Genomic DNA, 72089 nt, shown 5'->3' on the forward strand with positions numbered 1-72089 from the left:
CTAGTAACCTATTATTTCTCTGAACCAAGGACTAAGTCATTTGTTTTTGCTTGGTTACTCCGCAGGTTCTAACATCAGACAGCAAAACCTTGCTGTTACAAACAAACTAAACAGTATAAAGGGAGCAATTTAATAACCAAAATATAATATAAAGACTTCTAATTTCCGTATGGCTGGCCTATTGCATTAGGTTAATATAATTTGATCTATAAATCTTTTAAACCTTATGATTTTGTAATTTAAACATTTCCTGGATGGCTAATCACGCAGGGAAAGAATAATAATAATAATAAAACCCCCCCAACCTAAAACAAAACACGAGCCAAAAATATACCTTAAAAGTAGATTAAAAAGATTAGATAGGAGGAGCGTTTGTAGAAGACTCGGTGAGCCCTAGTATGGCTGAATATTTCTGGAGCTTGCTGCTTATACAAGTCTGTCTGCATTCAGTCTGGTGCTGATGCAGAATTTCCTTTGTTATGATGAAAGTGTTGTTAGATATGTTTACATTGCTAGTATTTGGTGTAGAAAGGAACATCAGAATGACAAGTTGATATTATCAAAATGTATGTGCTCATGGACACCAAAATAGTATTTTGTGGTTTTCATTAGCATGGGCCATATTAATTTAATTAACATGATTGAAAGTTATATTGTACCATGAGGCAGATACCGAGCCTTGGCTTATTACTCACCCATGGGCTATAAAATGCTACAGCTGACAAAGGGGTGTGTGTTTGTGTGCATGTTCCTAGCTACAAGTTCACCTGTGTGCTTTGCCCTGAAGCTGGTGGGCATGGTGGGATGATAATCATGTAAAAGTTAGAATGGGGAGGCCAGGGGCAAAATAGAAACAGGCAACCAGCTGTGTTCCAGCAGAAGGTGGGCTTTTCCCAGGGCCAGGTACCGAGGTCCCTGCGGGTGGTGGTTGTCCTCCTGCAGGCACACTGGCCTCTTCCTGGGACTCTGCCTCTAGCACCAGCATCACTCAGGAGGTTTTACACTCCAGGTTGGAGCACTGCAAACAGAAAACCTTTGATGTTTGTGGCCGCCAGTATGAATCCTGGAGGTGGCTTTGAAGGTTGGCACTTTACATCCCTGACTCCAGTTGCCACTGATGGGGCCATCAGCCAGGCTTTGCTGCCATGCAGGGCGAAGGACACCTGGGGAAATGCTCCTGTGCCTTTGTCTCACTTCTGTTTTGGGCAGCTACATGCTTTGCTTGTACCCAGAGCCAGCTCTGATGGAGCTCTTGTAACATCTCCAGGTTGCTCTGTGTACGTATCTCCCTTTTTCCTCTCCTTTTCCACCTCAGAGTGATTTTTTGCTGGTAGCCATCTTTTCACGACAGTCAAATCTCTCTGGTGTAGAGCTAAACTCTTCTGCTGTGACAAGGCATAAGTCAGAGATGTGGGAATCTTGAGCATAAATGACTCTTTAATTGTATGACTCCACATAGCCCATTGCTGAAAGATGTGGTGGGCAAGTGAGAGCAATACTTTACAGACCAAGCACAGATACCGATATACAAGCCCTTTGTTCTCATTCCCCTGCCTTAAGGCAAGTAATACACTCAGGTCTGTGGACGTGGAGCCTAATTTGATCTTGCTTACCCCAGCGAAACTATATTGACTTCAGCGGAGACGCTGCATTCCACTGATATAAATGAGAGCTAACCAGTTCTTCAGGCCAGTGGCTATTACCGCTTGGGTTAAGAGCGGCATACAGCAGGGACAGCTGCCTGTTCATCATCAGCTGAGGAATGTCTGCTTTGTGGATAGGTCTTTCAAAGCTCATTTTCCATCGTGGTGTGGAGGAATTTTGGCTAATGAGTTGTGTTTTGACTGTCTTAGCATTTCTGCAGGATTGGTTTGATGAAGTCCTGTCACTAGCTCATGGTTCAAGTGTGCAGTCTCATTGCCTGCAGGAGCAATGTGGAAATCTTTCTGGAGGATTCTGTTCCCCAATAATCTGGCTTTTTTCAAGACTTTGACCTGTGCTGACTCTGAGATCAGTCATCCCCATTTGTACTAAAGGGTCTTTGGTCCTCTCTAAGGTCTGTTGGCTCCCATCCATTCCAGTCCTTGGGCTCCATGCTTGCGTATGCACCTTGCTCTTTGATTTCTAACCTTACAGCTTTATTTGCAGCAACCTATTCAGGGTAGCCTCAGAAATTACGTTAGTCTGTAACTCCCCATTTGTGATTTTTCTGTGGAAAAGGTTGTCCTGGACTCTTTCTGTATGCCTGCAAAGTCACTATTATAATTTAATTCAATAAATTCTATTCTCGAGGTTTATCCTTACCAAGAGATAATTGCAGGAACCTTTTCTAGCATCTTTGGTGGACATAAGTATCCACATTTTTTTCCTCAGAGGCTTTAAGTATGTTTTTAACTTGCTGTCTCCTGCAAGTAGGAAAGCTGGAAGCCTCCTGAGACAGTTTAAGCAGTGTTTTTTTGGAAATGTGATAAGTGAGGAAAGTACTCTGCAGCTTTTGCATCTCCAGGCATAAGAGATGACTAGAAAACCTCTTACATGACCAAGCTTTGCAGCATGGGGCTGTGATGGTCTATGTGTTCTTTTCCCAAACACAGTAGCCTGGATAGTGGTTTTCTTGCTGTATTTGCAGCCTCTGGTCTTGAAGGGTATGACCCTGATGGTCTCTTCTGTTCTACCTCAAGCAGTTAACCAGAAGGGTATACAGAAATGAATATTGTGTATCCTCATGCCCACCTGTCCTGCACGCTCTGTTCCACACCAGTCTGCTCCAGCTGTGTGTAAACAGCTTAGTGATGAGTTAAGCTTTCCAGCTGACTACTCCTGGTTATAAACCTTGAGTTATCTTTCATGGCGAGACCTTTCAAAGCTGCTCTTGGTGTCTTGCTTGATGATGGGAGGAACAAAATGTGTTAGAAGTTTCCTCACAGGGAGTCAGTTGCTTCTCCTTATGGAGCCCTTATGGCTTTTAGGATAAAAGCCCTGACTCTGCTGCTGACCTGGCCCTGATTAGAGGGGCTACTCTGGATCATCTGGAGCTCTTCCAGGAAGCAAAGCTTGAATGAAGGCATGCACATTGCTGAGATCAGAAATGAAGGAGAATATTGACCACAAACTAATTTTTGTCAAATATAGATCAGAGTAGGACTAGGTAATGGTGCATACCTAGTTCAATTCATGGACCTCTACAGCTAAACTTCAAAGGAATTGATTGAAATCATCAAGAAGAAAAGGAATAAAGTCAACTAAAGTGAAAACTACTTCTTGTTTTCCCTATCTTCTTGAGTTTTGTGTGGGGAACTTCTGTGTCTTTGGCCAGTGCCTTAAGGAGAACTTTGCCCATGTCTTATCTCCCCAAGAGAGGGCTGACTGGGACAATGCATGGGGAAAGTGTTGCTGCTGTCCTACATGTCTGCTCTTCCCTGGCAAACCATTTCTGATTACTGCTGGCCAGGCAGACCTTTGATCTCATGCCCCTGGGACTGTGTTTTTACCACTGCCTGAAGTTTGGTCAGGGCAATTAAAACTGACATTGACAACACAGTAGGAGAAGAAAGTGGTAGGAGAGCAGTAGTAATAGTAGGAGGAATGATTGAAGAGCAAGTAAGCAGTAATTTCTATAACTTTTCTAGCAGAAATTTGGACTTGATTTTTGTTGTTGTTCGTTAAATGATAGCAGGAAAATACTGGCCATGGTGAGAGCTAAGTTTTATGTAAGAATGATGTCTACAGATATGCACTGTGGTCAAGCCACCTGGTGTTTAGACTTCTTTATTGCACCAGGTTACAACAATACAATCCTCTTCAGGTGGTTTGCTTTCTCACTTTCTAGACTTGGTTTGCTTGTTCATACTGGTGGGAGGAGTGCATGTTGCAGTTAACTTGAAGCTGCTCTCTCTTCTAGCCTGGCCTCTGGAGCATGCAGCAGCTTTTTGCCTGAGGTGACTGCATCCCTGCTTGTGGCAATCACGATGGAAAAGCTCACCTTATGTTTTACCCCCCATGTTTATGGAGGTGAAAAACTATGACAGTTTGTTCTCTTCTTGCTTTGTATTTAGTTTCTCATTTGGAATGAAAACGTAAGGAAGAAAAATTACTTGGACAAACCTGCTTTGAGAGCAAAGCACCTGGGGTTTCCCTGTGATAATAGGCTGCTGCAGAAAAAAGTTAGCTCCAGATCAAACATTGATGTCAACCTCGCTCTATGGCGGACAAAGAGAGACCTCTGTTACCATGTGGCATTGGTGTTTTCAGATTAAGATGGGGGATTAAGGAATTTTACTCAGCAATTTGAGATGCTTTGTTAAGAATGGAGGAGATTTGAGCTGCTTTGTTCTCAAACCACATGTTAGTGAAAAAGCAAACAGGCACTTAATCCTGACAGACAGCAGAACTTGACATCGGTTTGTCCCTGGAGAGGTGACCAGGAGTTCCCCGTGCCTGGCCAAAATGGTCGTTCCTTCTTTTTTAGGAGCCCCATACCAATCCTCAAACCCAGGGCTGCACACCCCCGTGCACCATGCCTAACCACTGTGGCTCTCTGGCGGGGCTCCCCAAGAAGGGTTAGCATTTAAAAACACAAGGTGCCAAAATGGTTACTGAATAGGGCTAAAATATGTTCTAACTTAAGGTCATGCCTTTAGCCTGAAACAGGACCATGCCAAAAAAAAGAAGAGATGGTAATTTTCCTGTTTGGGACTTTGGCTGGTTTCCTGTAACAATAAAAAATATAGCAGTCAACATATAGACAGCTGAGTATATACATACTTGTATACTGCCCTCTGACACAAACATTAATGTCTTATATAGATCTCTGAGGTTCTTTTAAACATCTAGTTACATTTTAAGGTCGTGTCCTCAGAGGTCATTGATGTAAGTGTATTTGTAGAAAGAAACAAACAGCTCATTGAATTTGGTTTCCCATTTTAACATACATCAGTTAAATTAAATACGCAATGTTATAATGTCTGGCAACAAACCCATTTTCTGATGTATAAAATTTGACTTTTCCCCTCTGTGTTTATGTCATAGCTAATACACAAAGATAAAGTGCATATACTATACTCTGCATATTTACTGAACTTTGGCAAGTCACTAAGAGCCAGTACTCAAATCAAATTAGAACTACCCGATTTATAAAACACCCTTCTAAACTAATCTTATTATATTAAGAAGGAGCTCTATGCTGATACAAAGCCAATCAATAACTCATGCTTCCCACTGTGGAGCAAATATCAACTATCCCTCTCTAATCTTTGTGTTTTGCCACCATTGCAAACCTGTTGTAATACACCAGGGCAGCTTTTCACTTAAACAGTGTAAAGCACCCAAATAAGAATAATCTTTGTGCACACTTATTTTCTCTGCAGGTGCTGAGTATTGGGAGGGGGCAGGAGAGAGGTCTTAGATTTGTAAAGAGATCTACTCCAGGTAATATGATTGATCTTCCAATTTGTTTATATTCCATTTGTTGCAGGCATTATTTTTTTTTCTTCATGATTCTGCAGTTACCTGCTAACCCATATGTCCCAGTTTCAGCGAAAGGATTATTTATATTGGGAAAGCAGAGTTGGCCTTTGTTTAAGTGTGTGTATTCTGAAAAGATCTCCCACCTTTATTCCAAAACTGCATTTGTTTGGGAATAGTGCATAACCTGTGCAGGGCTTTTTGCTCTTCAAAGCTCTCAGAGAGCAATAGAAAAAATTAGTTAAGTTTTGGGGGCTGGGAGGCTCAAAGAAAAACTTGCTTTCCCTTCCCCCCCAATTATCACTTAAATTATTATTAAAATTAAATTTGTAATAGGTAACTTCAAAAGTCTTATTGGTATCACCATTTATTCCTTGTAAACAGCATGGGAAACCTGGCAGTGGTGTAGTAGGTTCCAAATAAGAGAACAGCAATTTACTAATTCCCTTTTAAAGACTAACAGAGAGTTCCCAAACACAGCTTTGGCACACTGCTTAATTCAGTTGCTCCATGCTTCTATGAAGGTTTATTGACTATATAAGGATCAAATAAGGGGTGAGCTGAAATCAGAAACACAGTATTCATTCATTTAACTCTGCTATAGTAGAGCAAATTCAGGGTGACTCAAGGGACACAATGTCTTGTAAAACATATGTACTTAATATAAGGGTCATAAAACTTATTAAATTAAAAGCTAGGTTAAAAATAGGAAGAAAATTTATGCTGCTGTCTAAAATAGCAATAATTTCCCTTTGGCCTTTCCCTTTCCAACTAATATGGGTTCTAGTTTTTAGAAAAAATAGTCAACTGGTAAAATCTTCATTATTCAAAAGCAAATGCAAGTCACTCTACCAGGTGAATTGTATGACTAATACCATAGCACAATAAATAGGAAGGGGGGTTGCTGCCAGCTGGGAGGATATATTGCATCATTGTTGACCACACATGAAAACCTGTAGGCATCCATTTACTATTTGGGAAGGAACAGCGGGTCGCTCTTGGCCAACGGAGCACAATAGAAAGCCTTTTTAACTATGAATTAAGGCTGAGAAGCAAAAATTCTCTTTCATCACTCTGCAAAGCTGCCCCGTTGCTGATGGGATGCCAGCCAGGACCCTCTTTCCCTGGCAATTCAATCACAGGGGGTGTAAGAAGACCCTCTCATGTGAATGTTGATGGGTTACTTGAGCAAGTGCTTCAGGGGCTGTGAGACACCAAGAATCCCCTCCTGTCCTTGACAGACGTATCAGCAAAACCCAAGAGCTTGGATGAAGTCAATGTAATTATCCTGCAGTCCTGCAGAATGACAGCAGAATTTAGCTCCTTCGATCAAGGCAACCATTTTCTATTAGAGATGTCGGGGGGGTGGGGTGGAAATAAAGCATTGTGACCTAAATCCTCCTCTCTAACCTCTACGAAATCAAAGTGATGCTGGGCTATCCTTGACTCATGACACTATCCAGACCATTCCTAGCTGAGAGCCCCTGTAACATTTGCTCAATGGCATAAGTTGTTAAGGAAGGATGTGAAAAGCTTGCGTGTACTGGAATTGAATGTCTTTTTTCCAGTCCCTTCTGGTCTCTGAAATCACATCACCGTGTTTTTTCTGTTTTCTGAATTAAAAAGAAATAAATTCTAGAATCCTGAACTTGTTTACTTTTTAGCTACTGCTTTTTCTGTCTAGGCCAAGGTGAGCTTGTTCCTCCCCCATGCCTATCTGTTTTGTTGTAGTTCCCCATCCCCTCTTGCCTTGCTGTTTGAGCGGGCACTCGTCAGGACAAAGCCCACCCTTTTTGGGGTGTTTTTTTGCACCATGGGATAACACAACCAGCCTTGATTCCCATCCCTGCTGTTCTATGAACACTTTTTTTTTTTGCTTGCTCTTTAAACAGTTCTGCACCCAAATCTGTCACCCGTGACCTCATTAAGTTGCATTTAATCACACAGGGATACCCATCAGGCCTAACCCCATCATTTCCTGAGGAATTTTCCCCTGATTTACTTAATAGCTCTCAAGTGCTAAGCAGGAGACCTCCGGGTGCTGTTCCCTGTGCATGTTGGGTTAGTGGCATTTGTACTGCATTTTAAATAAACAGTGTTTTGCAGGCAGGCTTGTTTTGAAAAATAAACTTCTGGGCAGAAGGAGCTAGTTCACATCAGAGCCAGATCGATAGCGATTTGGCTTTCCCTAGCAGATGGGAAGAGGTCAGGCTTTTTTTTGGGGAAAAAATAATTCACCCTTCCCCAAATAATAGCTAGGATTTCACACCCCACAGGGAGAAGAAAAGCCTGAAACCAAAGTGCTGGCTCTTCACAGGAGTGCTTTGGGAAGGAAGACATGGTTAGCATGCCCGCAACATGGTCCTGGAACACCTCAAAGGGTGTCCCATGCTTATGATCTCCAGCTCCAGGGAGCATAGCTTTGCCTCTTCATCACCCCTGTCTTCTGCTAGGGATACGCTGGCCTGCCACCTTCAATTCCCTTGTTGGCTTTCAGAGTGGTAAAGGCACTGCCATTTTCCTGATCATCCTACCAACTCAGTTGCCTATCTGCTGCCCACAAAAATGTTTAACTTCTGGGATGGGAACCATGAAAAAGCAAGGGAGGTTTCTGTCCTACAGAAATTAATGTATGGCAATTAATTTCCTAAATATTTCCTTCTGTAACATACCTACATTAATTTCACTGGCTGCACGCTCTCCTACCAAGCTTGCTGTCTTTGTGAAAGATCAAATGGAAAACTTGAGGATACAGCGCTAGGAGCCGATGGTAGCCCTAAAAGCAGAAGAGCCTTCCCCTGTCACATTTTCATTCCCCCTAAATGGCAGCAGACCACTGAGCAACAGCATTAGGTGGATGAGATGAAACAACAATGAATCGCCTACAGTGAAATTAATGTAGGGCAAAGGCCTTCTGTGTGATTAAATATTTTTTTTCTCCCTAAATTGAGGGTGGTTTTAGAGAGGAAAAGGAAGGAAGGCTAATCTTGAGTGTCTTCTGTTTCTTTCTAGGACTGCCCTTTCTACACGGTTATCGTGAATCATTAGATGCTGGAGGTAACGAGGCCTCCTTGCAAGCCCCACAATGGGCTAACCAAGGATGGACGTGGGCAGTGGTGACGGTTTGCTGGGGCAGCAGTGGGACAGCTAACCTCGAGGTCGTTGCCATTTCCCTACTAATACTGGGCTGGATTTGGCCTACCTGAGGTGGGGCTGCCCTGACAGAAGGGAAGCCTGAGCAAAGCTGCAAAGCGATGTTTGCAAAATGGTTGTCTGAGAAGTATGAGGTGAAGATCCTTCACGCTCGACGTGACCAGGTATGAGTTTGTGCATGTATATATAAAAATATACGCACGCGTGTTTGCCCGGTAGTTTGCTGCCATTCAGGGGGAGTGAAAGTGTGACGGGGGGAGGTGGTTCTGCTTTTAGGGCCACTGTTGTCTCCTAGCACTGTATCCTCAGTTTTCCATTTGGTCTTCCATGAAAGACAGTAAGCTTGGTAGCAGAGTGTGCAGCCAGAGAAACTAATGTAGGTATGTTACAGAGGGAAACATTTACCACACACGCTGACTTGCGTGTTGTGCTGCCTTCCTCTGAGAGCTCAGCTTGATCTCTGGCCTCTGAGCAGCACCTTGTCCTGATATTTTCAAGAGGATGTATTTTAGAGCTGACCTTTTAGTCCTGCTGATAGTATTGCAACACATCCACCTGCACCATGTTCAGTGCTGTTTCATTCTCTGTTCTCTTATGGAGCTGTGGTGGAGCATGGGAGCCCTCCCCTATCCGCCACATCACTGCCCTCTCTAAAACCACGGAGACAATTTATTAGGCGGATGAGATGAAACAACATCCAGTTGTTCATTCTCCTTGGTCATTCTCAATAGCTGGCACTGCCTAAAACTGCTACTGAAGTGACGCCTGCCCTGTGGTACCCGGGGAGGAGGTTTGTAATGGTGGCCCTGGTGGAGCCGGGTGGGTGCTGTGGGTGCTTTCATGTTTATCGGATCAGAGGTGGCGTGTCAAAACAAGGTGTTCAAACTTCTGAAAAGACGGTCCTTTGAGAGCCCTGGGGCTGGGCTACAATGCGAGCTGTTTGTCCGTGGGAAGGGTCACCAATTAATTAGCAGTTTTATTAAAAAAAAAAAACCAAAAAAAAAAAACCAAAACAAAACTGGCAGCCCTTCTGAAATTTAAGCACATTGTTCATGGTATAATTATAGATGAAATATTAGAGAAGTGGACTAATTACACACAATGCACTTGAGCCCAATTAAAATAGCATCTGCAGTGAACGTAGGGGTATTCTCTTTTGCTAATAAGAAATACTTTCTTAACAACGGAAAATAAAATAGCTAAATTGGATATGCAGTTGAGATTATAAATATCCTATTAGCATATAAAATGAGGATTAACCTTATTTAATCACTGCTTGCTTGATCATCAAAAGTCATGTTTCACCTCTATAATGTAGCTGTATCCTCTCTGAAAAAAAAAAAGCAGCATATTAATAAATTTAGCTAATTAGCTGCTTTTTCTCATCTGCTCAATGGAGCTGGTGGAGCAAACGGGCTACCCCTAACCGCTTGGCTCTTCCTCATTTCATGTGAAGTTTAAGCTTATTTTCAGGCAAGACCTATTGGTGAAGATGTAGGGCTTATTGTATAGATTCGTATATGGGGTTCTGGTCCATATGGCTTGGTGGGAGCAATCATATCAAAGGGGACTTTGAGTCGTGAAACTGATGGGGAGGAGAAAAGAGATGAGGAAGAAGAAAAGGATTTAAAATATGGATTTTATCTGTTGCAAAATAAAGCTCTGCCTAAGTATCACCACGCAAAGGCCCATTTTAATTTCAGCTCAGTGACGCGGGGGGTCAGACCGACCTGGTTTACTGTGGGTCTCTCACCACCGGTGTCCCCGAAAGCCAGCTGGCGCTCGGAGGATGCTGTGCTCCCAGCGCGACAGGGAGAGGTGCTACCTGCCAGCTGGCGACCTGGCCGCAGTGGTGAATGAGACGGTCTGACCTCCAACCTTTTCTATAAATATTCAGCTGATCTGGTATGCACAAAAGGAGAGCAGCTCTAAATAAGAAGAGGGCTTCGAATCGATTATTTTGGAATGGTTTTGGCAGAGCCCTGCGGTATACTGCCTGCTGTATCTGAGGATCGCTTGGCGGGTTTCAGAGCTGATCTTATTTACGGAGCTGTTTCAGCTCTGGCTCCATAGTGCTGCCCCTCTGCTGGGTCTCTTCGTGGCAGAAAATAGAGGCAAAGCAACGGTGGGACAGGAGCAATCCTATGAAATATGTGCACAGTTTGATCTAAACCCACGCAGCTCTGCTCCCTGGTTGTGTCCTGTTTCCATTAGCGTCCGTGTGAGTTTTCCTGGCACGAGGGTCAGTGGCCGACAGCTTGCAGAAGCTGAGTTTTAGATGTGCCTGCTGAAGTATTCCCAGAGAAAAGGCCTGAGCAATACCATCCTCGCTGGGCTGAAGCAGGGCCCTGCAGCACCGAGGGCGTGCGTTCAAGGGCTGGTAGCTGTAATATGGGCTCTGGGTTCCTGGGCTTAAGGTGAGCATTAACCCCGTGACCTGCCTCAGCATCACCCCAGCCCAGGGACTGCTTCAGCTTTGCTTTGACTGTATGCGTTTGGCTTTGGTAGAAGCATGGACATTGCTATCGGGGAAAAAACCCCAAAACCCAACCCAAAATGAGCCCAAGCCCAGTCTCTCAAAATACTTCATACTGCAACACTTAAAATGAATAAAGTGGTTGCCTCAGCCATAGCAATTGTGCAAACGGGGATGGAGGCATAGAAAGCCCATATTTATTTGCAGCTCCTCTTTGTGAATTGTCCCCACTGAGCTACATAGAAGCATCAGCTGGCCTCTGTCCAGACCCTGGGCAGAAGTGTGAATTTTCCCCTCGCTTCCACAAACGCTAGTCAAGTGCACCGAGGGACGGTGGTTTTATTTATCGTATTCAAGGAGCCACAATTGGATGTTTCGCAACAAACTGGGCTCAGCCTGTGATTTACAGTAATGGGGAAGAGCACTCTGCTGGCATGGCCCTGGTGTTGCCAAGTCTTGTGATGGTTGCAATGATTTTTCCTTACTGCTACAGCGCCTGGAGCAAAGTGTTCATAAGCGTTTCAGCTCTTTTTTTTTTGTTGGTAGTGGCAGTGGAGGGCTTTGTTTTCTTGTATTAAGAGCAGCTTTCCATCCCTTAGGGCAGAACAAAAGAGCTTGAAAGCATGTTCTCAGTGTCCCCACAAAGACTCAAAAGGCAGTAGGATTTTTTTAAAAATTTTTTTTAAAGGAACCCCCAATTTGTTTTCTCACAATTGGTTTAAGTCACTCTGGCATGAGTTCATTTCCTTTCTTGCCTGATTCATGGATGCTGGAGATGGGCAGGAGCACCAGAAGCAGCAGCAGCTACCTTTGTGCAGCTCCTGCTGAGCTCTGCGGGACAGGAGGCGGGGGGACGCTACTGAATTTGAGCTGATGCGGTAGACACAAACTTTCGTTGCTGCTGTTCCCATCTTTAAATCTCATTTACTACTTAGGGGTTTAGGATTTAATATCAATTTTTCTTTTACCTGGCAGAACAGGGTTAAGGGAACTGAGGTGTGAATGTAGCTCGAAATATTAAAATCAAGCTCACGGTCATATTTCAGTTCGCTTCAAAACTCCCACTTCCAGCGACTCCCGGCAGTGGCATGGGCCACCTTCTCATTTGTGGCCTGCCACTTTCTCCCTCCTTTGTTTTGGTCCTAGAAATCACATTCAACTAAACCCTTCAGAGAAACACCGGAGGCAAATTGAAAGTGACTGGGAATAAAATAGACTTTGCCATGCGGAGGGATTTGAGGTGTTGTACCGTCAGGGAGGGCTGCGGGTGAAGTGACTGAATCCAGAAACATACGGAGAACGGAAAGGTCTGTGGGTGATCATAACATCAAAAACTTGAAATAAAGTCAGCTGCCCAAGGTAGAAATGCAAGTTCAGGGACTTGCTGCAAAGAAACGAAGGGCAATACAAAAGGGAATGTGAAACATTTTCCTGGCTTTCACGGCTATTCATACCATGAGAAATCTCTCTTCGGGCTCTGGTTTTAAATTGTTTATGTTTTATTTCACTGCTGCTATACCCTTAAATCATGGTGATGTTCCTGAGCATAGAAAAGGTAACTTGGGGGACTCTAGTTTCAGTGGCAGGAGAGTTAAACGCTGCTTTCAGCATAGCTGCAGCCAACATCATTCCTTTCCCCCCGCCTCCTGAGCATTGCTGCATTAGGCAAACTCAGCGGTAATAACAGCTTCTTGCCTCGTCAGGTGGGCCAAAGAGTTAAACCAAAATGAAGCTGGCAGTTGACTTTTATCCACTTACATCCAATTAAGAGGAACTCTCGGCTCCTCACGAGTTGTTATTCCCTGCAAAGAGAGAAAGTTTGGAAAATAAAAATCCCTGAGTGCCACAAAAATGGAAGCTTTCCCCTCAAAGAGATTATTCATCTTGCTTCCCACTTAGCCATCAAAAATGAAGCGGCCAGATTTCCAGGAGCACTCGACAGCCAGCAGCTCCCTTTGAGAACCTTTCTCCTGCATGCTCAGATCCTGGAGCAAGAGGACCTGCTGCCCCTTCTGTGGGTTGGGGGGGGGGGGGGGGGGGCGGAGGGGAAATTGGCCGCTTCATTAAGATGCCTAAATTGGGCTTGGACTCATTTCCAAGCCTGGTCCTGGCCACCGTGGTTGGTGGTCACTTCTGATCGTCCCCTCCAATTCTTCCAGGGAGGTTTACGCAGCAATTCAGCTTCACCTTGGAGTTGCTATGTGATGGGTGAAGGGTCCTGTTGCGACACAGGGTCATTTTTATGGGGGGGAAGCAGGAGCCAGGATGCTTTGGTGGTGGGGGGAGGAATAGGTCTTTCCCAAGAAGATCAAAGGAGCGGAAAGGAGGGGACTGACTTTCAGCGAGAGGAGAACAGGGCTCATCTTGCTGCCTCCGTGCTGTAATTCATGGCTTGTTTTCAAGACCTATCATACGATTTCTTCCCTAACAGGGGAAGGATTTGGTTAAATTGTAAATGAGTATTCCTTCAAGTACTCTGAGGAAATATGTTCTTTCCCCATAGAGCCCATACATTATTTCCACGTAGTTACGGGGCCTCACATTTCCTGGAACTATCATCCAGACCTTAATTCTCCTCACACGACATCCCTTTAAAATTGTGAAGCTCTCTTAATCAACCTTTGTATCAGTGGCAAATTTGCAGTATGACCTAATTTGAAAGATGTCTCAAAGTGCTGACTCAAAGGGTTGGTGAATAAAGGCCAGTCATTGCCGCAGTGACACTAATGCAATGCAAAACAAAATCGAGTTGCATCAGCTGAACGTTAGTTTGCAAAAAATATCAGTGATTGAAGCCACTTGCTGGTCATCTTTTATTTATACTGATGAGATTTATACTTTTTGGGGTCTGAAACGGCTCTAAAACCAACTTCTGGAGGAGAGACTCTTTAATGGTGAAAAATCCCAGTCGGATCTATACATCTAAGCTACATCATTTGCACTTCATAATCTCCTCTCTTTTATAGAGCAGGAGGCAGACACATTATTTTAGAACTTTTATTAAAATATTTATACAGCAACAGATGAAAATTCTCATCCTAATATGTCACTTTGCATTTTTCTGTTACGTTCCAAGTCTTTATCTTTTTTTCCTTCTCTAATTGAAACGCAGCCGATACTCCTTCATTCTCTGGATAAGTAACTGTCTTAAAACAACTAGAACTTACTTTGTGACTCAAAGAAATAAAAAGGAAAGAGAGGATTTGGGCCAGAAACTTTATGGGGGGAAAAAAAATCCGTCAAAAAAGCAAAAAAACCCACCCCACCATAGTTTTATTTAACTTCTCCAAAAAGAAAAAGTGAGTATAAATTATTGAGGTTTTTGTTAGGATTTTATGGGGGCATTGTTTCATTTCTTTTTTCCTTTAGCTTCTCTTTTTCACGCTTTCTTAAGGAAACTTATTTGAGCTAGAACAACCTGGCTAAAGAGGAGCAGAGTGCATTTCTTAGTCGGTTTGTCAAATATTGGCTGCTAATTAACACTCAGAAGAGTTACTTAAGAATCAGAGGGTCTAAGTATGAACCAAGTCAGCAGGAACTATTTTTTCCCTGTACTTTTTTTTTTTAATTTTTAAATTGAAATGTCAATAATGCAAATGGTCTAATGTGTGCTGATAAAACGTCTATGACTTTGCACTGAAGTGGTTGAAAACCAGACACACACGCACACACAGAACAAGGGAGACAGGCCATTAATTTAAAATTTAGAGGACCAATAAGTTTTTGATAGCAATGGGTTACTGTGCTAATGATTATTTAACTCGCTTCATGTTGGGTTAAGTATGTATGGCTATGTGAAGCGTAATGCCTTATTGAAGTGCGACAATGAGACTTTTGCCTCTGAAATGTTATATTCAAAGCGGGGGCGGGGGGGGGGAAGGAGCGAGATTATAAAAAGCAGTTACTATATGATAGCACATTTCAAGCAGTTGTGAAGCAGAAACTGCTACAGTTAAAGAAGTAAATTTTGCTACTACAGGGGAAAAAAAACCCCAACAAACCCATACACAAAACCAAAATACTTCTGTTTCCCCTCCTTCTTAGCCTGTTATTTTAGCATGCCTGTACTTATTGATGGTTGCAAGCACAGAGAGGGGAGCGTGACTGGATGTTTTACTTGCTGGTTAGTCTCCTAATTCTTCTCCTCTTTCTTCTTTATTTTATTATTTAATTTTATTTTTTCTTGAGGTGTGCATTTCCACAATAAGATACTGCGGGGTTTGGGGTTTGTTTGTGTCTTGTGAGCTTGAAGGGACATCCGTATGCATTATTTGATAAAATACTGATCATCCTTTGTCAAGTAAAAGGCAATGGTACTTCTAAGTAAGGAGAGCAAGCAAAAAAAGAAAAAAAAGGTAAGAATAGCAATAAATGTTTGATTCCCTGTAAATGATTTGCAGACCTTTTTTTTTTATCCATCATTCTTCAAGTACAGTACTGTTGGGGTTTTTTTTATATGTTATTTATTTCATCTCTGTAAAGGGATTGCACTTGCTAAACTCTCCATTTCAGGTTATTAGTGCTTTATGTTGCAGATTCCTTAGCAGTAGTATGTAAGTGCTGCCATTTGTGAATATTTTGTGTCCTTCAGCCCTCCTAGGAAGGTATAGGTAGAAATGCTCTAAACCTCTAACAGTTGCCTATGGGGAGAGGATGGCAAAGTAATGGCTAACAATCTGGAAGCTAGCTGGAATTCGGAGACAAATACTAAATATAATCAATATATATATAAAAAAAAATTTTTTTCCCTAAAAAAAAGAAGCAAAAAAAAATGCAATGAAAATTTATGACCTTAACATTCCTTCAGGGTCAAGCAATTTATCAAATTCTCTCACTTTCTGGTTTCAATTACACAGCTATTGTGGAAGGAACTTATTTTAGCAGGTTCATTTGCCTCAGTAGGGAATACAGGACTTTGGCCTAATGCTTCACCTTTAGTGCAGGCCATTTGAGCCTTAGAACAAATACCAATCATCACTCTTTGGGAAAAAAAAAAAAAAATCTGCATCGGCATGGCCTATTGGAATGGGGTTTCTGTCAAGGTAAACGGTTGTCGGCAATGACTGTGGTAGAGTGGCGATAAATCCCATTTTATTGCTGAAAAATTCCAGCTTCTCTCCATGCCTGACAGCTCCCCACATTCTCGTACCCATTTGGGCAATTTCTGCACTATGTCCATCTGGTTCTTATTACCTCTCAACCTGCCAGTGTCTGATCCAGAAAAAGTGCAGGTCAAAAACAGGGGAAAGAAACCAAGGTGATGGACAAAACAGAAAGAGAGTGATTGAGGGGCTGAGCCGCGCTCCCCGTTCCTCCCTCCCTGGCCAAAAAAAATGGGTTTGAGGGGAATAAACAAATTTAAGGGAGGTTACTAGCTTAATTATGAAGTTGCCAGCAATATCTTTACAATAGAAAACTAAATAAGTAATAATCCTCATGCTCCAAGCTTTGATAATGCCACTGATGTTTGCCCGGGACACCAGTGACACCTGCCTAAATAAAACCTTTCAGAAGTGGGAAAAGTCAAGACTGCAAACCCTTGGCTATAGCAGTCCCGTTGCGCCCGCTCCTTTGGCTTTCAGGAGGGTGAGATTTGCTTCCAAAGGATCACTTTGGGCAAATCATTGCAGGAGGTCGGCCAAAGTACAATTAAAATGTAATTTGGGGGGGAAAAAAAAAATCAAATAAATAAAAGTTAGACTAGCTTCATGTAATAGAAAAGTGAACAGAAAGCAAAATCTTCATTTTCATGCAATTTTTTTGCATGCTGCTGAATCCAGACCTAGGTTAGGAAGTTCAGTTTCTTCTCAAAACCCCCTATAATAAGTAGAGGGAATGGTTGGCCATTTTTTTTTAAATTTGAAAACTAATCAAATTATCCCAAGACAACTGAATTGTTAAGTCAAAAAACTCCCCCCAAAAAAACCTCAAACAAAACCCAACACAAGAGCATTTCTCTTTCCCTCTTTTCCCAGTAAAAACCATATTGTGTGGCATTTGCCAAGGACCCACTAGTGCTATTGGGAACCGTGTCTTGATCCACCAACCCAATCTCCCCCTTCAAGGGAGCTTGGTGAGTTTAATCGCAATTCCCATATTTCTTCTACCTAAGCCACCACGTATTCCACCTGAAATGCTGCTCGCTGTATCTTTTCCCCCAGCAGAAGATCTTTGCTCTGAGCCTGTGGTCTCATCTTAGCTTTACACAGCCTCTTCCCCCGTTTCCTGAAGATGCAAGGGAAACAAAAGCCAACTTTTCAGAGCTGTCTCCTATCCCAAAGATCTGACTGAATTCCCAACAGCAGGAAATTTGGAGCGCGCCCTACAGTCTACTTTGGTGATCCTTGGTGAGCAGGGCTCTGGAGCATCCCACGGTGGGCGTCTCGTCTATGGTAGGACATGCTGGTAGGTGTGACGGTCTGATTGTGGCGTTATGTTAGGAATTACATCCCCGCGGCTTGTAGGAATCTTTTGGCTCCCAGAAGCTCGAGCTGGGGCTCCAGTGGTGAAACAGCAAATGAGGGTACAGTTTCCGGTGGACTTGCAGGAACTTGTTGGCATTGAACAAGGAGATAGGACAGATGATCAGTAGGAAGCAAAGGGTGGGGAGAGTTCGAGTTCTTACTCCAGAATGGGTCACCTAAAAATGCCACACGTAAAACGTGACATCCACCTGTCCTTACAACTTCCCCCTCCGCTGTTCCATTTAAAATAAGAATTTGGGTGTTTTTGCTTTGACGGGAAAAATCTTCCTCCCTGTTACCTTTTGGTGCCAGTAATAGCACTGAGAAATCTGATCACCTACAGTTAGTATTCGTTTGCGTTTGTCATGCATTATAGATTTTTTTTTTTAAGTATTATTTTCCATGTGCCTTTATCTTTATTCAACTGGGGGGACACACTACGTGGATTTATATGCCAAGCTATAAAAGTGCGGTTTAAGATGCCTACGAAAGCCTTTGCTGGACGAACGGCTCTCAACCACCCCGTTCGATTTGCTCGCGAAGCCATTGAAAACAAAAGAGGCTGACGACAGGGGAAGCCCCAACTTCGACAATAAAAATATGTCAGCATGAAAATGGTTAATGGTGAGTATTATAGCTTCAAAAGAGCCCATTGGCTACCCCGAAAGGATGCCCTGCAATTGTTAAACTCATCAGATGCAACTACCCCTCCTCAGCTAGCCCTCACATTTGTCTGGCTAACAGTAAAAAAAAATACTATAATAAATCGGTAACATATGTTGCCAGACAAGAATAAGTGATATAAATAAAGAGTCAAGAGACATAGCCCCTCAAGAACAATGTGTAAAGATTTAAACTTTCAATGTATTAGTTAAGCTAGGAACATTTTAGGAGTAACTTGAAAGCGGTGTACTGTTTGTTTATATCATTCCTTCTTTTTTTTTTTTCTTTCTTCTCTTCAGATTGCACTTTAAATCAAAATGTTCTCCATGACTGACTGCTTTGCAGCGCTAGGGTAAGTCCCGTTTTTCCACAGCTTAAACAAAAAATGTGCCTAAGAAATATATGCCAGAAAGGCATTTTGTTGGGTTTTGGTTTAGGAAATAAACACAGTGTTGTTGGGAAGACAGCCTCTTTTTTTTTTTTTTGTCTTCTTTTTCTTTTTCTTTTTCTTTTTTTAAAATCCAAATATATTAAATTGTGCATTTGCAAACAGAGCTGCTATCAAGAAAGCCAATTCTTCATGAAGGTGACAAGTCTCCAAACTTGTAATAAATTAGCAGCAGCAGCATTAAAAAAGAAAGTATAAACCAAAATATACTTTGAGACTTGACTGGATATTTTATTTATCTTTTTCTTTTATTGAGACATCCTTTGAAAAATGGCATAAAATAAATAGTTTTACAAAGCAACAATATAATCAATCTCTAAACGAGAAGATAAATCAAGGATTTCATTAACTGCTGGTAGCCAGTTTAAATTGTAGTCTTGTCCATAATGTCTATCTATCTATGTATGTCCAAGTTATATTAAAAACCTTTAAATGGCTTTGTAATATCAGCTACATCTAGCTATTATAATAATTAATGATACTGTTTTATAAATCAATATATGTATTCTTGATAAATTCATATCCAGTTAATGGTGTAATTTAAATAAAAAATTAATGTAATAAAGGACATACTGGAATAGGCAGGAAATCTTTAAAGGTTAAGAGGCAAATTTGTCTAAATTCTTTTCTTTGTACCTATTTTTTGAGAAAGCCTCCATTGAAATTCAGCTGATAGCAGGCTGGCTCTTCGGCTCGCACTCTCGCCATTAGTTTTGTATTAACAGCGCTCGGTGAGTTTTTTTGCAGCCAAAGGGAAGGGGAAAGCTCCTTCAGCGAAATGAATACTTTCCTCCCTGGTTTCTCATCCTGCTGCAAAACTGCAAACGAAACAAAACAAAACAACCACTCCAGCATTTGGCAAGAAACAGAAATGATAAAAATGCTCTTTTTTTTTTTTTTTTTTAACCATTCCCTATTGATTCCATATTTGTGTTATTACGAGGATATTTTGCTTATTCTATACAGTGTCATACAAAAAGGTAAAACACGAATATTTTGTTCCAGGCATGAAGTGCATTCAGAGGAGCGTGGAAACCCTGCAGACTGCTCAGTGTAATAAAAAGCTGTTCTTTATCTCTTGTTTTAAATACAGTTAATCCCGTTTATTCAGCAAACACATCTAAGAGCAACTTGGAGGGGGGGGGGGAAGGAAAAAGCTGGAAATTGCCTTTTTATATTTGCAGTGGTGAGAAACCATGGCTCTGTTCCTTTGCTTTTATTTATAGTCAGTAACCACAAAATGTATCTCTAACAATAACAGGGGATTTTAATAGCCAATATTAATTGTTCTTCCCCTAAGTTTTGATCTTCAATGTTTCAAACAAAAGCCCGCTGCCTGTTTATACACCAAATTTGTTTGAAGAATATCTCTTCGAAATGATGCAAAACATGACGCTTTGTCATCTGTACTGACATGGTACAGAAATGTCATTTTAATCCATCGAGAGAAATTGTTTTGGGGAGGTTTTTTTGGGGTTTTTTCGGTTTGTTTTTTTTTTTTCTGAACATTGCTCTGCCTTATTTAGAGCAGCAGCGATCTGCGCAGTTTCTTTTGACACTGATGGGTATTTCAAACCCCTTGCACCGAGGGGAGGGAGGGAGAAAAAGGAATTTGCTGCCAGTCACTCCGGCGATCCAGCTCCATAAGCCATTGCTTATTTGCTAAAAGTTTACATTTCAAATGAGCTTGAAATTTAAAGGTGGGTTATCTTGATGCTGAGGCTGCGTTTTGGAATGGAGGGAGAAAATAGAGGGAGGACGATTACGCTCGCGTGTTTAAAGTCTACCGGAGTATTGGTAATATAGCCGTTTAAATCGTATTTTGTTTTTCCATGCAGCTAGGAGCAGGATATACCCAGCCGTTCCTAGGAGGCTTAATTTAGGCTTTATAGGAAAACCATCAAACGGCAGCTTACGGTAACGCGCCAAAATACATTACACGTTTTAAATATCTTCATTTGGAAACATGCGTTATTTCCACCCCCCACCCCCCCCGGGATCACTAATGTGCCTCTCCCCAGACAAAGCAAGGACAAGCCCCATCCTTAAAAATTATCTGCCTTACAGATCACATTCCCAGGCACGTTCCCTGCTTTTTATTACCGCGGATAACCTCTTAACGCTATCACAATTTTATACTTGTTAAGTGGACATCTTCCGTATATTTAACGGCAAACAAAGTGACTTCATTTCGGGGGGTGGGAGGAAGGAGAAATGCTTTGGGATGATTAGAAACATAAGTTTCTATCTTCTGTCACACCAGCCTATCAATTATTCAAAACCCTACTAAATTTAGATGTCTGTTCCTAAAACGTTGTTTGCACTCGTTCCCTGGGAAGATGGAGGCGGCCGATAATTTGGCTAAATTATGCGTTTGAGCCCAATGGTTAAAAATGAAAGACTCAAATTCGGCAGATTTATTCACCGCTGATGAAATTTCTCAGCGGCGACGATTCGGACGGACTCCTTCGGGGAGCAAATCAAGGGGCGAGGCGGTGCCCGCAGGTATTTACGTGGACCAAACCGTATTGTTACAGCTAATAAAATGATGCGTTGGCGCCTCAGTGGGAGGTTTTGCTGATGGGATAGGGACCGGCCCCGGGGGGGTGAAGGGCCTAAAGCAGCCCCCGAGGTGCTTTGTGCCCCAGGTAGTCATTACCTGAGCGTAAAGACCAATAAAAGGGAAATTATTGCAATTATCGGATGAGCTGTGAAGGATACGGGGTGGGTGACGCTGGGTCGGGCAGGGTGTAAGGGGCTGGCCCCAAACCCGTGCGTCGAGCATCCCTGATGCAGCCCGGCTACTGCAGCAGCGTGAAATATCCCCCTTTCTCAGCGGTGTTGGGGTGTGATTGGCAGCGAGTCTCTGCTGAGCGTGGGCGTCCTCCCATGCACACCAGTCGCAGGACATGAAGGGGGAGTTTTTGTAATTTTTTTTTTTTTTTAATAGATAGGCTCTGACAAATAACACCGCCTCTTCGCAAAACCTCGTTAGCGGTGGTCCTTCACAGCAGCAAACGAACCTCCGCTTGCTTTATCAGTGGCAGAACCTCCTTTCCTAGAGGAAATAATACTTTTGGTGAAGATAATCTGGCTGATATTGCTCAGGGAAGGGCAAAAAGCTGCAGACCCCGTAGCAGGCGTAGCAGCAGAGGCACGGCTCCGGCAGTCCCGGGAATGGGCTGTCGCCAACCGCTGTGCCGGGGGGTCCACGGTGCTGAGCACGAGAGCAAGAGAGGAGTTGAAAGAAATGCTGCCGACTATGGCAAATAAATAAATAAAATGAAATCCACCCGACAGAAACGCCACCCTTTCTCTTGCAATGACAGTCAGTAATTACTGAAATGCAGACGGCCGGGGGGGGGGGATAATAAAATTTTTAATTTATGTTTAGAAACCAAAACATTTTAGGCAAACAGAAAGCAAATTGCATGAGCCCTTGTGTTGTCATGTGTTGCCCTCCCCCTGCCCCCCCACCCAACGCTGCCTCTGAAGTCGCATCGCTACGAAACGTGTTCCCATTTTTACAACTCCGCCATAAAGGCGGGCAAGTTGGGGATGGGGAGGGAAAAAAAAATAAAACCCAAAAAACCCAAAACAAAGGATGCGTGAGGGCTTTCATTTATTTTGATAATCCTCCTCCTGCTCCAGAGCGTTTTGCTGTCTTTGTCAAAGTGAATGACAACAATTTGGCCAACTCTCTCTGAGCTGCACTCAACAGTGACAGGCAAATTATCAGAGGCCCTGCACTCCTTATTATCAGAGGAGAAGTCATCAGGAGGACGTGCGGAGGATCCCTCTCCCCTGTCACTATTTGTCAGTGGGACAAGGGCCACTGCTATGGGTAGCTGACAGGTAATTTCAACAATAACAATTACTCCTATTACTGGTGTCATAAACAATTCGCCCAAGGCATGACAATAGCAAAGCTTTATAATTCAATGCCATATAAATAAATGCCAGCAGGTAACAAGTAATTTAGCTCCAATCAGGCCTTGGCCCTGGCATTAATATTGTTATTGCAAGAAAATGGAAAATTGAAAAAATTCAATATGTTAATGAATTAAGAGGGGTTCAAAGGCTAAGGGAGGGGAGGAGTGATCTGGGGGGGTGTGTGGGTGTGGGTATGAGGGAAAAAAAAACCCACAAAAGCAAAAGAGACAAAAATCATGCTTTCAGAACCAGCGCAATACTTGTGTTCGTACAACCTTATAACTAGTTTTTGATATAAAATGTGGTCTTGCTATGCTGCCTTTCAGGTCAGGGCAAAACGCATACAGGAACCTGAATCCCACCCCTTGCCTCCACGTTATCACACTGCGAATAATATGCATAAAAAATAAACTGAATTTATCAGTTTTATTATAAACAGCGTCAGAGTTGAAATGTTATGCAAGACATAGATATAACAAAGGTTAAAGGTTTATTTGCAACTCCTTTGCTTTATTGTCTTGCATTCCTTTAATCTTTTTTAAGCAAGCGCTGTTAAATCATTGATTCTTATTTATCAGGATTTTTTTTGTACTTTTTCTCTCCCCAAATGCACTTCATAGGCCACAATGCCCCCAACCCTCCCAGGAAAATGAGGATCAGCAGCAAACGAGCCAGAGCCCAATATCCCCAAGTACAACTTCTTGATCAACCCAATTTGCAATTTTACTATTTGTCCAGCAAGACAATGTGGCATCAGGCTGACAGCAGTAAAAGAATTTGAAAATCTCTAATTAGGAGAGCTGCGGAGCAATTAACGCATGTCAAATTTCACTTCATCAAGTGCCACTCTAATTTTCCCACTAAAAATTAATGGACTTTTTTTTTTTTTTTGTATGTGTGTGTCCCCTCAAGGCAATGTTGATTCAAATCTGCTCAAGATGCAGCGTTGCACAGCTAAGCATCTTCTTGATTACAACCCGCCACACTTCTAACTGCTTTCATTCTCACTGCCACAGATACTTTGTCAACAGTCAAATTACGCCATGCTGATAACAATGCATAATGGTCTTCCTCAAAGGAGGCTCCTGTCATGGATCAGCCTTTCATAAAAACCCACCGGTTTCTTCTCTGGGAAATAGATCAGGCTGAAAAACTGAAGTTTTTGTGGTTTCAGCATTGGGTGCTATGTAATTTGTTTGTGGCTTTTTTTTTTCTTCTTTTCTATTTCCCCCTCTTTTTCTCCCCCCCCACCCCCCCCCCCGCGCCCTGTGCTATAATTTATTTATTTTTGAGCTCATCTGAAATTACAGCAGGGAACTGTTTGAAGAGCTATACAGAATGGAAAATATTTATAGTCACTGTTTGTACAGGCTTTGCTTAACCACTTTGCTCCAAGACATTTTCAAAGGCAACATCCTCCTTTCAGTACCACTCATTTCTTTCTTCTTTCTCTCTCCGTTCCCCCCCCCCCTTTTTTTTTTTTCTTTTAAGAAGGTGCAGGGCAACATCTTTGCATAAGCACAAGCCCCGCTGACGTCAATGGGAGTTTTGCCGGAGCGAGGGCCGCGCGCCTTGGCCCGCTGCTATAAACACGTTGGGACTTTCTCTTTTAATGGATGGTATTTAGATTCTGCGCGGGGCTTGTTTAACATGCACGTTCGCCAGAGTCCTCAAACATCGCGGGGCACGCAAGACAAATTGCCTTTTTGTCAGAGCAGCGTGGAGGGCAGGAAAAAAGCACTGAGCTATCCCAGCTCAGTTTCACCTCCCACTCCCGGCTCCACACCCCCCCCCCACCCCCCTATTTTTCTGGGAGATCGATAACAGCAAAAGCCAGAGGGTGTCACAGGATGGGATTTCCACCAAGTAGAAGGGGAATTAATAAGAATAACATACTTCAAAGATATTTTTTTGCCTTTAAGTTTCAGAGTTGAAATATAGTTATCTGCTCACAAACTTGGGGAGACGGGGGGGTTAGCACACACAGCCCTGTCCATCGCTGCTGCTGCTGCTAACCACCCCAAAGATACGGGCAGGGCACACGTGCCTTGGTGTATAAGCCAAAGCCAAAACCACACGTTACCTTTTATCTGAACCATCCTTCCATCAATAACTGCTTTCTTGCCAGAGACAAGCGAGGGATGCTGCAGCGCCAGGTAACACGGGCCCTGCTCCACCCAATACTTTCCTGTATCCTCCCTGTTCATAGCCACCCCCTCCCCTCCAGGCATTAACATTTTGCAATTAACTCTCTCCGGCATATTAAGAAATGTGAGATTTGGGGTATTTGGTTACTGAAGTCTGGATGTTCCTGTCTTTGTGTCCTCCAGCTAGGACAGAGAAACAAGTCGTCTTCTAGCGACAGCCTGGTGCGCACACGGTCCTCGAGCATCCCCAGACCGACGGCACGGCAGCTGCTGGGCCTGCAGGTTAATACACGTGTAAGTCCGCTTTTTTTCTTTCACGTCCTTCCCTAAGCTTTAAAATTTATCCTGCTGCTTTGAAACAAAGCGGAGATTATATACTTTGCCTCAACACCCCCTCTTTTTTTTTTTTTTTTTTGGTGGTGGGGGGAGGAATACAAAAAAATGCTGTCATAAAAATAATAGGCAGGGCCGTAAATTAAAGAAAGAAAGAAAGAAAGAAAAATGTGATTATATAACGTATCCTGCAGTAATCAATTTTACCTCCAATATCTGCTTTTGTTTTCAAAATGCTAAATAAACAATACATAATGCATCCCTCATCAGCCAAAACCATGAGGGCTCTGTGCTCAAATAACAGGAAACATATTCAATTTTCCTAACAGAAGACAGTTCATTAAGCTGTGCCACATCAAATAAAACTTTAATTTCTCCAGCATCAGAGTCGCAATGAAAGCAATTGAGGAAGATGAGCCATATGGTACTTCTATCAGCAAACACATATTGCTCATTCCCCCAAAGTTTTCTAATTCTGCTCCCCAGACCTGTGTAATATAGATAATGTGCTCTGAGCGCAGCAACCATGAGCTATCTGGTGTACACTTCTAATACTGTATTTAATGGGAAATAATGAATCATAAAAGCCTGCAGAAGACGGCTTTTGCTAACCTAAATCTCAGCTGTAATTTCATTGTTCTGTGCCTAAGATGCTGTTTGCCCTTTTCAAACAACAGCAGTTGAACATAATTATGCTGCTACAAACCTGGGCTGCAAAAAGAAAGCCTTTCTAATATAACCAAGTTTTTATTAACTCTTGAAATCCTGAGCTTGGGGCAACAGCGGGCTGCCAGAGAGCTGCCTGACAGGTTTTAGGGTTCATTAAAGCACACGTACGCACGTATCCCGATTTCTGGTGCGTAGCCCCACAAATTAAATTGATGACTCTCACATCGGGCCAAAAACGCAACAGGAGAAGTCTATGAAAAATTAGGAAATCTGCTTGACATCGGGAAATCCGACACTTGTCTGCTCTAACATCTGTAAGTGCCAAAGCCGTATAACCCAGTAAGAGGGGGATTTTTTTTTTTAAAGGTAAGTCTATTTTTCTTCTTCTTGCCAGATATAAAAATTGCGGTTAGTGCCTTGAGTAAAGGGCCCTCTAAACTTTATAGTGTTTATCCTCTGTTTATATATCCATAATGATCTATTTAATGATATCATAAGGTTAAAAGTTAAACAGTACTGTATTTTCTCTGCCTTTTTCTCCTCTGCCTCTTAGAAAGTAACCTGTGTGTCTCCAAGAGAGGATCGGGGTTGTTTGCTGAAGAAGCCTATAGGTAAAGGGACATCCATACATTCACACGGGAGGATTCGTAAAGGCAGGGACGAGAATATAAAGGTATTATTTTGATGTGACGAGCCCCGCTTGGAAAATGTCTTCGACGCATCTGAAGTAAGCCTCTTTCTCCCCCCCCCCCCCAAATACAGGGCTAATTTAAAACATTGTCTAGATATGCTACTTATACATATTGAAAACATATTTTAGTGGCTGTGTTTGTTTTGGCAATATATGAACCAAAAAAACCCCAATTAAATTAAAAAGAGCGACTTTTAAAAGTTAGAGATTGCCTTTTAAAAGCTTATTAAAATCAGCATGTTAGATGTCTGTCTTTGAATTAGCTCAGAGGCTTGATTGCTTTCATTAAAGCTGCCTGTTTGGGTGCTGCTTGGTGAATGTTCGAGTCTGTTTTTTCCCCCCTTCTCCCCCTCACCCCGAGCTGCTTCTCGCTACTTGTCAACTTGGATTTTCCCTCCAAATTTTGAAAGAAAATCGCTGATTTTTTTTTAGAGAAGCAACAGCCACCCCCTCCCCCCCACCCCTTGCAAAATATCACGACAAAAATCACTGGCAACCCGAGCCGGAGAGAGACCAACAGGTAAAAAAAAAAAAAAAAATTTAAAAAAAAGTTAAAAAAAAAGACACCCCAAACCATGCACCCTAACCAAACCAAGCGCCCCCAAAAAACCCACCCCAAGCCACCAAAAAAGCCAAGCCATCACATCGCTCATAGCCCATGAATGCCTTAAAAACAAATGTTTAAACAGGGTTTTTTTTTTTTTTTTTTTTGAAGCAGCAGCAGAAAACCTCTGCATGCTCCGATGGGTTACAATAACAATGCTCTATTGCAATGTAAAACAAGCTGGAGGAGAAAAAGGTGCTTTTTGTTACCATTTTATCAAAGCTGTTCATCTTCTAGCTGCAGGCAGCATTTTGCTGGAATTGCAGATATTTCTCTGTCCGGGCTCCTTTGTTTGTGCATCTCATTTGCATATATTTATCTCCAGCTGAGGGTGCTTTCAGCTCATTAAGGCCTCCCCTCACATTATTTCATAAGCCAGCTGCTAGGAGGGATTTCACCTGTGGTGACTGAGAAAAGAAGGGTGAAAAAACCCAAATTCTTCATAAAACACCACCAAAAAAACCCAACAACAACAACAAAAAAACCCAAACCCAAAACCAAAAACCAAACCAACCAACAACCAAGGAAATCTTCTGACTCTCTTCCCCTATAAATGGGCACCATTTGTGTTAAACAGCCTCTTGTCATGATAGATGCCTCCTGGGGTCAGGGGGGAAAGTTGATTTGAAGGTCAGCAGTAAAACAACAGACAAACCAGACGCCGAACTGGTTCCTGAGCTGTCGGTGGGAGCAGCAGTACAACCAGGTCTTGAACCTTTTTCAACCTCTAATAAAACAGGGGAAGAATCTGAAGTGGAGCAACCAGGCCCCGGAGGAGGAAAAAAAAAAAAAAAACCCCAACAAAACACAAAACCCAAACCCACAAATAATATCAATATCGAGCAGCAACGGGAAACAACGGGGAGCTCTCGGCGTTACAGGCACGCCGCTATTGTTTCAAGAGCCGGGGAATTAATTCCACTTATTTATTTAAGGCGTGTCAACTCGCTGCCTAAACCTGTTTCAGTGTCAAGATGAATAAAACTTTTATGGCTCATAAAATAGAGCCATTCATCTCAATGGTCTTTGTGGTGCCTGGGTTGTTGGTTTTTTTTTTTTTCCCCCCCTCCCTCCTCCTGGCAGGCTGAGCTGGGCCAAAATCTTGTCGTCCCAGCGCTACCAGCTTGCCTGTTGGAGCAAGGCAAATTTGGACAGGCCATCGCGAGCTAAACTTCTGGGTTTGATTACAGATGGTAAATGTTAATTCATCATAATCATGTGAACACCCCCCCCCCCCCTTCCTTTATTCCCATCCTAAAACCTACAATGAATTTACGTCATCTATATGGAGCTTTGGACCAACAGGTAATAAAATACAATAAAGCTCGCTTTTTATCAGGAAAAAAAAAATCCCATTAATTATGGTTCATGACTACTCTAAACCAAATGTTCAAATAGTAGTTGGAAATGATGCATAAAATCTCAGCATGTTCTGATAGGTTATAGAGTCAGTGGTTTATTGCAATGTAAAACAAGCCACAGGAAGAGAGGGTGGTTTTGTTTACCATTTTCATCAAAGCTGTTCATCATGTTGATATACTTATGCTATATCGTGACCCCTACATACGTTGCATTTCATTTATTTATTTTCCAGGTTGTTGCCACTTTTGCTGCCTTCGACTCGGAGAAGTCGAGTAATTCTCCGGCCCCTTTGAAATACATCTCGTCTGCACCAAATTTCTGCCGACAAACCAACCGATAGATACGGATGTAAGAAATATTTATTATCGTCGAGTCAGGTTTTTCTTTTTACTTAATCTGAGGCAATTAGTACCTGAATAAACACAGACTAAGTAATCTACCTCCTCAAAAGGTAATTAGACTTGAAAAGAGCTGTTCGGCTCTACCCAAGGAAAGCACAGCTTGATTAAAACGCTTTGGAGATTCGCTTTCATCCCTATTCCCTTTTGCCCCAGAAAAGCTTTTATAAAATCCCTACAACTTTTAATTTCTCCCCATGTCAAACCCAGGGGCTGCTTTTGGCCGTTGCGGCCCCCTCCGCCCGTCCCCCCAAATATTTAACCCCGCTTCTCATTTTTCTTTGCCTCTAATCTAATCGCTAATTCCTTGGCTTGGCCAAATAGTTAAAAATGTTAAGTGCTGCTCGCAATTCCTGCTGCCTCCCCCTCGTATCTGTCTCTGTTTATGGAACGGGCCCTGGTTTCCTCCTGCTCTTGTTCAGCTGTAGGTCTGCAGGTCAGGAGACTGTAAATACACACAGCGCTGCCCTAACCCATAAATCTGAGCAAAGGGCAGCCTTATATATTCAGATAAGGGATGCAAGGGGTGGGGGGGAAAGAAAAGAAAGGAAAAGAAAAGAAAAGAAAAGAAAAGAAAAGAGAAAAAAAAAAAAAGAAAGGAAAAGAAAAGAAAAGAAAAGAAAAGAAAAAAAAAAAAAAGACAAGAACAAGCAGACTCTGTGGCGAAGGAGGCGCGTTGCTGGAGACAAAACCCGAGGTCCAGCGGGCGCTGGGGGTAACCCCTGCGGGGCAGAGGCAGGGAAGCTCCTGCTGCCTCGCGGGATGTGCTGGCGAAAGAGGAATCTGAAATGTTCACCCTTCTCCCACCCCTCCTTGTTTATATATAAATCATTACAAAATGCATTTTATTACCTTTGGGGCAACGAAATTAAACAAGATATTTCGATGGCTTTCTCTCCTCCAGACCTTTGTTGGTCTATTTACTCCCCCCCCCCCCAATTTTATTTCCAGCACCTCCAAAGCTTTCAAGGGAACTGTCCCCCCTGTTATTGCTTCTCAGTTCCAAGGTCTTAGAATAAATAACATTGTTATTACTCACTTCACCAATTTCCAAGAAGAAATATTGCTGCAGCAAATGCGAGCAGCACTAATATTTGCAAAGTGATAAATGGATTGTTACATACCTTCCCGTCTGTGTGGCCTCCAGCCATCCTCCGGCCGGCTACATCCCTCCTCGGGGTGAGAGGGAGGGTGCCTTTGAACTTAGCAGGGTCCAGACACTTAGTGCCTTGCACAAGAGCCTGCTCCTGGCCCCCTCCCTCGCCCTCAGATGGAGAGATAATTTTTAATGGCAAGACCACGCCGGAGATGGGACCGGGACCGGGGAGAGCAGGAGCCACGTACCAGCACCAAGCAGCCAAGTAAAGATGCTTTTAGCCGTCCTGCTGCTCTGGGCACAATAATTTGGTGGGTTTTGTTTGTGTTGGGTGCTGCAGGGAGAGGGGCGAGAGGCTCAGCACGTCCCCATGGCACGGCGACTCCCCCCTGCCCTCCCCGGCCCCGCTCCGGTGCAGGGTCCCACGTCCCCAGTGTCACAGCGAGAGCCACCGGCCCTTCTCCGGCTGCCAGTGGTGTGAAAAGTGGACAGAAAAAAGCTTGCGGAAAATAAAATTTATTTTTCAAATTCCCCCCCCAAATGCCCCCAGTGCCTGAATGGGAACAGCAGTGAGTACTGGAGGTACGAGGGGTACAGATGCTCAATGAGGTGAAAACTAGAAGGATGTGTCCCTAACCACCACCTCTCTCGTTGTTCATTAAATCTCATTAATTCACATGAAATTCTCAGCAAACTTTCTTAATCAAAGCTGAGGTTAGGGACATGCAGATGTGGGGAGCAGTCTGCTGGCCTCCTCACCCCAAATCTGGTGATGCTCACCAGATCATTTCTGTGCGTAAAAAGAGGTGGCAATCAGAGAATTCACACTGAATAATTAAAAAAATAAAATGGTGTGTTTGTTTTTTTTTTTTTTAAACAGCAATTTTATCTAGCTCTGAGACATGGTTAGGGCTCTTCAATTTTATTTAAAACAAAATCTCCAGATCAAATTATTCCTGGAGCGCGAGTCATGCTGCATTACAGTCTGATTGTGTTGTAATTAAAAACAAAGCAAAACATTTTGCTTCAGACCCACAAAGAGTAACCTGCTGACATTTCTTTGCCGGAGCCTGTTGCGTTTCCAGGCTGTGGTCCACAGGTTAGGGGCTGAGAGGGTTTGGTCGGCTGGTTTGAATTCCTCGGCTGGGGCTAGCACCTGCACCTGAGGTTATCCAGGCACCAGAAGTGATGTAAAAGCTCGTTCTTCCTGCGCACAGCAAAATTCAGACTCTCCAGGAGCATCGTCCCCATTTCTCCAGTGCTGGTGCGGCATCCTCTCTGCAGCTGGGGTACCACCAGGAGAAGGGGGCCAAAGCATCCTCCATCACGCTGCCCTCCCTGGCTTTTTCTCCCCATACAGCCCCGGGAATTAGCAAAGCCCACCCTTGACTTCTTAAAAGGCTGGCAGAAGCCCTAGGAGATGCTCACCGGCGTGTGCGGGTCTCACGTTGAGGTTAGGCACAGCACCTACGTGGTACCAGCTCGACATGGGAGGAGGCAAAGGGTGCATGCAAAAGTTTCAGCAGCCCGGGGTGAGGTGTTGGCACGGGCTGGCAGCGCTAGTACGTGGATAAGTCTGTGGCCAAAGGGATGGGGAAGGTGGTAGGCTGAAAGGCTGGGGCTATATATTTGGTTGGTTTTTTCCAAAGGAGTATCTTGAGCCATAAAAGAAAGAAGAGAGAGCTAACGCAGGATTGCAGAAAGAAAATCATCCAGAAACTGTGGGCAGAGGTACAAAAGGGTCAGTCAAAAGAGGTGGTAAAAATGTATCTGAACACTTTTTTCCTCCTGACCAAAGTGAATACCATCTTTTCTTTTTTTCTTTTTCAATAAAATGAGCAAAATTGAAAGGAAGGCCATAAGTTACAGATAAGGATAATAAGTCCTTTGGCTCTCCTGCAAAATACATACAGTTCAATAACATTAATAAAAAGGGATAGTGGTTTCTAATCAAAGGATTAATATACATACCATCCATAATACTCTCATAAATGTATATGTCCATGTGTACGTTTATACAGCTGCAAATAGGCATGTAATTATATGTACATATATGTGTGTGTACATATATACATACACACGTGTACATGTATACAGGTGTACATATATATGTGTGTACCCGTATGCGCATGTATATATGGTTGATGCCTATTTAGAGCTGTGCACATGTACACACATTAATATGTGCGCATGTACACAAGAGTACACTTACATACACAAACATACACACGTGTACAACACGTATGTGTTCCACACACGTGCACACCTAAAAAAACCAACTTGCCACAATGAAAAATAACAGGGGCTGCAAAATTAGTTAAGAAAAAAAAAGTGATGAAAGCAGGAGAGAGCTGGGGCAGTGGCATTGTGGGGAGCTATTGTCCTGTTTGGAAACATCCAGAAATCTCCCTAAACATTTCCCGACACTTTTCTTAACTCCAGGAGCGGGACTGGGAGTGCCTCAAGATCACGTTTTCTTGAGCGATTCCTGCCAGGCAGGAAACCCTGCGAGAGCAGTGTTTCTTGTACTGCTCTGCTTCCAGCCCCAGGAAGCACACAGGTAAGAAAGAAAATCAAAATAATTGAATATATACAAAACATCTACATTTGTATAAACAGCAAGCTTTGAAAAGGGGGAAAAAAAATCAGGTCTTTATTTTTTACTATTTCTTTTCCTCAAACCTCAAAAAAAAAAAAAAGTCAAGGCAGTTCTTATTTTATCCAGACCAGTTCATAAATCCCAAGTCATAAATCCACATGATATCCCGGGCTGCTGGATTTTGCATTTGGAGCTCTGAAAGACTGATAGCTGAAAGATTTATAAAATCCCAGGTAGCCAGAGTGCTCCCTATTGGCTCCACATCTGAGGGGTCCCCGTGTCCTGCCTAGCCCAGCAAGCTGGATGTATGGGATATATTGTGCTCGAGCAGCAGGCCCCCCCATCTCTTATTTCCAGCTGTGGTGAGGGCTAAAATTTGGTCATTTGGGGTGGCTGGGCCCCGTTTAGGGACTTTTCTGCGCAGGCATGGGGACAGCCACAAGCTGGGGATGCCGGGAGCCTGCTGCAGCCTCCTGCAAAATCATCCCGTGGGTTGTGTCCTCGATGTACCATTTAGCTTGCGTGGGAGATCCGACTACAAACGGTGGAATTGTTTCAGCTATATTGAATATACGTTTAATTTTGTTCCTCACAACGTCATTTAATAGGAGTGGCTCTTCAGTAAGAAGAGGGTATCACTGCTGGGGTCAGAGGATGATAATACTTAGAGGATCAGCCCCTTAGTAAGAAAATGGTAGCTAAGTTTCCCTCGGTCAAAGTACATGCTGCAAACAATTTAGCCAGCAAAGCAGCACGTTCATATTCCCCAAAGAGAACATTTTTTTTTTTTTCTTTTTCGTAAGTTCAGTGGATGTTGCATGTGAGTCCATGTGTACCGGGATAAAAGTTTCCCCAAACAAATCATCTGAAGAGTGATGTATACTGTTTATCAACATCCATAGGATGCTAAAAACACCCTTAAAGCCTTCCCTCTGATACTGTCTTCTGTCCTTCCTGGATGACCTTAGTCCAGTATTTTTCTCCAGACTTGCAATGACAGACATTTTTAATATGCTTCTGTTGCATTAATAAAAAGATATATATATATATATATATATAAAAAAAATCCCTCTTCTGCAGTTACAATACTTCCTTTATAGCTGTAAGGATATTAACTAACAGCTTTGTTACTGAGAAATGAAATTATTTGCTTTATATTTCAGATATTTATATTCATGGGTCTGAATGCATTGAAGTCCATGTGGAAAAATCCTCCTTCACCTTCCTGGAGAAGGGTGGTGGAATCAACCTGAGGTCAGCTCTGCCTGTTTGGCATTTTATTAGAAGCACACGGTCCAGCTAAATTCAGATGATTTTTTTCTTTGTTTGTTTGTTTGTCTGCTTGTATTAGTGGAAATTAAAGCATTGCCAAGGTTTGTGCTTCCTGCGTGTCACAACCATCGCCGCCTTTAACCAGCATCATGAGCAGCTTGGCTTGCACGCCACAGATAGCTGCCCGCCTCCGGCACCTCTTCATCCCATCAAAATCCCTGGCTTCATTAGAAACAGTTACTCATTTAAGGGGTCAAACTAAACCAGACACAATCAGACCAAAGCATTTACATGTCATACTTGTAGCAGGAAAGGTTTTTCCTGGTTATTCTTGAAATCCAAAGCTTTCCCAAGCCTGTTTGTGGCTCTCACGACGTATCCTTCCCCTTCCCGAGCAGAACAGATTTCTTTTTAAACCTTGAACTCCCATGGACTATGTTTGTGCCATATTTCATCTTTTCTTCCTACTTCCTTACTCTTTCTCCCTCTCTCAGCTGAGTTGGAGCCATCCTGAGCTCATGGCTGTTGAGTGCAAGGCTGGGGATGCGGTTCAGAAGGGCTGCCCAGACCGGTCCCTGCCCAACCCACCTGAGATACGGGCTGCGCCGGTATTTAATCCAGCCTGGCTCTACAGGCTGGTTTGGACAGAGTGGGTAGCCTCTGGCCTGCTGCAGGAGGGTGAATTTACTGAGCTTCACCTCTTTGGCATTTCTACCATCTTCAGCATTTCTAGCATCATAGTTTTGGGAGCTTTCCTTTTCTGTACGTGCCCAAGGCCCCTGACTCTATCGGTGCCATTCATCTTGCAATGCTAAGGTGGGCTTTGCTGGTCGCTCATCAAGGAGATTGGGCTGAAATTAATCCCCCGGTGCAGAAGAGCTACTGGACCAGGGTGAAGGGCAAACACTCACTTGTGTCTATTGATCAGCCCCTTCCTCCTGCATTTCTGCTTCCAGCGCCTTTGGAAACAGAAGGAGATTTCTTTCTCTTTCCAAACAGACATTTTGGATGTAGAATCTGACCAAATATTAATTTTTGCAATTTTAAATGCGCAAGTCATCTTAAAGTTTCCTTTTTTTAAAAGCATCCACATAAGCTCTTCCCCCCCCACCTTTTCTTCTAATTCTGTTACCATTTTGCTAATTAAAAATGCTGTACAAGGACTAGTATTGAGCTATAGAAATGAAAGGTCAATACATGAACAACACTTCATTTGTAAATAATACGGCTCTGTAATCAATTATCTCATTTTCACAGAAGACATATTAATCTAAAAGCAAAGGATGGAGACATTTAGAGGATGTACAGAGGGGATCTTTAAATGTTAAATGTTCTTTAGCATGTGCTAAATAAAGGGTTTGGCAGAGTGAAAATGTAGTGCACAGCACTGACACTCCAGGGAGAGTCTTTAGGTCAAGTGATTTGTACCTTCAAAATAGTTCTCCATAGCACTGTAAAGCCTCTCCGTCGGTAGCAGTAAGATGGGTTAGCGTTATTTAGGAGGAAAACTGTAGCAGGGAAAATACCGCAAAAGAAAAAAATCTGCAAAAAAAAAAAAAAAGTGCCTATTTTAATAGGTGAATCAGCACTCTTCGCACCGTTATTTGCTTTCCATGAGCAGTGGGAAGTGAGGTTTTCTACCCCTCTTCTCCATAAAAACAGGCTTCTGGATGGCAGGCTGGAGCTGACACACACTCATGTGAGAAGCTGGGCGGCCAAGCGCCCTCGGTACCCTGGGCACCGACTCTGGGTAACACAGCATCCCACGGGACCCCGTGCAGGATTGTCTCCTCTTCTATGGGTCGCAGCAGGAATCTGCAGAAGGGTGTAAAAATACGTTTCCTAGGTGCTGTAGATCCCGTGCATGACTGACTTAGAAACATCGCTAGAGGAAATTACAAGAAAATACATTCCCCGACCTAAAAACAGCTCAGGTTTTCATTGCAGTCCCGTCAAATGGTAAGGAAAGGCTCTTGCCAGCTCTGCTGGGACCGGGGTTACCTTGTACATTTGTTTACTGAATTTGACAACATAGAGGTGGTAGAAAGGGGGGGATGAAAGTAATTTCATTTTCATTTTTGCCTGTTTGCATTGGATTTGCTGTACGTCACTCCCACACTCACCCCAGATTTCCAGCTTTAAAATTTCTATCAAACACATGTTGGGACTTAAGCGAAAAAAAAGCACCGCACCCCTCAACTCCCCCCACCCCCCAGTTCTCGCCATTCGGTTGATCTCACCCCATGGCCCCGTGTCCCTCCTCTGTCCATGGCTGGGTGGGAGGAGCGAGGCGCGGGGCCAGCAGGGAGCACCCCACCAATGCGAGCCCTTGCACGAGGGGAGGGTCTCCCTCCCGCTCCCCTCTGCCACAGTCCCCTCTCCCCTGCTCCCACACCTCCCGCTGGCCAAACCCATTGCCTAGGCCAGGAGAAAGCTAAAAATAAAAACTCCAAAGAAAAAAAAAAAGAGAAGAAGAAACAACAAATGGGAATTGTTTTCGGCAGGCTTCACACGCCAAACCAGCTCCCGGGGGGGCTGGCGAGTGCTGTCCCACGGAGGGAGCGTGGGGAGGAGATGTCCCTCTTGGCATCAGTGGGGCTTAAGGTTGGCTCCAACGTTTTGCCTCACTCTCCTCCGCAGTCTTATTTTTCCCCAAACAGAAATACACCCTCAGCACAGGACGACGGAGCAAGGCACCATCCCAGCTCCCTTCCACCCAGCCAGGGGACTGGAGCAAAGAGCCAAGACGGCCAAGGCCACCAGCGTGAAGGAAATGAGGGCAAGCCAGGGCGTAGGGGGGGGGCTTGATCGTCCTCTCTCTGCTGGCTGACACCATGGGTAAATCGCCCGTGATGGCAAAACCCTTGCAAAAACCCTTTTTTGGCTTGCGTGGCAGGAGAGCTGGTTATGGGATTGGCATTGCCGAAGGAATGGCGGGCCGGCGAGGCGGCGAGCCAGGAGCCCTGTCTGCACCACAGTGGATATTGCGGTGAAGCGTGAAGGTATCCACTTCTTCTTTAAAAACAAAACTTAGGTTAGGATGAAGAAAAAAAAAAAAAAAGACCCCCAGAGTGATTCCCAAGGTAAACCTAAATATTTCCAGGTTTGCTCCCCCCCCGGGTTCAGCGTGCACTGTAGCTGCTCGACCCGCAGGGCTTTTCAAAGCGCTCTGCAAGCCTCCGTGCCAAAATAAATGTTACTTTACCATCAAGTAGTCAGAAGAATGAAAGCCATAAGATGTGTGAGTGAGAAAAAAAGAGCCCAAACAGGAAAACTCTTTTCTTCTGATTTTAAAGTCCTGGATGATCAAGGCTGTTCTGCTCACTCTGATGTAATCAGTTTGCAGATACCCAAATACACGTCCAGCCATGGAAAGTGCTCTCCCTTTGATTTCAGCAAAATCCTTTCTAATTCTCTTTAAATGTTCCAGGGCTTTTTTGAAATGATTGCTATCAATGCCAACCAAATGCTTTAGATCTCTCTCTCTCTTTTTTTTTTTTTTTTTTTTGCCTGTCTTTAAATACTTGCCTTATTTTTATGCAGCCCAGTTATGCTGTACATGGAAAAAGTATCTAGAAGAGAGATCTGGTTTGCTTTAGCCTTTCTACCATATAGAGTTAGACACTTTAACCTTCTTTGTATTTACTTAGTTGCTTTAATATGATTTCTGTAACCCCTATACGTTCTTTTTTTCCATATAACTTACAAAATATTTATAATACAGTAGCCTATACACATCACATATGTCGGACTTTTATTACATTAGGCTTGCCATAGCTATCTAGTAAATCCTAAGTCACGTCCCCCCTAAAAGTTAAAAACTAGGAGTGTTCAAGTGAGCTAGGACCAAGTTTGTGAGGGACCAGCTTAAAAAAAAGGTAAGCTGGTTAAAACAATAGATAGACTTCTTTAACCAGAAAATAATAGAACCCCTAAGGCAATAGATCTGCAGCGTTTCCCGTGGGTAGGAACACTGCTGGACAGTCTGTTATTCTCTCTGTGCTCTTCAGTTACTCTGAGGTGGGTACGTGACCATCTCTCAGAGCATTTTTCCATTGCTGTGATGCATCTTTCAGCCCGGCTTTATACAGACCATGAGCTGGGATCTTCAGGAATCACAAAGCTCTCTCCAAATCCATGAGATTAAAGGAAAGGAAGATTCAGGGCAGCGTTGGGGTATGTTATTTCTCTTTGGTTTGTCAATTTTTAGGTTTTGTTTGGGTTTTGTTGTTGTTGTTGTTGGGTTTTTTTCCTGAACTAATAGGGTTGGTACTCTTACATTTTCCTGGAAACTGTTTTTGTCCCTTAATTTCAAGATGCCAGGAGCAGAATTTAGAAGAAAAAAACACCAACAAACATGTGACTGATAAGAAAGCCCCGATCCCTGCCATGTAGTTGGACATTTCACCTTGCAGTTAGCCATAACATTTTACAGGTAAGTAAAACATTGAGCGAGTGGATTTTTTTTTTCCCCGGCCATTTTATTCAGTGCCTTTTGGATCTCACCGGCTTTTGTTTCAAGCCAATGCTGCTTCTTCACGCTGTACACCATTCGAATGAATGATGCCCCAAACAGGACTGAGGGGGTGAAGACTCCTCCATACCATGCCCCACCACTGTGCCTGTGTCTGATACAGGGACGTGAGCAATATGACCCAGTGCAACAGTCAAGGGCTGATGGTGCTGGTGACCCAAGGCATGGCCAACAGCTCCTGCAGCCACAAGGATGGTGGCACTGCTCTTCCCATCACCCTTTCTCCATTCAGTCCATCCACTTGCAGAGCCACGGTTGTGCATTTCTCCCCACCACGAGCCCCCATGCCTCGCTGCAGCTCTGGAGCCCCATACTCCATCCTGGCATGAGGTGGCAAAAAAAACCCCCATCCCCAGCTAAGTCCACCCCACCTTGGTGGGGTTGCCTCAAGTGAGGGCGAGATCTCCAGCGCCTGATCCCTCCTGTCCTCGGGCAGGTTTGCACAGATGTGCACCGGGTTCCCAGCCCTGGTGTGAAGTTCAGAAATAAAAACCTCTTCCAAGCTTCTTTCCCAATGGGATCATTTTTGTGGCTAATGTTCCTTCATGCACTATCTGTTACGCCATTATTAAAGCACAGCTTGCCGACAACTGGGGAAGAAATACGCTCCCCACACTGCAATGCTTCCTCTACCCGGCTCGGGAGCAGGAACCAGGCGGCTGGGGCTGAGGGTGGCTGCCTCTTGCCCGCCTTCCTCCCGATAAACTTTCCCTGTAGAATGAAAAATGGTCATTTGTGTTTCAGCAGACCATAAAAACCCCGGTTGAAAACTTTTCAAGCCTTTTCCAAGTTGGAACCGCCTTGAAAGACTTCAGACCACATTGACATATGGGTTGGTGGCATATGGTTTAAAGCACGCTATGCTGCTGTTCCCGTGCTGCCGCCACCACCCTCCCCCTCCATGATGGGACCAGCAGCGCTGCAGGGATGTATTCTCTACAGGATGCTCCTTAACAGCTCCTTGCACTTTCTCCAGCTTGATGCTGCAGCTTTCTCCAGTCATTCACCCTCACATTTTGTTCGTGGTTACACTCCCAAGAAGCTGGCGAATGCTGCCTGCATCTCTAGGGAGAGGCAGCTCAATACACACAGAAACAAGTGGCCTCTCCCCCACTCCGACACGCACACATCTCTCTTCCTCCTTGTCCACCACAGGAAGCATTTCGAAGCAAACAAAACACATGCTCTGTTTCAGCTGGAAAGTTTTGCTTCATTTCTTTGTTGTGAAGCAAAACCTTTCAGATATTTGATTTTTTTTGTCCTCTTTCTTCTTGCTCTCAACACCACTTGGACTGCTGGAATGAGAGATATTCAAGTTTTGGGGTTTTTTTTTAACCTTTTATCTTTTAAATTCCTGCTATTCTCCTTCCCCACTCTCCTCCCTTTCCCTAGCTCCCTTAATTTTACCCTGCATTTCCCACTCTGGAAAAACTATATATGAAAGTATATAAAATGCTATAATTGCCTGTCTGTGTGGTTTCAAAAATAAAACCAGGACTAATTGAAAAAGATGATGAAATGCTTTATTTGGGAGGGAGGCAGGAGGAATTCTTCTTCTCTTCTTGCAAATTCCTGCTTGGCTGTAGGGTTCTGTTTTTTTGCTTCCCCAGTTAATTTTGAGAGTTAACGCTGGTATTTAAAGACACTGAGCTGTCTGTCCATGGTGTGCCCACTCCGGTTTCATGATTTAGGCTGCAAAGCATTGCGGATCCATGGTACTGAGGTCCTCCAGGACCATGACTGGCACAAAAGCCCATGTCATGATGACACCTGTGCGGACAGGGCAACACGAAAGTGGTGGTATACATTATACAGCGTGGATATACATAGACATAGACAAACTGCATGTTAAATATCCCCATCCGCCCTCGTTTTCTGCTACAGGTGTCAAAGCAGGAGTAGGTTTTGATGGAGGGATTTGGAGAGAAAGCAATACCTTCATAGATCCAGCCAGCTTTTTGCAAAGGGAAGCAGCGATGGCTTTTGCTCAGGGGCTGCAGAAGTGCTTGAAGAAAAGACCATCCGGTTGTGGGGTCCAGCCCAAGCAGTGCCTTCCCTCTGCACCTCCTATAGTGGAGATATGGACAAGTGGGGCTGAAAAATAAATGACTTTTTCTTTTTTTTTTTTGGCTATTTTAGGCTTTCCTTATCTTCCAAAAAGTTAACCTTTTCTGTGGCCTGCCTTTTTGTTTAAATGGAATTGCAAGTCTCTGCTGCAAGATGGTTCTGGTGGAAAATCTATAGCCTGCACCTGACAGCAGAGGTTGTCACAGGGGGGCCACCTGGGCAACGTGTCCTCAGACACCAAAAGCCAACAGAATGCTGCAGTCAGGACACAGTGCTGCTGGACTTGCATTGTGCCGTATCACACACCTTTCCCCAAACCGTACCATGATGTCATGGTTGAAGCTACGCTAGCCTTGAAAAAAAGAGTATCTTTCTTCCTTTGGGTTTTTTTTCCATCAGCTAACACCTGTAACATCATGCAGAAATTGCAGACCACAATCCAGCTCCCCACATTTTTGCTGTGAGCTGCCCAAACACTGCATGCAAACAGCCCATGAGAGTACAAGACGTTTATGCCCAAGGGATTGAACACAATATTGATCTGAGAGAAACCTGTGCTTTGCAAGTGCAATTGTTCAGGTAAATAACCAATGCAGATGCAAAGAAGATGGGGCAGCCAGACTGTGAAAAAGAATGAAGATTATGAGCTTTAATAATAATAACAGCAACAACAACCAGGAATCCTCATCAATGGGACATCAAGGTGAAATGATGCTGGACAAGTCTAGTCTACAGGGAGACTGTCTTTCAGGCAAGATTTCTATTGAAGTTAAGGTTGAAATCTGCCTTCTCTATCCAAGCCATATGACAGTTTTATTTAGGAAGATGACTTTGTGCATCAGGTGGCTCTGAGCACCATGGGTGTCAGTGAGATGTCAGCAAGGTTCACTGGACAGGGCCCGAGGCTGGGATGTGCCGTGGGGAGGTGGGTGGACAGCAGGGAGGATGGTCATGAAGCTCTTGGAGGTGTGAGAAAGACCCTCAGCTGGCTTCAGCACGCTTGCTCCAGCCAAGGAGTAGCATAACAGCAATATTTCAGGTAATCAGCAATGGGAAAAACTCATAAATGAAAAAGGCAAGCAGGACATCACAATTTCTCCCACCTTTCCCTTACAGGGCATGGGAAGCTGCTAACCAGGTGGGTATGTCCCAGAGCTCTCCTTCACCACTCATAATGAATATACCTTTTTTTGCACTCATGTAAAACCACTACTTCAGCAGACAAATCACAAGCTGAAGATAAAGCTAATAAGAAGACATTAAAAAAAAATTGTGTCTTACAGATTAAGGACTTGTTGATACACTCATGTCCCACACATGAACCTCATTGTTCATGTTTTGCACCGACATCCAAATGTCATCTGTGAAGCTCTCCTGCCTCTTGTCCTCCTCTCCTTTTTTCTCCCCCTCCCCTTTTTAAAATAATTTGGTTTGGTTTGGGAAAGGGGGAAGATGAGCGACCTTCCACTGAAATCCCCATTGACCGTTGTAACGTATGGTCGTGACAGTAGAGCTCCCTGCCGCAGACTCGTGGCCCTGTCAGATGTCCCGTGATTGAGAACAACGGGAACTTCTGGACCATATTTGCCTCCAGCTTTTTGCTGCAACAGGTCATCAGCGTGTTACCCCGCTCATGGGTAATATATGGCGCTGCGCTTGAACCTGACTGGAGCACAGATTTCCATGGCATAACACACAAAGAATAAACAGGCGCTCTCTGTTTTCAAAACCTTCAGAAGTGTCAGCTCCTACGGGCTGAATGTCTCTTTATTTTCCACATACCAATCTCCCCTCGCTTTCATGCTGCTAACGTACTTTCCTCTTCTATCTTATCCACCCCCCTAACAAAACGATAATGAGAGAGGGTCTATATGGGTAATGCATCACTCTTTTAAAATTTCTCAGACCTGAAGTTTAAAAAAAAAAAAAAAGCCTTTTTTTCCCTACTAAAAGGGGATTTTTATATCCAAAGACACAAAGGTAGTACTCACTGCATTGTAGCTTCAATCTTTTTTTTTTTTACCCAACAATGGTGAAAAGATGTGATTTTTACAAGCGAATAGGAAGAAAAAGCTTGAACACACCCTGGGAACATGTTTAAGAAGTTGATTTATGTTTCATGCTGAGCCTTACACCTGCAGTTCAAGCAAAACTCAACTTTGCCGCCCCACAGAGTCTAGTTTATTAGGTATCAAGGAGTCACAAGAAGCCATGTAATTAAAACTGTAATTAACTGGAAAAGGAAAGTGCCACCTGAGTTTTGAGAGGCTGTCAATTTTATTTCCATTACAGCTCTCCTTCTGCTTCTTTTGTCTATAGGGTGGGTTTTTTCCCCCATTTTGATAAGGAAAAACAAAGTTGTATTTTTTCTTTTTATTAACTAAAGAAGCCACCAAATTCTGTTACGTCTTTGCTCTCAGGAAAAACATCAAGCAACTCAGTTTTGAGCTCGGACGTGGGTTTCTTGCAGCAGTATTTGCAGCCGTGTTTGCCAACAGGTGTCAAGTGTGGTCCAGGCAGGAAAAAAAAAAAACCTGAAATGTCCTACTGGCAAAGGGTCAGCCGAGTTCAAAGCCCATTTTAACAAAACATAATCAATGCCCTTTAAAAAGGGGATCGGCGGCGTCTTGTTAAAATGCATGACCTTGCTGCAGCAGGCGAGTCGAGCACCGGGTGTCCCCGGATCCGGCACGTCCCTCCAAAGGCTGCTGGATCCTGCCGGAGACCACCGCGGTATTTCTGCGGGCAGGACAAGGCCACACGCGGCAAGACAAAAACACGTCTGGGAGAAATACGAGGCGACGTGATGAACCTTGTCAACCAGAGAAACTAAAAGTGAAAAGGGGCCCGATCCCCTGGCCAAAAAAATAAATCTCCCAAAGATTTGGGTGGGACGTGCTGCCAGCCCTGTCCTCCCTCTGCCTTGTGCAGCCACCAGGAGCAAATTCCCGGGGGATCAGAAAGCGGTGCCAGAATAAAAAGGCAATTATTTAATAAGGTTTAAAGAAGCAAAGACTTAGGTAAACTTGATGCAGGAAAGAAAGTCATAGTAAAATACAGTTAAAGAGTAATTACCTAAAAGGGTAAAATGACGAGAACAAAGACAGGATCTATCTCGGAGGTCATTACAAGGGAGATTTATGAATATATATAAATTTTTGTAGAGGAGATGTTTGTCTTAGACTGGTGTATGAAAAGGGGGATTGACATTCTTCCTTCTCCATTTAACAGGTGACAAAAAACCCATCAACTGAAGTACCAGCCTTGAGAAGGGAAGTTATTATTGTAAAAAGCAATTTTCCTTTGGTGCCATTCTGCTAGGCTTGGGGTTTTTTTCCCCAGCCTTAATCATTTGTAGCCTCTCCCCTCCCCAAACAGCCCCAGCTTGCAAGGCAGAGGTCTCAGGACCCTCCGGGTTTGAAGGCAGATCTCGATCAGTGCTAATTTGGGGAAGTGAGCCGGAGGTACCTGCAGCAGATGACACGCAGGGCTCAGCTTCTTATTCAGCTACAAGTCAGCAGGGGCACCCTCTGACCATCTGTGGTCTATAAATTACCGTAACACCGGCACACACTGCTTGTAAATCACCAATGAACAGGCTTTACCTTATGACACACTACATGAACCCTGTTGGATATTCCAATAAACTCCCATAAACCATCCGATATAAACTTTGGATTATGTTTCTTTGGGGGGGTAGGAGAAAAACCTGGGCTTTTCTTCACTTGCACAAGCTGCTTCTTGAAACGAAGATGTGTCCTGAGCTGTGTTGTGTGTTTGCATGTCAGGTTTTCTTATGAAAGAGGTTTTTTTTTCCCCCCCAACACCATCGTTATTGCCAAATATATTTCACTTTCCACAAATGTATCGGCCTTGAGGTAAACAGGGTCATTGCTCTCCTGACCGCTCCCCCACCCCAATGTCAAAGGAACAATTTAACATGGGCCTGCATGGCCTGTCCTCCATCCTTGCTGCACCGAGCACAGGCTGATAATAGGAGCGGCTCACCCACATCCTTTGCTTTTGGAGGAGCAAGAAGACCCAACCCATGACATCAAGCCAGCCACACGCTCTATAAAGTGAAAAATACACCACTTTTTCCTACCACCTCTGCATCCCGAGGGCTAGAGCTGAGGCTTGCTCTCTCTAGGAGGGCAAACCATCCCATAAGAGCTCCTTACTTGCTTCCTTCTCCCTGCAAAGTGGCTCTTTTACCCCAGTCTGGTAACACGGTGGAAGGGTCTGACACACCGTCAAACCCCCAGGAGCTGCACAACTGCCACCTAACTTGGTTTGGGTAGCTCTTACCTGCCATGAGGTTTCATGGAGGCCATGTCTGCAAGGAGGTACTAACCAGGCCAAGCAGAAGCCTTGGCCCGTGGCCGTGTGCTCCTCAGTACATGCTGGTTGAGGCCACAGACGCTGCTGAGAAACCTGGCACTTGGCTTCAAACTTTATCCCAAGATCTGTCAAAGGACCATTTTTGATAATTATATTAGTAAGTCCTGTATCTAGCTTGTCATCTGGGGAAAAAAAAACCCCAAACCTGTAAAATAAGTCATTCAGATTGTGTAGGATATGCCAAGTAAACAATCTGATAAATGCTATTTGACTAGCTTTTTTGCTGACCATGAACAAATGTGGGCTGTAGCGTAGACAGCCAGCAATGGCTGTGTCACAGCTCCCTGGCAAGTTCCCTAATCGAATCTGAAATCCCAGCCCCTCTCAGGAGGCAGTGGGAGCCTTGCAGTCATCTTACTCACGCATAGCATAAGCTTCCTAAGGCAACATTATTTTTATCTGGGTTACTTAAGGCAATAGGGGCTGGCTGCTCATCATGCTCCGCGTGGGTGTACGGGTGCGTGGGTGCGCGCTTGCATCAACACGCGCTTTTAAACCCATTGGGTGACCGCAGTCAAACTGGACAGATGTTCCCGCCTCATGGAGACAGGGAACCAAGGCAACCGTGGCTGCCTCCTGGGATGACAGTGGCTGTGGGATGAACTCAGCCACCAGTAGACATCAGAGAATCCGCATCTGCGAGACCAGTCCAAAGGAAAATAGCCTCTGCTGCTCCCTCCGGTCATGAGCATCCAGTTAATTAATGCTCATGAATACCGCTCTTTTTTTATTACTGCACGGCTTCCAGGCTCCAACCAAAATTGATGCTTCTTTGCCTAAGAGATATACACCAGAAAACATCTAGTCTGAGCAGAAAAAAGAGGTATGAGCAGTGAGTACGTGTTCTGGAGAAACCAGGACCACCAGCACTACATGATCCCAGTGTTACCCAGCAAGACTGCACCTGACTGGATCACTTTGAACAGTCTCAGGAGCAATTTTTAACTCACCAGAAATGCACATTCGAAGCATTTATTGAATCTAGGTTGATCCTGTCTAGTTAGTTTAGTTTCAGAAAAAAATAGTTAATAAAATAAAGTTGATTTTTTTAATCTATTTTACTCAGAATCCCTCCCCACACACTCACACATTCCCCCAACTATTTAAATGTTACTTCAGATTTTCCTGGGGGAAAAAAAAGAAAAGGATAGTTTAAAATTTAAATATAACTAATGCACGTCAGCTCAGACAAATACGCTGTGATTTTTGGCCAGGGAGCTTTTGGTTCATAGACTTTCTAAACTGGAGGTAACATACAAGGACCATCTTTGCAGCACTTTTCCATCCAGCAAGTGACCCAAAACCCCCACTTTTCACAGCGAGGCAGCAGGAAGCCCCAGATCAGGTCTGGCCATTGTGGCACCGAGGCTCTTCCGAGCTCATCCATGAAGACCTCCCCCCCCCACCTCCCGTCCATCCGTCCATCCATCCATCCATCCATCCACCTCTACCTCTCCACTGCCCTCTCCATCCGCTCCTTTCTCTGCACTCCGACAAGAAGAAGTGATAGCGCTATTTCTGGTTTTTAACAAGATTTGGAAAGCGTTCAAGTGCCTGACTAAGTGGTTGGAAACAAGGAAGCAGAAGGATGTTTTGGCATCCTGCGATGTGTGCATGAAGAGCATAGACACAAACACATTGAACGCACATACTGTAAAACAAGATTACAAGGAGAGTACGAACTAATAAAAGCCTATTAAAACATCATGGACACTATTGCTGCTCATGTGCATGCCTACGTATTAAAATAACAAATATTTCACGTGAACGTGCAGTTCGAACATGACTGATCACAGATATAACTTTCAACAACCTTTAAATACATACTGCCATTCTGTAATTAATGTAGCCTATCCTGAAATTTGAGGGATTTATTGATACTGGCAGAAACATTCGCAAATAACGGGGAAGTTCATGACATACCTTCTATCTCAAGGGATTTCATTCATTTTTTCCCTTTTTTTTTCCAGCTACCATCAATAAATTCATTCAGAGCCCTTGCCATACGACGATAAATGCAGTTGGAAATCCTCAACAGAAAGTCTGAAGCAAGTATCAATGTGGAGAAAGAGCCTCATCGTGTTTTTATTTGTTTTGTTCTCTTTCACTTACAGCAAAATATATATAACCATGTCCAAGGGGATTGCTTTTGCGGTCTGCAGTGAAAAAAAAAGCAAAAGCAGATCATAGGCAAAGCAAACTGCTGAAGAATTTTCCCCAAATTCCTCAGGAAAAAAACATGACCAAGCTGCCAGCGCTGAAATGTTGCGTATTGGTAGAGATCAGGCACACACATATGGAGAGGGCACGTCTTTTATAAGGCCAGCTGATACAGTCGGGGAAAAAAAATTTGTCAGCACAGCTCTTTTCTGGAGGAACTGAGTTGTCCAGCCTGGGAAAGGTGCCAGTTTGTTGGGTGGCCAAGGAAGAAGAGATGAATCCCAACATTGGGGTTCAGGTTCTTCACTTTCTACAATCTACAATTATGAAACTTGGCCGTGCCCCTACACACACCTATTTAAAATTTCTGCACTAATGAGGAGAAGAAATATCTCATCATTTTGCTAGAAGAGGGTTTCCATACCTGAGGTCTGTGTGGTGCCGGCACACGGTCGCAGCATCCGGAGCATCAGATGGCAGATTATTTTGCTGCACCTAAGTAGGTTAGCAGAGCGGGCTGGCATGCGCTCCCCTTGCTCGATCTTCATGTTTCTGCATCTGAAGATTGTGAAGCATTTCTTGTCTGGGACTACTTCATCATCAGGAGGTATTTTTGTCCGTGAGTGCATATATTTGTACACACTTACATACATGGTATTAAAGATGGTAAGACAAGAGAGCTACATTTATTTTAGAAAGTTGTTTAATTTTTTTAAAAAATATTTTTTTCTATCTTTTTTCCTAGGGCCTGAATTTGAGGTACTGAGCTCACATGACAAGTGATCATCCATTTGTACAAAAAAAGGCTGACGATACCTGAAAAAACAGCCAAAATGTGTTTCTGAGTTATTTGTTTCGTTGACTATGTTTCAAATCCAACGTTTTTTTCCTTTTATGCTATTTCTTTATCACACAACGCTGAACCAGGAGGAGGCAGCTGTTTTGCCTCCTGTTGTAGTGAAAAAATACCTGTCAGGAGGGAGTAGGTAGGTGCCGGGTGGATGAACAAGGGCACTTTTCCCCTCCAAGAGAGAGGAGGAACAAATCGTACATCAGGAAGGTAAGTGCTCCTCACTGGCTCCTGTCTGGCTGCGATGGGGACGGGGTGACTGACCGAAATGGGCATCCCTCTTCCTGCGACAAGCAGGAGGATTCCCGGCTGCCCCCGGGGAGAATGGGAAAGCTGTGCTCATGCCAAGATGCTGGGGAGGGTTTATCCTGCCAGTGAGGAGTCCCCCCAAAAAACAGGCATGGGAAGCTGCCAGAGGAAGCATCACGGGTCAAGATTTTCCACCTCTCAAGGGAAAATCAACTGAAATGGAATTAAAAATGGGCTTTACCTTCTCACCCACTCCCACTGGTTTTATCTGTTTTATATATTTCAGTGCATTAACAGATACTGGTGAGAAAATAATTATGCTGTAATAATCCAATCCTCGAGCTTGTTTAGGTGCCCACCTTCAGGACGCTGCCTTCAGGGTGAAGCAGGGGGCCAGGGGGGTGACCTAAAGCTGCCATCCAAGGTATCTGCAGAGGACCAACAGCAAGTGGGATCCACCAAATTACTGTCCTCCCTTCCTACTGCTTTTACATTAGAAATGTGGTTTGTTTTTTTTTTTTTTCTGGCAAAAAAACCAGCTGAACAAAACTGGCAACGGGCATTGCAGGGAAACCCAACATCTTGCCCATGGGGCACTGAAGCTGCATGGAGCTCCCTCCTCCAGCCCAACTTTCCTCCAGCCTTGGTCCCCATAGAGCCCAGGAGAGCTGTGCCGGGGCCCCCAAACCCCGCCAGGAGCAGCGTGAGGAGCCTGTCGTGCCGCTGTCGGAGGACCGAAGTTGTCAGCTGCGAGGATGAAGAATTTGAGGTTGGCTGTCGGAGCGCTCCAAGCTCAGGAGGGGTTTGGAGGAATGCAAGCTGGGGTTACATAAAACACTGACTCATGCTGAGAAATCACGAGTTTTGAAAGATTCAGCTGAGGAACAAGCACAACCTCAAGCTGCACGTTGCTTACAAGTCAACAGGAACCGGGGGATGCTGGGGACCTCGGAAAAGCAGGCCTTGGAGAGGGGTTTTTTGAAGTCCTGCCACCGCTCCCAGGAGGAACCAAGATCCATGTACATCTGTCAGAAGGGGAAATCTGGCCCTTTTTTATATCAAGGGAAGTTGGTGTGGGCATTTCAGCTTTACCCGTTGGAAAGAACTGCCTGCGATGGAGTAAACAGAAGTTCGATTTTTATTTGTTATTTTTTATCTCTCTTTTTTTGTGCTACTGTGTACGATATTTATGTCATACAGAATATTTACTTTCTGTTGGGATATCTGAGCATGCAAATGGTTGTGGTTTCGTTTACTGGGCAAAAATCGTTTGTGGATTTTGGCAGTCTGAGCTGGTCTATGGTTTCTATGAACGCCTGGATGCGGTTCTTCCCAGGGCTTTATGGGTTACTCAAATCATGTCCCATTATACAGGTAATTTGTGTGCTGTGAAGATGGTGTGTGCAAGACGTACGCATGCAGGAGTACAAGACACAGGACTTCCCGCCATGCGTTAGAAACACTGACCAAAACCATTCACACTTTGATATTTAAATCAGACTTCTAAAATCCATGCTCAGAGACATATGCAAGTAGTTGATTTTTGGATGCTTTACAATTTTCTCTCTCTCTCTCCTCTTTTTTTACAGTAGGTACTCAGCATCTCTCACACACACCCCCCCCAAAAAGTCAGTTAAATTATTCAAGTGCTTAAATAAAGATATGCTTGCCTGCCTGTGTTTGTCCAAATTTGAAAAAAAAATGTTGCTTGCTTTTAAGTTTTATTTCTTTTCCCCTCAACCACAGTCTCTCTCTCTCTCTCTCTCTCTCCCACAAACACACTGATGGAAAAATGAAGATGTACAGATGGGCTGTTCAGTTTCAGTCAGGTTGCTGCGTAAATATGGCATCAGGAAAAAGAAGAGTGTGAGAAACACAGATGTACACAAGGCATCCCAACCATCACGTTTGGGCTGCCTCTGCATCACTCAAGTATGCATCATCCAGCCCAAGCAGAGCCGTACGAGGCCAGAGGGAAATGTAGCTAACGGAGAACAAACTATTGGTAAATCGCATGCCTTTCAACCTTGCACAATGGGATAAAATAAATATGGATTAGTGCCGGGGTCAAAGTTTTTATTATGTGAAGTACTAGATATGCAAGTGCCTGAGTTTCTGATGTTAAAAAAAAAGTACTAACTGTATAAGTACACACATACAGATGCATATATATGTATATACATACAAAATATTGATATATATTTATTTATTTGGGGGTTTTTGTTTTGCAAAGCTCCCTTCAACATGGTCCCAGCTAATTTTTCAGCCTCTGCATTGCAATTGCTAACAATTTAATCACCTTATAAACTTCTGCAGTGACTAACGCTGCATCTATGCTTTTGGCACACCATGGTCAGAAGTTGTTTTAGCAACAGTGGTATGTAAAGCAGACGCACTATTTGTGAGGCTCGGAGCCCTTAAAAATCATTCCTTTCTCTCTGGGCTATCGACATTCCTGAGCGCTCACGATGCAGCTGCCGAGCTGCTGGACAGCCCACATATGGCCGTGCGCTGAACAATAGCGACTCGCTGTTGTTCTTGTTATATGCATCACCATATGTGTTTATTAGAAACAGCAATAAAACGATGACGGGCTTCTTCAGCTATCCCCGCTGCTTGGGGAAAAGAAAAGCGAGGGAGTAAGTGGGATGAAATCAGAGAGTTGTCCCCAGGTTTTGGGGGAGCTGGACAATGGGGGCAGCATGGTCCCACTCTTTAGGGGCTGTTTATTTATTGGTAATATTGCCAAATTGATACTGCTCCTGTTAATGGATGCCAAGCCTAAGTCTCCTCTCACTCCCCTTTATTAGGGAATTGCTGGAAACCTGGAAAAACTGAATCCTGAAGGTGCTGGCAGCCAAAATGCTGTTCCACCAGGTCTCACCTGTATGCAGCTTGCCCTGAGCCACGCAGGAGAAAGCTCCCAATATTTCAAGGAGCCCTGGACCAGGACCACACTTGGTGTGTGCTTCCATCACGAGCACAACCAGCCAGGGTGGGATCACCTTCAGCATTGGGCTGTCTTGAAACTACTTCCTAATTGCTGAAATTTGTGCTGGGGAGCCAGTGGTTTTTAGATGGAGGGATTGAGGTGGGGGCATCAGGAGCCCAAAAGAAACACAGAAATGGTTTAAGGCGGCTTTGCCGTCAGCGTAGAGACAAGGGGGAACCAAATCCCAGGGACGGGAAAGAGGAATGGGTGTTCGAAACAAAAAGAGGAGATGAACTAAGACAGTCGAACTGAACAGCTGAATCTACACGTGCTCCAAACTCTGCAGCATTTCCCTCCACTTCCAATATTCGCTATATTTTAAAGCAAAAAGAGGGGAAAATGAACTTTGGGAGCAAAACCAGCAGCGTTAGAAATACAATGTATCTAAATATATAACATAATGTAACTTCGATATCTTTGAATGCTATAAGCTATCTTCAGACACACGGAAATCAACGGGAGTAAGTACTTATATCCACAACGAGCCTCTGCATAAATGATCCATATTTTTTCAGGTTCAAATCTTAATTTTTCTTGATAATAAATAGACTTTCCATGTTGCTGTCTTTTTGTGACCAAAATAACAAACGTTAACCACTGTAAAACAAAACAAACAAAAAAAACCCCAAACAAAACCAAAAAACAAAAAACCCAAAACAAAACCACAACCAAAATAAGTTTTGAAAATGAGTTTGCAATGTTGAGTTGTATTGGTTTTACCGCGACCTTCCAACTGTGGTAAGAATGCCATTTCCACTCTTACTTCACTTCTTTCTTACTTCCTACCCATAAAAGTAAACAATTCAAGACAATGTTTTACATCCTTGAAAAATTCCCAAAACAGGATTTTCCACTGAGGCTGCAACTCCCTTGGCTTGCTTTTTCTTTTCTTTTCCTTTTTTTTTTTTTTCCCCCTTGTAGTACAAATCAATTTGGTGACTATACTGAAACTATGATGCTGAATTCTGTTATCTTTAACTATGTTGCTAACAGAATAGACCGTGTAGCTACTTAAAAAAGTAAATTAGTGCTTTTAGGACATGGCCAGTACCCCAGAAAAGTCCCTGCCTTATTCCTCCATCTGCATGTAAGCTACTTTTTTACAGGCTATTGTTTCCTACTCAAAAAAAAAATTTTTTTTTTTTTTTTTTAAAATGAACCAATCCACTGCTTCTCCACTTATCAGCTTGGAAATGTTGCTGTATTGGTTTCACACAGTTTGATAACTTTGTCTTGAATGGATCTTTGTCTTGGCTTATTTTGTCAGAAGTTGTTGTTTTCAAATAAGCCCCTTTAATTCTGTTTCCTTTCAGTTATTGTCTCCTGAAATACCAACACGTGGGTTTAAAATAACCTGTTTACACCTTTTGAAGAGCAAGAGTGGATCAGGCCGCTTATTGTACTACTTATTTACTATCAGTAATCCCCATCCTGCACCCACGAAAGACAATCAGGGCTTTGCCATTGAGTGAAATAAAAGCAGGATGAGACCATATGGTTCTTGTTAAACGAGCCTCATCTTCCTATTGTTAATGCTTATCTCCAAAATAAAGTATTTCTGCAGAAAGCATATTCCCATAGCATGTTCTCTTTCCAATGACCAGCTGGTTGCCAGTTTGTTATTTGCGCTGCAGTAGACCACTTTCATCTATTTCTATTCCAGTCCAAGAACACCATTTGTACATTGTCCAACTTGGAAATGTTAATCTAACACCATTGGTCACGGGCCTTTTAACTTCAAGTGGCAAACTTCCAGCTAGCTGCCAGTTGAGTATTTACACTGGAATCTTTCTTAGCCCAGAAATAAACTATTTGTTCGCCATAAACATCAGCAACACGCCAATAATTTCTGCAACACACATGTAGGAAGGCACAGCCCACCGCACTTTGCTGTTGGCTTCTCAATAACATCCTAAGTAGCTCCTAGGGGAGATGCTGCTTGTCTCGAGCCAAGATAAATGCATCTATTTCCCCCTCCATGCGCGTACATAACTTTTATTTACATCCATGGGAGTCACACATGCATACTGAAAGGCAAGAAGAGGGACCAAAATTAGGATGGTTGGGCAGGAATCTGACAGCTTCTCCCGAGACCCAGGACTGCCTGTAAGGGCCAAAACACCAGGAAAACCTTGACGCAAAAAGATCCAGTTGCTTTGGCATCACCCGCAGCTCCCCAGGCACAACCACAGACGCAGCGCTCGGGACGCCCGCCGGGAAAGAGGCAACGCTGGATGCACTTGAATGCAGCTTTTCAGAAAGCAGAGTGGTGTGAGTCCTACGGGATTTTGCTTAGGAGATTGCTATTACTTCCAGCAATACGATTTATGCTTCCTGAAAGAATATTATACTTTGGGCTCTTTTCAATGAAATAAAAGACCGAGGGGGAAAAAAAAAACAACCAAAAAAACCAAACAAAAAAAGTTATGCTGGGTTCTGCGATTTAACTTAAGGAATGCTATGCAGTGGCAAGGGTGTGTTTCATGTACTTTGTTCGACTCTGTTAAAATAAAACATTTCCTTTTTACATATTCCTGTGGTGACCTGCGGATGGGAGAGGCCAAAGAAAGACTTTAGTGAGCTCAAAAATGTAAACTTCAGGAATGGAACCCCCCTCTTTCAAAGACAAAATAATAATAACAATGACACCCTGTTCTCCCCTTCACTATTCCTATTCAACCAGATAATGTACCTGTCGCTTTTTTTGTTACCTTGGTTGCTCCAAGTAAAAAAAAAAAAAAAAAATATCAGGTTAGAGGAGAACTGACCCTACAGAAGTACTTTAGCAAAATCTCAGTGGACCAGTTGATCACTAGCTGATCTTACTATTTATGGACTCCTTAGCACCCACCTGTGCATTTAGTTCAGCATCCCCATCCACCTGCACCTCATAACCACCAGGAAAATGCCACTCAAAGTGCAAATACTGGCCAGCATGAAAAGCAGGATCCTGCAAACACACATTATACGAGCTCAGAGCAGGTGTGCGTCCCACATCAGGCTGGACACTGGGACTTGATGAATTCCCCAACCAAACCATGATGCTGCCCAGGCACAAACTGTGGGCAATGGCAGCTCAGAGCCCCCTGCTCCCCTATGGACAGCAATTCTTGAGCAAAGCCCGACAACTTAATTTGCAGGTTGAAACCCTCTGCCCTGGCTTTGCACTGGAAGAGAGCAATGTTTGCATCGCCAGTGAGCCAGCACCTGGGTTTTGGTGGCCCTCGCTGACCCGTCTAGGCAATGAAGTGCCCAAACAATGGCTGCACGTGCTCCCTCCAAGCCTCCCAGACTCTCCTCCAGAATCCAACTCGTAACAGGGAATATTTTCAGTGTTAGGGACATGACTTACAATGTGATTTGGGCTCTTAAAGGCTCAGATGCTTAAAAAAATTCCCCTTTGCTTGTAGAAGCCATGTAGAAAAAGTGCATTTTCTATCCACCTACAGCAACTGACAGAAGGGTGCCAAGACACTCCCAGCTGCTAGACCCTCCGGTACCCTGGGCGAACAGCAGCTTTCCCTTGGGAAACCAAGGACTCCTCTTCCCAGTGCTGCGGCTCACTTGCTCCTGCAGTCAATGGGATTTCTATATGAGACGTATCAATTCTAATTCTGACCTTTGCTAACTTCCCACTGCTTGATTTTTTTGCACCCTCAGCATTCCTTCAGTTTGGGAGTATGAAATATATACAAACACGTAACCATCTACCGCGCACCAAAATTTTGATAAACATACATTTTTCTTACCTCACCCAAGGCTCCTCTTGCAATCAAGTGAAGGCGAACAAAATATTTTGACGTCTCGAAATACATTCTCTTTTCCAGGAGGGCAAATAAATAGACCTGACATAAAATAATGTCATAACAATCAGCAACTACAACTCGATTCTCGCCGCTGTAACTTGAAACTCGTAAGAGAAGGTTAAAGCAACCCAAGGCTGAATTCCTGGCCACTAAAAAAAGCATCCACTCCTTTTGTGTTGGGTTTTTCTGTATGGCTAATCCTAGTGGGGGCAAACTCTGAGCTAGGTGAAATAGCAAAGTATTTCCCCACAATGCTTAAGGAAATTTGACAATTGGAAGTTGGCCTCGTTGACTACAGCCCAGCGGTAAGAAACTGAGGCAGGCAGAATTGCAGACCGAGGAAGGGTGGCTTGGAGTCCAAGGGAAGAAGAAAATCAAGCCCCCGTTGGAAGAAATCCAGTTACCAGGGGAAAGCTGGGAGTCTGCAAAAGGATAACAGGCCTGAGAAGAGCGATGGGGAGACTGGGGAGGAACCCCAGGCTGCCAGAGAAAAAAGTTGAGTGGTTGAAGAAAGACTCGGAGAACTTAAAAAGAGAGGCCTGGGGCTAATCTTTCTGCTGGTTTATTTTTTCCCCTGTTTGTTTATTTGCTACAAGTCAGATTTTGGAGCAATTAGTAAAATATCATGCAAATATTCCCTGTGTGACTGCACATGAATAACTTTAAATTCGCTAAACATTTGTCTCTTCGTTCCGAAATACATCTGCTGTTTGCATTAAGATAATCTGCTAAAATATTGGGAAGTGAATTACAGTTTTTATAAGATATTTATGAAACAACTTCTTATTTGTATATTAAATATCTCTGACTATCACAGTCTGGTTTTTTGGCTGACGTCTGCCTTCCCCAGGAGCATCCATGCCCTGTTTCAATTACAGACTGGGCTGAGTACCATCTTGTGGAAAAGCTCCAACTGGCTGGGAATGGCTCAGCATACACTCGTAACAGGCTGAGGGAATAGTACCAGATCTGCCAGCAGCCTATGACAAAAAAACCCCAACCCAACCCCAACAACACAAGCCCCAAACAAAATACAAGGTTGCACATGTGCAGAAATCACGTGATATTTGCAGAAATTCTGGCACGACACCACAGGAGCGTGTGTCGATCCGCTTGGATGGGGTGCTGCAATAAATGCCCTTATGGAGAGACAATGATAAGGCTTGGAGGCTGCTCCCCATCCCTGCTTGGTGACCACAAACTATATCAGTAACTAAATTAAAAGCATTTTTGACTCTGTTTTGTCCTCCCAGGGTTGTCTCATTCTCTCTGCATGCAGAGGAGTCCTAAGGGTTTGGGGAAGGATGCGTTGGTTAGTGCTGCCACAGCCCAGATGAGCTCGTGTGTAGCCCTGCTTTCATCTTTTCCAAGGAGATGTGGAAAATCAGGTCATTTGTCACCTTCCACTGCTGATGTTTGGGGCAGGACCAGTAACGATAACCCTAAAAGCTGTACCCCATTGGTGGAGAGAGAGGGGTGAGGAGGGTGGAGGATGGAAAGCAAACAGATCTCCATGCTGGAGGAGCTGGAGGATGTTGCTGCTGTACAGTTGGGGGACGTATCTGCACTAACTTCAAACATGGGTAGTTAGAGCTGTGGGAGCTCAGGCAATGAAACCCTCCAGCCACATCTGTAACATTAAAGATTATGCCTACTTCCCTCTTAAAATCCGGCCTACAGTGCTCAGGAGTTGCCACGGCCCCACAGACAACGTGTAGCTGGGCTGCATGGGGTCTGTGAAGCCACCAAGGAGTTATTGACCCTCCAGCCTTCTCTGACTATGTGTCCTCCTGGGGATAGGCATTGGCTGCAGATTTCTTGTCCAGACACACAGTGTGTCTGGCTTGGAGGGGTTTGCGGGCTCAGTTCAGAGATGCTGGCAATGGAGTTTGAGTGTGCAAATCACAGATCAGGTACTTCCGAGCTACTTTGCTCGGAGTGCCACCATCGTGATGAGCATCGTCTCGCTTTACATTCCCTGCAAAGCTGCTCTGTCCCTAGTCCATAGGTTAAAATTGAATGTCCATTTTAAAAGCGAATGGGGTGAAATGAGAAGAGGGAAGAAGATGAAGCCCAAGGCATTGGGGGTTGCATTTAGATGATCTAAATTCTGGATGAAGAAGCCTGGAAAAGAGTTGAGGAGATCGAAACACCGCTTACCACCTTAACGCACAAATCCCTCTCTGGTTTGGTGTTAACATTACCTACATGGAGTCCAGCTTAAAAAATAACAAAAGGCTGGTGGTCTAAGCTGGCTCAACCTCCTCTTGCTTGTGCCCCATGCAGTGCCCGTACCGCTGCTTGTACAGCCACAGGCCCTGAACTGATGCAGCAGGGTGGGGAAGCAAGTAGGGGAGGGTGCATTTCGGCACGGATCAGTCCCTCGGTGCTCACAGCAAAACGACAACAGCCTGGGGCCGCGTGGCCAGTTTTGGGCTGCCTCGCCGATGTCTGTCAGCACCCACATGCCGCGCTGAGCCCTGCCCGCTGTCCCGGCTTCGTGGAGCCAAGGGCTCCGGCAGGGACCACACCGGCAATTGTGCAACCCCGCTCGGCTGCAGATTTCCTCTGGCAACGGCAGCACAATAGCAGGCCTGTTGGTAAACAGGAATTGTTTCCTCGCCACAATAGGGCTCCGGATGAAATCATTCCCCGATACCAGGCAACCCCGATGTGCCTCCTTCGCTCCCCACCCCGGTTTAGATGGTAGTGCCTTCCTGCTCCCCGTGGGCCTCGAGTCCCTCGTAAAACGACAACACAATAAAACAAAATAATAATGGAATCCATATAAGGCTTGATGTCTTCATCGCTCCTTAGAAAAAGTGTCAAGGGAGCTTTGCTTGAATATGGGCAGCAGGTTCCCGGCATCGGCAAGGATTTTTCAAGAGGAGGAAAGGACATTTTTCAAGCTTGGGATGCCAGTATCCATCTTGCCCATCCTGAACTGTACGCCTCCAGCTAAAAGAAGCAGGTAGTTATGGGAGATGAAGCCCCGTGTCTGGCAGATATATACACAGTTAAGCTCACCTTAACATCTAGGGGCTGCGTGGGAAGGGAGATGACTGCTGACAGCCCCACCGGCGAGGCTTTGGCCAGGGCTGGCCTGCTCCCGGCATCCCCCTTCCCGGCGGCATCGGGGACATCCGGCTCTTGCAGAACATTTTGTGGTCGGGGTAATTGCATTGTGTTGTCTTAAAACTGCTGAGGCGTGGCCCTAAATAAAACCAGACCCCCCCCGGCCTCAGTCCAAGCAGAGCAGCCCCCGGGTCCCTGCGCACGCGGCCGGGCACACGGCCCCATCCAGCCTCCCTGCCCTTTCAGTTGCACCGTTATTGATGTATTTGTAATTGCATAGAGGGAAAAAGATAAACATATGATTCCGAACAAATACATGTATGTCATGAATATATATACACACACACACACACACACTCTGTCTCTCTCATATCTATATTTTTTGGTCAATGGTGTCCTAGAACCCAAATGCACCATTTAATTATTTGTGCTGGGAGTGCCAAAAGAACCTATCATTTATTTATACAGTTAAATCAGCTGCAGATGTGTGTGTGCTTTTTCCTTCGTTCTTTCTTTCCTTCAGTGTTGGCATTTCTGACATGGCCAGGGTTTCCCCCCCCCCCCCCCCATTCAATGAGCGCATCTGAGAAACGTTGGGGAACGACCTGCTGCTCCCTCCCTGGTCCTGTCCGCAGGGGTGGGCATCCCGCATCGCTCTCACAGGGCTGTGCCTTCCTCCCGCCCCAACTCAATGGTTTGATAAATTAAGACCTCAAACACCAGGAACTGAGGGGAAAAGAGGTTTCCTGCACCGCACAGGCCCGGGAGAACTCCTCTGGTGAAGGAAGCATCGGAGCTGAGACCCCACAGCTCGCTGCATCCATGGGCACACACCAGAGGAGCCCAGTACCACAGGGAAGGAGCATTGCGCTGTTTCCTGAGAAGCCCAGCATAATTTTGGTGCCTATTAACAAGATGACGCGTGCGAACAGCAGCACCAGCTTCCCCTCTCCATTCATTTGAGCCCGTAAGACATAAGAAGAGACCTCTGCTTTTCATTTTTCAGAGCGGGAAGATTATGCAGCATCAGCCTGAGCTGGGCTTTGGCAAAACCCGCTGCCGGGGAGGGCTCTGACATGCTTGCATCAGCCTTGTTTGGTGGTTTGGGTTTATCCCCATGAAAACCAGGCTCAGCATTAGCTTTCAGCATTAGGCAAGTGACACAGCCGAAGTCAGAGATGCCCGTTTGATTTTGCAGAAGCACTATCAATTTTCTCACGATTTTTCCCCCCCATTATCATGTTTCCTTTCTTGAGTGAAACTGAGAGGAGTGGGGCACCAGCCGCTCCAAGCAGCACGCCAACGATCGCCAGCGGAAATCAGGACAAATATTGCTCTACCCCGTTGGGCAGGAGGAGGCAATCCCTTTCTGCTTTACCTGGAAGACGGTCATCAAGGCTCCGTAGCCCCAGGAAGCAACTTCATGCTGCAGCCAGAAAACGCACTTCAGATTCTTTTGGCAGGAGACTGATGTTTCCCAATATCACTCTGGATGCTTAAATGATGTGATAATAAGCATATTAGAAGCATTTAGGAGATGGGACTATTAGCAAACGATGATTCATTTTTAAACTTTCAAATGTCCCTAAAGCTGATGTTGACATGTAGAAACCCCGCTCGCTGTCAGACAGCTGTCAGGTGAGCGATGCCGTGGGTGTCGGGTGCTGGCTGCACCCCCGGGGCTGCTCCCGACAGCCCCTTCCACCCCACCGCGGCAGCCTGGCCACTTTTGAAAGCCAAAGACCATCACTCCAAGGACGTTGCCAAGCACCACTTGCAGAAATCCTCTTGGGGAAGCCGGTCATGACGCCATGGAGGCAGTCTCTTTAAATTCACCCATATATGAGGAGGAAAAGTTGGTTGCTCTGATTCGCTTTGTAGCAATTATCCACTATGAACATTATATAATCTGGCTCATCCTATATTATCTGAAAATACATATTATACATTTTAGATATAATTTATATGTTATACTATATATTTTTTATATTATACCTATAAAACAGTTTCATATATTTGTATATATGCAAAACCTCAAGATGTACTTAAATATGTATATTTATTCTATTTTGTTATGTATCTACATTACATAGATTTTTCTTTCTTTTTTATGTTTTGTTTAGCTCATAAAAATGTACAGAAGCCTAAGCATATATGCATATGTATGTATGCATAGGTAGGTATAGCATGTATATTCACTAACATGCAGTGTGTCTATAAATATACACGTATATGCACAGATGTATATACAGATTTATACACACGTGTATATATATGTATCTATCTACCTATCTATAGGTAGGGGCACATGCTGGGTGTATAAAGACGACTGACTACCAGAACACCGTTCCAAGGCACGCCAAGTCCCACGATACAGCTGACGAGGCTTCCCAACAGCTCCCAGGCGAGACGTGTGAGCAAGTCCACTTAGGCGTAACAGCGCTCTCCCTCTCACGCGTTATGAGCCGCTTTCATTAAAATTCAACACTTCTTTTAAGAGCCTTTTCTTGCGGCCACTACTCACAAGCCCGGCTCCTCGCAGAAAAGCGCTGCTCCTCTCTGCCTGGCTGCCTGCTAACTCCTCCCGGGCACGGGCAGCGTAACCAAACCAGATCCAGTCAGTCGGTATGAAGAACCGACTGCTGGCTTTAGTGCCATTGAGCTGGCATACCCAGAAGACCTGGAATATTTTAAAATGATCTCTAAAATGTCTTTTTATGTCTTATTCTCTAACAACAGGCGCATTGCAAACAGCACGCACGTTGCCCAGCAGTTCAGTGAGCCAACTATATATTTTTTGGTGAGTTTTGAATGTATAAACCAGCTCGCCCGCTAGCTGATGATGGCCTCGCTCTGCAGTGCTTTGGCACCTCCCCGACGTCGCTGCTCTCGCCGTAGGGATGCGCTCCGGCTGCGCGCCTCACCACCGGGAAAAGTGTCGGAGGCTGCTGGGGAAAGGGGCCTGGACCGCAGCGCTGTGAGGCACCGCAGTGCCATTTTGAATCAAAATATTTATTCCTGACATTCTGAGAGAGGGGAAGGGAAAAAGAAAAGGAAAAAAAGGGAAAAAGCAAAAGCTGGCCATAATTCAAAGTCTCTGCAAAGTCACTGGGAATCTTCCAAAAGGCTTCAGCGAGAGCAGGATTAGCTCCCCCCATATATACATAAAATTTGTTGTCTTTTGCATATCAAAGTGGTGAAGCCTCCGTTCTCTTCAGCTATTGCTTTTAAGAGTGCTATAAACAGAGCCTTATCTGTCCAGAAAAAAAAGGCTTTGACAAGGAAGACTAGCTCAGATGCTGAGACAAACTTGGCCACGTTCCTGCAGCGAGAGCAATGCCAATAAAGATGTGGGCTGGTCTCTAGATGCTGTCGATAACATGATTTGGACAGTTGTTCAAAAACTCTCGCTACATCCCTGTTGTTGTTTACAGTAATAAACCCTTCATCATCCCCTCCTCTCCGCCCTCGCCCTCCCTCCCACGCGTGCAAGGACGCCATATCGCAGCCAGGGTGCGACGGGCTGAAATGGCTCCGTATTTCTCCCAGCCACAGTAGCAGACACTAAAGAATCCATAAAAGCAAGAAAAATTAAGCTGGTGAAATGAAAACTTCCCAAGCCGTGGTGCTTGTTGAACCGGGCAGCTTCACTCAGCTCCACTTCTTCAAGTTCCACCTTCATCTCTCTTCTACTCTCCTTTCTGTAGACCAGATATGACTTTACCAACTATATTATTTTCTGTGATTTTTTTTTTTTTTTTTTGCAGCCCTACTCTCTTCTGGGCCATTGCTCTCTGATACCTGTGTATCCCATTAATACATTAAATCAGCTCGAAATTTGGTTGATAATTAGGCTGATGAGACAACCTATTAAAAGGATCTGAGTGCAGCCATGAGCTTCTCATGACCTGCAGGAGCTGAAGTGATAGAAGCCAATGACCCCCACCTCCCAAATTCTCTTTTCTCAGCAATTTGAGCATATGTTGCTCCAAATACGTGCAAGGAACCCATATGCTGTGTCAGAAAAAGGCACATTTATGAAGTGGGGATTTAGGATGGGATTGAACCAAAGAGTCAGTGCTGGAGGGGGTGAGGCTGCAGAGGTCTCGCTGGTCTGGCCAAGTCCAGACTGCACGGTGGATATCAAGAGTGGTGAAATCAGAGCAGATGATGCTTCCCCCAAAATGGCACAAATATATTCATATATACATGAACACACATGCACATATAAAAACCCACTGTGAATCTGCAAAAACCCTAAGGATGTGCATCGGCTGGTCTTCATTAGCATTTGGACAGGAAAAAGAAAAACGTTTCCTCGTCTTGTTTCTGGACACTGAAAAGCATCAGCACTTTTTTGCAACTTCTTGAAATATTTTCAGCATGTGCTGGCCCAGCTTTCCTCTGCGCCCAGGGAATTATGGAAATACCAAAGACTGATGGAGCTGCTGGAGAAAGCGGTGGCACGGTTATGCCCAGACCAGGGAACAGAGGAGCGCTTCCAGCTTAATGTTGAAAATTCAGATTCTGTCCAAGTCTTTGGAGAGCAGATGTCAATTATGAATCACATGATTACGCTGCCATATTTTTCCTGGTTATGCTCATTGACTTAGATAAGGTATCATTTTTCACCTACAAAATATGTTGCATATACAATAAATAATATGCACAGTACCATAATAAATATTCAGTATATATGGTGTGTGCATTATAGTGGTCCTGGTAGAGTTATAGCAGAGCAGTCAAGGCTGAATTGGCATTTTCATTATAAAGGCTGATAATTCAAGATCAGTAGCAAAAGACAATGAAATACCATCTGCTCGCATGCAAACAGCTTTTACAGAGGGGGTTTAAGGTCTTGATGCGAGCAGTTCTGCATAGAGGGCAAAACCGAGCGAGCTCCTGAGACACTGTCTCTCACTGTCAAAACTCTTCACCTGATTTTGTTCCTACTTAGACGGTAGTTGATGCTTTTCCTAAATCTCTAGCTTCTGGAGCCAGAAGATGTTGTCAGCATCAGTGTTCTCATAGGAGGTACAAAGGAGCGTTTTCTAGACTTTCTGCCACAATTTGTGAACGCCAGCTCTGCAACCCAACAACCGGCAGGCAGTCTTTTCTGCCACACTTGGACTTCTTGACACCGAGGAGGAGCAACACACGCTCAGCACTTGCTGAAGGCCAGGATGGGGCAGGCTGGGGCCAGTGTCCACCCCTCCCAGTGGTACCAAGTTCAGTAACCAGCATCAGCTCTGCATCTGCTCCCTTACAGCGGCCCCTGGGGCTAGTTCAGATCCAACAATCTGGCCTCTTTATACCAAACATTATTGTCTCTCTAACCACTGCAGCCTCTTCTACCTTCAACGCTATTTCTGCAGTCTGCAGTTGTATGTGACGGCTTGACCAGAACTCAATGAAATACTCCTGGCCCAGCCATATGACTGGCTTATACAAAGTCTTCACAGCATTTCTGGTAGCCTCGGGCCAACCCTTCTATCCCCGCTCAGCTTCCTTCCGATGGCTGCAGCCCATCGAAGGAGGTTCGCACAGGAACGGCCTCATCTCAGCAGAAGGTTTTTGGAGCACGGTCTGGAGGTGTGTGAAATGGGGCTGGCTGGACCCAGGAGAGCAGTTTTGCTGGTGGCTGGGAGGAGACGGCGTTTTCCAGCAGAGGGTGTTAAAGAACAAGCGGGAGGTCTGGTGGTAGGTGGCAACCTCTTCTTTCAGCACAGCTGCTTGCAGAGGGCATGTCTGTTTACACCTTGAACTAATCACAGTGACAACCAGCAGTGAAAACCTGGATGCGGGGAAATCCATGGGAATTTTGCCCAGACTTTTCCCTTGAGCTGTTACACTCGTGGTTCAAACGTATTTCTGCCAGTACGTGGTACCTTTCCCTCCAACAATGAAATTCATACAGAATTTTTAGCTCATACCCACCAGGCATCTAAGCATCCTCACGGTTCTAGCGCAACAAAAAGAGGACAGCGATGCTGCACGGTGTAAATACGGGTAAGTGGAAGGACCCACCTCTGACCGCGTAACATCTCGCTGCCCGTCCTGACACATCTAACAGGTGAGTTCGCCCCGGTTTTGTGATTCCCCGCTTCGCCGGCTGGCTCCGTATTGATGATAAGCATTCGCACATCATCGCAGCCTCAGTTCGGCAGCTCTTCGAGCCTGTTTCCAAAAGAAGCCGTCACAGACAATAAACACCAAAGTAACCCCACTTTCAATTTAATTGTTTTCTCAAAATATCACTAGCAATTAGACTATATTAGCAACAGATTGTTTGCAGTAGCTCATTCTCTGAGTCAAAACTGGTTTCTTTCTCTTTTACAATCACACAAAACATCTGAAACTAGAAAGTACCTAGGGTTTGGGGGTTTTTTTCTGAGTCAGAATCAAGTAAACAACCGACATCATTACTTCTACAAAAGCCAAAGTGTCTGGAAAACACAGGAGAAAAATATGGGATGGCTAGAAAATTTTTTTATGTTTACAAATTTATTGTGAAAGTTTTAAGGAAATACAGTGATAGCATTGCCTGCAGTCCAGTAGGGAATGACAGTCAATAAATAAAACTAAAGGACTGCGCAATAAATAAATACAAGACTAATATAGTATGTTTGTAGCGGGCTGATCAGTTTTAAATCCTCTGCCTAGGGCTGAATATTACAATAAACAAACCATGCCTGTATGCTTTTCTCCATCGGTGCTCGGTGGTCTCACCTTCTTCCCCCCACATGCACTTTTTGCCCCTCTCAGTTTTCCTCCGTTTAAAAAAAAAAATAAATTTCAAAATCCAAGCAGAATTTAACACTGCCCAGAGGTAAGGTACCCCTACTCTCCTATTGACATGGCACCTGGGCGCTGGGTCAGCGGAGCAGTACCACGTGTACACCCGCGCTGACAGCAGCCAGCCCCTTCGTTATTTCACATACGTGCCCTATGCCAAAGTGAGCTGCGCCGCACGTGTCAAAATGTGCCCTGCCATGTCCCCGGGGTTTTTATTTTTTTTTTTCCCGAGGCCAGCTTAGCCAAGTGACCGCACATCTTTTTATTACCTTTGGTGGGAAACGTTAGCCCTTTCTTTTAAGCAGCGCTGCACGGTCGAGGGGGCTCGGAGGGCTCCAGACAAGCGTCTGCAAACCCGTCTCTGGCTCAGTGGCTGTGATCACGGGCTAGGTAATTTGTTTGATTAGAGCATCCGTCTAAGACAAAGAAAGTGTAGTAGAGTGAGTCAGGCTCTGGTCTCATTTACAGGTCTGCAGATGCATGGAGAAGCTATTACAAGTGACCTGTGACCTGGCCCACCCTCAGGTGAAACGGCTTTGCCCAGTCACCTCCTGTTAGCCTCAGCCAAATGACGGGCTTCGGGGAGCCCGCGATGCGGCGACGGTTCATCAGACAGACAATATCAGCCCCGCGGGCCCAGCCCCGAGCTATGCAGATGCAAAAGCAGATGAATTAAAAAAAAAAAAAAACAAAAAAAAAAACCCAACCAAAAACCCCCAACAAAATAATGGGTTTTCAAACTTATTATGGTGATAGTGTTACTTACAACAAATCTGTCTGCAGTTTTGGGGCTGCAGAGATAAAAGCCCTCAGGAAAAATGTCAGTGGCTTGAGTTTATTTATATGTAAGGTAACCATGAAAAATGTCGGCGTACCACTAATTGTAGGGCATATTTATTCTGCACAAGTTGTTTTCCACATTAGCACAGTTGTTAAAATGCAGTTTTGCCTCAGGAATATTATAACTTTATCTTCTGTAATTATAAACGTGGATGTTGCTGGGGTACTATATACATTGAAGAAGAAACGTAAGAAATGGGCACTGCAAAGAGGAAAGCAAACATAATTAAAAATGTAATGTAGTAATTATATGAAACATACTCGGGAAGTGGAGACCCACGGATAAGCTAGCAAAGCAGCTACGGCACGTTAGATCCCGGGTTTAGATTTGTATGCCTTCTCACTTCAAATTTCTCCCATGGTTTTCCGCTCAAACCAACTAACAAGGACCAGTTGGCAAGGCAAGCATTTATGTGCAGCAGCACGTTATTCTGCGCTGTGCAGTCATTATAGTGTAAGAGCAATTTTACTATGAGAAACTAAGCCCAAAAATCTGGAACGCAACGGCACATTGTAGTTATCATACAGCAAATGTTTAACGAACGACAGTGTAAGAGCATCTTCTGATATGATAGGGAACATTTTAATTAAATATCCAGTATTATGCAAAATACCTCATGTCGTTGATAAAAATCATAACTCTGTGTGCATGAAGCAGAGGACAGTAAGGGTGGCTGACCTGCTGTGCATTACAGGTAACACACAAGGTGCACAGACACCTATTTCCTTGAGAAACACCTGGCAGATAAAAATGTGAAGTTTTCCTCACGGTGCTAAGAGACAAAATTCAGACCGGATTTGCTCATCTGGAGTAAATGCCCGGCTTGCCCAGGAGTCAAAGTTTTCTGAAGAAGATTATGACTGAGAGCGGGACTGCGGCGGTGACCGTGGCTGCGAGAGCAGCGGGCGAGCGCGTGCATCTCATCGCTTCCACTTTTCCCTTCGGGCTAGGTGCACGCCAGGCACGGTGCTTGCGCAACACACAAACAACGGACGCACACTTAAACCTATTTATATATCGGGACCAAGAATCTGTTTCTTTCCCAGGGGAGGGGCCATTTAATGGTGCAGGAAAGCACCTGGTAGCATTTCAAGGTTTTCAGGTTTTATTTGTTTTACCGAGTCCTTATTTTTATACCAAACCGTGGATCACGACATCCTGAGTTTAAAAGACAGACACCACCAAATTTCCACTAGCATCTGGGCAAGGGCCAAGCAGCCAAGCAGAAACATATTTATTATACCCCTCCTGTTCCCCTATGCTTATTAGCAAAAGCTCTGCAGTACGAGCATTATTAGAAAGCAGTCAGGTATAAGCAAGCCTGCGAAGTTCGGTATGGTCTGGAGGTTTGTCAACCAAAATCCTGGAGCATTTCCTTCCGGCTCCCCCTTGAACACCTTGTCCCATCTCTCACCTACCACAGCGTCCTTTTTTTCTCTTTTTTTCCCCTCCGAGGATACTTACTGCCCTCTAAAGGCTCCTCATCCTTTGGTGTCCTTTCTCCCTCCCCTGCATTTCCCCCCCATGCCCACCCCTTTTTACCTCTCTTCTAGGTTTTGGCAATCTCCTGTTCTGCTGAACGGTGCAAACAAAACACTCCAACCTCTCCCACTTATTCACTCAGGGATATCTGTGGCCACCCAGAAAGCTGGGCACTGATGTGCCCCACGAGTTCGTCAGAAAAACAAGGAGAGGGTCCACTGAAAGACTCGGATTTCATTCTGCCCAATTTGCCTTAATTATTTTTCTCCAAAAAGAGGTGTGCTAGTTCTTATTCGTGCTCCTTCTCATTTCCTCCAAACTCATTTATCAATCTTCAGAGCTCCAGTCCTGCTGTTGCTGCTCCCCAGACCCAACAACGTGGAGCCCCTATCGCGGATGACAACCAGCAACAGGCACACCTCCCCAGTTGCTTCACTTCGCAGACCTCCCCAAAGCGCGTTCCCCCCCGCCCCTGCCCAGCAGAGTCATCCCCTCAAGGGCTGGAGGGGGCTTCCAGAGGTCACCAGTCCCTTCCCTGGCCCATGGCACCTGTGTCATTCCTGACAGATGCTTATCTTTGGGGTTTTAAGGCCTTCAGTGCTGGAGACACTGCCACCTCCCCAGGCAGTGTCTTGCAGCGCATCGCTGTCCTTATCACAAGAAGGTTTTAACCTGAATCTTTCTTACTGCAATTTAAGCCCATTACTTCTTGTCCTATCTGCAAGAGGCGTGGAGAACTGATTATTCCTTTCCTTTTTGCAGTCGTCCTCCGCATTTTTGAGGATTGTTTTGTTGACACAGACACTTCTCTGCACCAAAAGCACAGTCTGAGGAGAGGTTTATCTCCCCGTCGCTGAAACCAGCGTACTTTTGGCTATAATGTCCACTGGCGGCATTTCTATTATAAATTCACTTTACAAAATGAACTGAAAACTGAAATGAAACCTCGCTGAAAAGCTCACATTATGGGAATTTATATTCCCTTTTTACTATCCCTTAAAATACAAACAAGACTATTTTTGACTTATGTGTAATTGAAATAAAAATAAGCACACACAGCTTTGCCAAGCGCCAGGGCTGAATACTTGTCATTTAGGACCCCAGAAATTATCATCTGGGCTTAAAAATAATAAAATTGTAGCAATCCATATGAAGCCCTTCAGAATTGCCATCTGGGCTAGGTTCTCTGAGAGCTTGAGTTGGGCTTCTACTCATCTCAGTCAACCATTCACGCACCAGAAAATTAGATGTCTTGTCCATCTGCTGTGGGCTAACGGGTATGGAAAAGCCGATGCATCTATTTAAGGTGGCATAAATGACTCCCTGGAAACGTCTTTCTTCCCCCTAAGAGGGTGCCCAGGCACTAAAGGCTTTCGGAACAATAAATCGTAATGGAGCAGGTTATATTTCCATAGACTCTCCCCAGCGAAGCAGCATCCTCTCTGTTGGTACGCTTGTTTGATTCAGACAAAAGCTGAGATCCTCACATTGTTTCACATCTCCAAGGCCTTCAACAGAGATCACAAATATCAAAATACCCATAACAAATTCAACAGCAGGTTAAGAACTTCTACAGGAAGCTGTACTTCTGGTTGCTTTAGAGTAAATCAGCCTAAAAAATGCAACGTTCACTTCAACGGGGCTGTAACCGCTCTGCAGATGTCGCTGTCTCAGGGATATGTTCCTGTTGGGGAGCAGCCTGCTGGATATTTCTTGGCTTCTACAGGCACCTTCTTCTTACTGCAGAGTTTTAGGAGCTACAACTTTTCTAACTTGAAGCTGCCTATGTTTTAGAAGAGAACAGGCTGCTTGATTGATGCCCAACCTTTGGGTTGACTTCTGGAAGCGAGCCTTTCTTCATGAAGTACTGAGTTAGCATACGCTGCCTGCTCCCAAGTGTGGTGGGCAAGCCCGGCATACATTTAAAGGTGTCTCTTTCAGAGGGCTTCTGAGGCCAGATAATTCTGAGGCCACAGGTTCGACCCAAGGTCCTTGCCTTGTGACAAAGGTAAAAAGCTGCATGGAGAAAAAGGAGATATGGTTCCCACCTACCTCCATTGGTGGGAGCCGAGGAAATAATGAACTAAGCTCAATAATTATTATTCTGACAATGGTTGAGTATAGGAAACAGGGTACATCATATAGAAAAATCTTTCCCTTGTTCTGTTTTGGAAAACAGCATCCCACTGCTTCCGAGGTTATAGTCAGGTGGCCATATTTACTAATCACCAGTGAACATATCTGCACGAACTGGTCTGCTTGCTTTTTGAGCCAATTTATACCGTATTTTCCAATGTCTACAATGTTATTGGCCTTTTATGGGGCCCCACAAGTCCCATCCTAAGCACCTAAGTGCCCAATTTTGACCAAAATGGCATTCGATGACCTTTAAATCTCTCCTTGTTTTCACCGGCTCAAGTAGCAGGGTGCTCTTGTCCTCTTAATGGAGTTGAAATGACAACAAGAGACTCTTACCACAAAGAGACAGAGCTCTGGCAGTTGCTGTTAGTGAAAGGCTCTTAAAACGTGTCCAGTCGTTCTAAACTAAAACCATGTTTGAGCTTAGCAATCTGCTGTTGAGCTTTCCACAATGGTAAAATTAGTCAGATCAATTATATTTTTCTTCTCAACAGATCTCCTTGCTCCAAAAACAAGCTGGAAAGTCTTACTGTGCCATATATATATATAATTTTTTTTTTTAATATATAAAAATATATTTATTTTTGGTCAAATTTCTTTATCTTGTGTTATCAGGATGCAGGGTGAAAAATGACCATGAAATGGTTCAAAAGGTACTGCTTGGATTCAAGATCTCTCTGTTTTATCAGGAGAAATCCACTGGGGGAGCTGCTGGAGCAAGAGGATAAGGGGGGGGAACAACAGTTGTGCGAAGCTGTCGGTGTATGAGCCACGCCAAAAATAGCTCCTTGGCTATGGGGTTATTGAGGCCGGGCTGATAGTTTGCTCCATCAAATAGGAATAAAATAACCTGCTTTGATTTTCTTGCCCGATGCATGCACTGCACCCTTTGAAACCCAACCCAAACAAATGAAAAGCTTTGGATATATTGCCATTTAATAATTGCCTCTTGCTCAGCGAGGAGCGAAGCTTTTTTTTTTTTTTCCTTTTCTTCCCTCTCCTCCACAACAAATTCTCACTAGGATTTTTTTTCCACTACAGACAGCAAACATAATTACACAACAGATCAGAACAGCTTACATAATGCCCTTTATAGAAACCTGCCTTACCTCAGAGGCATATTAGCATTTCTTATGGGTTTAAGGGGTGAGGGATTAATTACAGATTTTCAAAATATGCCTAATTACATATTTACTGGCGGAATAAATAATTCACGTTTCATAACTTGCCATGAAATAACTACTTTCTTTTGAAGATTAAAAATTCGAGGCTTGAGGAATGTTAAAGTTCAATCTCTGAATAAAGGCTCCTAATCCTTTATAGATCGGCATTTTACTCACATGAAAAACACAGCAGAAAGTCGCTCTTTCACCTGAGTGACTTGTAGACCCCTTGAAATTTCTCACTTGGCAATCTATCAAACGAAACGAGCAAAACATTAAGAATGTGATTTTGTTCATTTACTTTGGCACTTCGGTAGATCACGCAGGATTTTGGGTAGCACCTCAATTACTTGAGAACACGAGTTTCTCTGATTCTTGGCTTTTGCCCTGGGCAGAGGTGGGACCAGCCGCATCTCTCTGTAGAGCACGGTGCGGGCAGCGGCTGGTACCCTCCTCCCGGGGCCGGCACGGGGGCTGCTGCTCTGCCGTGCGTGGCGGTGGCAACCAGGGACTCCTCGCATGCTTGAAAGTGAGTGTGCCTTTAAACGCTTCATGGCATTGGGTCATTTGGAAACATAAATCAACTTGCCCCCTTCCTGACCTGCCCTAACGTACAGCCAGTGGTTTCCTCCGTTATATTTTATTTTACTCAGCCATAGTTAGCAAGAAGAATATCCTTTTGGCATTTAGGGAATATACAAATTATTACAGAAGAGCAAATAACTGCTTCCAGAAAGGAAATAACTGCTTCTGAGCATTTTTTATATATATATATATAAAAAGCTGCTTTCAACAACAACAAGTGCCATGTTCAGTAACCACAGGTACCACAGGAAAGAAAGAAGGAAAGGCAGACCCCCTGCGTCAGTACAGCTGGCCTTGGTTGGTAGTTTAGTAGACTTAGAAAGGAGGATTAGGTTGGAGAATCGGGCCCAGTATTGCCTCTCTGCACATGTACATGACAGTCAAAATCTGTCCACGCCAGTCCTGGTACGTTACAGAAAGTGGAGAGGGCAGAAGAATCGCTTAGATGAAAAAATCAGTAAAACATGGAGAGCAGGTGATCTGGCCAGGTCACCCCCTGGTCACCCCACCGCAGGGCAGATACCTAAGGGACATGCAGAAAACACTTCTCCTGGCCAGCTTACATGTTCCCCTGCTCAGTTGTCCAGCTTTGTGAAGATCTTTAAAATAAAGCCAATATACCTTTTAAAAATAAAGATATACAGGGAATATTCATAGTGTATAGCAATGGAGTCCACCTATACAACTACCAAGATTCCTAGAAAGCAAGAAAAAACCCACTGACATAGCATTGCCATACTTGCGATTAACTTGTAGACACAAGTCCGTGTGTTTTGGACAGATATATGAAAACGGCAACCTGCTAATCAGCATTTTAGTTCTTCACAAGCAGAGCTAGGTATGTAGAGGAACATAAATCAAAACAACCCAATGCTTGGTGAGACTGGTCCCAGTTCAGCCTTTTCCTTTTGTGCTACCTCTTGTAAGTGGCGCAACCCTTCTATGGCACACCTCCCTTAAAATGCTTTCCACCTTATGAGCTACAATGATTGTGTGCAAACTAGTTATTGATTTAATTGAAGAAGGTGGAAAAGTGGAAACCCACTCCCGTAATCAATTTGGGAATAGAAATGTTATTTTTGTTTTGGAGCAAAGGGTCTACTTTTTCACAGACTTTACACATTTTTCAGTAGTTTTAAATCTAAAGGTCTATGGAAAAAAAATGTTGGTTTTTTTTCT

The 72089-nt window shown here is 44.2% G+C and overlaps 1 long non-coding RNA gene across 1 annotated transcript; it reads left to right on the forward strand.

The window, feature by feature from the left end:
* The first annotated feature begins 24929 nt into the window (after positions 1 to 24929).
* LOC129204818 (uncharacterized) lies at positions 24930 to 33969 on the forward strand. Its single transcript, XR_008576509.1, has 4 exons — positions 24930 to 25041; positions 26303 to 26476; positions 28639 to 28754; positions 33663 to 33969. It is a non-coding gene; the product is annotated as an uncharacterized LOC129204818 (long non-coding RNA).
* Positions 33970 to 72089: the final 38120 nt, after the last annotated feature.

The sequence above is a fragment of the Grus americana genome, chromosome 3 (genome assembly GCF_028858705.1).
Source record: "Grus americana isolate bGruAme1 chromosome 3, bGruAme1.mat, whole genome shotgun sequence".
Classification (NCBI taxonomy): domain Eukaryota; kingdom Metazoa; phylum Chordata; class Aves; order Gruiformes; family Gruidae; genus Grus; species Grus americana.